The following is a 69,089-nucleotide window of genomic DNA, read 5'->3' on the forward strand; positions in this document are numbered from 1 at the left end:
ATCAGTATCACAATTGTTTAAATATGATATCGATTAGATACTGGATTGGGCAAAGGCAGGAGGCGATGTTCAGACCAGGAGGTACACGTACCAGTCAATATTGCAGCAAGTACGTGCCTCGGCATACTGTCCAACCTCTGGTCCAGTACACCTACTCGGCACCTATGCTCCAACACTCTTCTCCCCATCTGAATTAAAGACCAGTTCTACGAGGAACTCCATAATATCATTAGTAGCATTCTCAATACCAAACATTTGTTTCTGCTGGGGGACTTCAATGCCAGGGTTGGGGCCGACCATGACTCATGGCCCTCCTGCCTTGGGTGCTATGGCATTGGAAGGATGAATGAGAATGGACAGAGACTGCTTGAGTTGTGTACCTATCATAACCTCTGCATCACCAACTCGTTCTTTCATACTAAACCATGTCAGCAGGTTTCTTGGAGGCACCCAAGATCACGTCGTTGGCACCAGTTGGACCTCATAGTCACAAGACGAGCCTCCATAAACAGTGTCCAAATCACACGCAGCTTCCACAGTGTGGACTGCAACACCGACCACTCCCTGGTGTGCAGCAAATTTAGACCCAAACCAAAGAAGCTGCATCACTCCAAGCAGAAGGGCTGCCAGCGCATCAACACTAACAGAATTTCTTATTCACAGCTGTGACATAAGTTTCTAAATTCACTTGAAAAAGCCCTTCAAAGCACTGCCACAGGGGATGCAGAGACCAAGTGGGCCCACATCAGAGATGCCATCTATGACTCAGCAATGACCACCTATGGCAAACGTGAGAAGCAGAATGCAGACTGGTTTCAATCTCACTTTGAAGAGCTGGAACCTGTCATAGCCACTAAGCGCATTGCACTGGAAAACTACAAGAAAGCCCCCAGCGAGTTAACATCCGTAGCACTTAAAGTAGCCAGAGTTGCCGCACAAAGAACAGCCAGGCGCTGTGCAAATGATTACTGGCAACACTTATGCAGTCGTATTCAGCTGGCCTCTGACACCAGAAATATCAGAGGAATGTATGATGGCATTAAGAGAGCTTTTGGGCCAACCATCAAGAAGATCGCCCCCCTCCTCAAGTCTAAATCATGGGACACAATCACTGACCAACGCAAGCAAATGGACCGCTGGGTGGAGAACTGTACTCCAGGGAAAATGTTGTCACTGAGACTGCCCTCAATGCAGCCCAGTCTCTGCCAGTCATGGATGAGCTGGACGAACAACCAACAAAATCGGAACTCAGTGATGCCATTGATTCTCTCGCCAGTGGAAGAGCCCCTGGGAAACAGGGCTGTGTTCTCGCACCTACACTGTTTGGGATCTTCTTCTCCCAGCTGCTCTCACATGCGTTCAAGTCTTCAGAAGAAGGAATTTTCCTCCACACAAGATCAGATGGCAGGTGGTTCAACCTTGCCCGTCTTAGAGCGAAGGTCAAACTACGGAAGGTCCTCATCAGGGAACTCCTCTTTGCTGATGATGCTGCATTAACATCCCACACAGAATAGTGTCTGCAGAGACTCATCGACAGGATTGCAGCTGCCTGAAACAAATTTGGCCTAACTATCAGCCTCAAGAAAACAAACATCATGGGACAGGATGTCAGAAATACTCCATCCATCAATATCGGCGACCACGCTCTGGAAGTGGTTCAAGAGTTCACCTACCTAGGCTCAACTATCACCAGTAACCTGTCTCTTGATGCAGAAATCAACAATCACATGGGAAAGGCGTCCGCTGCTATGTCCAGACTGGCCAAGAAAGTGTGGGAAAATGGCGCACTGACACGGAACACAAAGGTCCGAGTGTATCAAGCCTGTGTCCTCAGTACCTTGCTCTACGGCAGCAAGGCCTGGACAACGTATGTCAGCCAAGAGCGACGTCTCAATTTATTCCACCTTCGCTGCCTCCAGAGAATCCTTGGCATCAGGTGGCAGGACCGTATCTCCACTGCGGAAGTCCTCGAGGCGGCCAACATCCCCAGGGTATACACCCTACTGAACCAGCAGCGCTTGAGATGGCTTGGCCATGTGAGCCGCATGGAAGATGGCAGAATCCCCAAAGACACATTGTACAGCGAGCTCGCCACTGGTATCAGACCCACCGACCATCCATGTCTCCGCTTTAAAGACGTCTGCAAACGCGGCATGAAGTCCTGTGACATTGATCACAAGTCGTGGAAGTCAGTTGCCAGTGATCGCCAGAGCTGGCGGACAGCCATAAAGGCGGGGCTAAAGTGTGGCGAGTTGAAGAGACTTAGCTGTTGGCAGGAAAAAAAACAGAAGCGTAAGGGGAGAGCCAACTGTGTAACAGCCCCGACAACCAATTTTATCTGCAGCACCTGTGGAAGAGTCTGTCACTCTAGAATTGGCCTTTATAGCCACTCCAGGCACTGCTTCACAAACCACTGACCACCTCCAGGTGCTTACCCATTGTCTCTCGAGACAAGGAGGCCAAAGAAGAAGAGAAGACCTGCCTCTGCTATTATAATCTCATATCTCCGGAGCTTTGTGAAATCAACCCAGTTCAGTATTTCTGATTAAAACAGGAAAACATTGGGTTCTTCTGGTCCAAGTGTCCATCATGGAAAAGTTACTTTCAATAATTTAAGATTTAATTATGACTTTAAATGTGTGTTACAATGGGACAAGTAACCAAACATACCCGCAGCACTTTAACGGTTAAAAAGAATAATATGAATTACAAAAGCATTATTCTTTATGAACTAGCCTTGAGTAAATGAGCTAGCTGCCTTTGTTTTAAAACTGTGTTGCAACATTGCCACCTGCTGGTTATCACACAAGGCTAGAAATCATGGAAAGTTTAAGGCACAGAAAGAGGCCACTTGTGTGTGCTGGCTGAAAAACGATCCACCTACTCTAATCCCACCTTCCAGCATTTGGTCCGTAGCCCTGCAGCTTACGGCACTTGAGGTGCATATCCAGGCTCCTTTTGAATGAGTTGAGGGTCTCTGCCTCAACTACCCTTTCAGACAGTGAGTTCCAGACCACTACCACCCTCTGGGTGAAAAAGATTTTCCTCATCTCCCCTCTAATTTTTGTATCAATCACTTTAAATCGATGCCCCCTCATCACTGACCTCTCTAAGGTGAATAGACCCTTCACACCCACTCTATCCAAGCCCCTCAAACTTTTGTACATTTCAATCAGATCGCCCCCTCAGCCTTCTCTGTTCCAAGGAGATCAACCCCAGCCTATCCAATCTTTGCTCATTGTTGCATTTTTCCAGTCCTGGCAACATCCTTGTAAATCTCTCTGTACCCTCTCCAGTGCAACTACATCCTTTCTGTAATGGGGTGACCAGAACTGCACTCAGCACTCAAGTTGTGGCCAAACCAATGAGTTATACAGTTCCAGCATAACCTCCCTACTCTTGTATTCTATACCTCTGCTAATAAAGGAAAGGATTCCATATGCCTTCTTAACCACCTTATCGACCTGTTCTACTACATTCAGGGATCTGTGGACATTCACTCCAAGGTCCCTCATTTCCTCTACACTCTCAGTATTTTCCCATTAATCGTGTATTCCTTTGCCTTGTTTGACCTCCCCAAATGCATCACCTCACACTTCTCCAAGTTGAATTCCATTTGCCACTTTTCTGCCCATCTGACCAGACCATCAATATCTTTCTGCAGCCTACAGCTATCCTCCTCGCTATCTACCACACGGCCAATCTTTGTGTCATCCGCAGACTTCTTGAACATGCCCCCTACATTTACGTCCAAATTGTTAATATATACCACAAAATGCAGGGGACCCAGTACTGAGCCCTGTGCAATGCCACTGGAAACAGCCCCCCAGTCGCTAAAACAGCTGTCAACAATTACCCTTTGTTCCCTGCCACTGAGCCAATTTTGTATCCACCTTGCTGCATTTCCCTGGATCCCATGGGATTTTATTTTTTTAACCAGTCTGCCATGTGGGACCTTCTCAAAAGCCTGGCTAAAATCCATGTAGACCACATCAACTACACTACCCTCATCTATCTTCCTTGTTACTTCTTCAAAAAAATTCGATCAAGTTGGTCAAACAATATCTTCCCTTAACAAATCCAAGCTGACTATCCTTGATTAACCTGTGCATTTCTAAGTGACAGTTTATCCTGTCTTTCAGAATAGATTCAATAATTTTCCCACTACTGAGGTTAGACTGACTGACCTGTAATTATTCGGTCTATCCTTTGCTCCCTTTTTAAACAGAGGTAAAACGTTAGCAATTCTCCAGTCCTTCGGCACCACACCTGTATCCAGTAGGGAGTGGAAAATGATGGTCAGACCCTCTGCTGTTTTCTCTCTTGCTTCTTTTAACAGCCTAGGATACATTTCATCTGGCCCTGGTGATTTATCAACTTTCAAGGATGCTAATCCCATTAATACTTCCTCTCTCCCTATGTTTTATCACATCCAATACTTCACACTCTTCCTCTTTAACCACAATATCTGCATCGTCCCCCTCTTTTGTGAAGACAGACGCAAAGTATTCATTAAGAACCATATTAATATCTTCCGCTCCAGGTTACCTTTTGGTCTTTTATGGGCCCTACTCTCTCCTTAGTTATCCTCTTACTCTTAATGTATTGATAAAACATCTTTGGGTTCACCTTGATTTTGCTTGCCATTATTCTTTCATGCCTTCTCTTTGCTTTCCTAATTTCCTTTTTGAATTCACTCCTCCACTTTCTATACTCCTCTCAGCTTTCTGTAGTATTGAGTTCTCGGTGTCAGACTTAAGCTTTCCTTTTCTGCCTTATCTTACCCTGTAGGCTCTTTGACATCCATGGGGCTCTAGATTTGGCCGCCTTGCTCTTTTTCTTTGTGCGAAAATGTTTACCCTGATCCCCTTGAATCTCCCCTTTGAATGCTTCCCACTGTTCTGGCACTGATTTCCCTTCAAGTAGCAGTTTTCGGTTCACTTTCGCTAAATCACTCCTCAGTTTAGTAAAATTGGCCTTGTCCCAGTTGAGAACTCTAACTCCTGTTCTATCTCTGTCCTTTTCCATAATTATGTTAAAACTGACTGAATTATAATCACTAACACCAAAATGCTCTCCCACTGCCACTCCTTGCACATGCCCATCTTCATTTCCTAAAACTAAGTCTAAAACTGCTCCCTCTCTTGTTGGACTTGCTACATACTGGGCAAAAAAGTTCTCCTGAATGCACCTCAAGAATTCTGCTTCCTCAATTCCTTCCACACTGAAACTATCCCAGTTAATATTACTACTATTACTGCCCTATTGTTCTTGCACTTCTCCGAGATGTGCCTACATATTTGCTCTTCTATCTCCCTCTGACTGTTTGGACGTCTATAGTACACTCCCAGCAGTGTGATTACCCCTTTTTTGTTCCTTAGCTCAATCCATTTGGCCTCATTTGATGAACCTCCCAACATATCATCCCTCCTCACAGCTGTAATAGTTTCCTTGACCAGAATTGCCACTTCCCCTCCTTTCTTATCCCCCTCCCTATCGCATTTGAAAACCCTGTAACCAGGAACGTTGAGCTGCCACTCCAGTCCCTCCTTAAGCCATGTTTCTGTAATAGCTATGATATCATACTGCCACATGTCTATCTGTGCCCTCAGCTCATCTGCTTTATTTGTTATACTCCTTGCATTGAAATAGATACCCTTGAGCACTGCTAAACTCTTGTATTTATTTTCTAACCCTCGTTTCCTCTGACTTCCAGACTCATCCATTAATTTTCCACCTTCCATTTTAATTTTTGATTTTGTCTCAGCTGAGTCTACCCTCAGGTCCCCATCCCCCTGCTAAACTAGTTTAAACCCTCCCCAACAGCACTCGCAAAACGTCCTGCAAGGAACTTAGTCCCGGCCCTGTTCAGGTGCAACCCGTCCGGCCTGTATAGGTCCCATCTCCCCCAGAGCCGGCCCCAATGTCCCAGTAATCTGAAGCCCTCCCTCCTGCACCATTTTTCCAGTCGTGCATTCTTCTGTCTTATCCTTCTATTTCTATACTGAATTGCGTGTGACACTGGGAGTAATCCGGAGATTACTACTTTTGAGGTCCTGCTTGCTAATTTCTTACCTAGCTCCCTAGATTCTGCCTACAGGACCACATCCCTCTATCTACCTATGTCATTGGTTCTGATGTGGACCACGACTGCTGGCTGTTTACCCTCCCGATTCAGGGCGCTCTGCAGCTGCTCAGTGGCTCAAATGGCAATCTCAGAATCATAGACTGACACAGTGCACAAGGGGGCCATTCTGCCCATTGTGCCTGTGGTGGCTTTTTGCTGTCCAATTAGTCCCAATTCCCTGCTCTTTCCCCAAAGCCCTGCACTTTCCCCTAGTTTTAACACTATTGTGTCACCCAGCTCAGTACTCTCGCTTATGAGTCAACAGTTTATAGATTCAGGTCCCATTCCAGAATTAGAGTGATTAGGGCACAGAAGGAGACCATTTGGCAAATCAAATCCATGCAGCTCTCTGCAGAGCAATCGAATCAATCTCATTCCCCTGCTCTATCACCATTGCCCTGCTGGTTTACTTCCCTCAAGTGCCCATCTAATTTCCTTTTGAAATCATTCATTGTCTCTGCTTCCAGCAACCTCATGTGCCGTGAGTTCCAGGTCATTACCACTCGCTGCGTTAAAAAAAACTGCCTCATATCTCTGCAGCATCTTTTGCCTAAAACCTTAAATCTGTGTCCACTAGTCCGTGCATGATCAACTAATAGGAACAGCGTTTCTTTGGTCCATCATAACAATAACTGTCATAATCTTGTACACCTCTGTCAAATCTCCCCTCAATCTCCTTAGCTCCAAGGAGACCAAACCCAGCTTCTCCAACCTAACCTTGTAGCTAAATTCCCTCATGTCTGGAACCATTCCGGTAAATCTCCTCAGCACTCTCTCAAGGACCCTGACATCCTTCCTCAAAATATGATGACCAGAACTGGACACAATACTCAAGTTGTGGCCTAAACTGAGCTTTATAAAGTGTTACGACTGACTGCTCCTGTCAAAGCCCCCAATCAAAATATACAATTCTGATTGTGGTGGGAGATACACACTGGTAATTCAATCCCATCACTCCACATATCGCTTAACATATCATTTAAAACTTTCCAAATTAAAGAAAGACCCAATCAAATTGTACCATTTTTAATCCCAGAATGAGGCTAACCAATAGAAGAACTAAATTCTTAAACACTATGAAGATATAAACAACATTTAAAATAGAAAAAAATAAAGTCCTTGCAAATTTACAGTCCAATATTGCTCAAAGTCCTCACAGGATGTTGCTCGAAGTCCTCACAGGATGTTGCTTTCCTTCTCCAGCCAATTTCAACAATTAACGACTTGCAAACACTTTCAACAGAATAAATCTAACTTTAGAGTTTTTGAGGGATAAAAAATTGCCACAGTCTAACTTCCCTTTCCTCAATTTAAATTACCAGAGATCTCTGATTTGGCTTGACTTTTTTTTTAGAATTTTGAGAGATAATAATTAACAGACTAAAATCCTCTTCCTTCAGTTTAAATGTTTGAGAGCTCTTTTCAGGTGTGCTGATCACAGCTGTGTCCTCTGTGTCGGTATTCTGTTAGGACAAACTGTCTTTATCAGCCAGTTTAAAACTGAATTGTAACAAATGTATCACATCAGGCTCACTCCCAGTGGCTGTACCTATGGTGACGGGAATACACCCTTTGAATCGCAGTCTCCAAATGGCTGTTTCTAAGCCAATGAAAATGCACCTTCCTATAAATCCTGAGGCTTGCCAGCTCTTAAAGCAATACTGATGCCTTGAAAGCCTTAAAGGCAAACCGCATATTCCAAAAAAAAAAACCCTACAGGACCATGACAAAAGGTTCAGCATAACCTTCCTGCTTTTGTACTCAATACCTCTATTTATCAAGTCCAAGATCCCATATACTTTGCTAACTGCTCTCTCACTATGCCCTGCGACCTTCAAGGATGGATGCACATGCACCCCCAGGTCCCTCTGTCCCTGCACACTCTTTAGAACTGTCATTTCGTCTATATTGTCTTCCTATCCCTTCTGTCAAAATGCAACACCTCACACATCTCTGCATTAAATTCCATCTGCCACTTGTCCGCCCATTCTGCTAGCCTGTCCGTGTCCTTTTGCAGTCGATTGGCATCATCCCCACCGCCTGCCGCACTTCCAAAGTTGGGCGGCGGCAGAGCAGGTAGGAGTGGAACAGCCGTCCGTCCTTCAGCTGGCCTGAATGTGCCATCCATCGGCTTCAATGGAAAGCAATTCAGGCAGGGTCGATACCGGGTGGCTGATTTCACTGGCGACGATTCTGTGCCCTCCCAGTTCTTCGAAAATAATTCCTGTCCTGTAAATACGCTAAAATATTTTCAGTAATGAACATGGGCAGAACCCATTGCGCAACAGAAGATCTTACCTGTGCACCAACAAGTGCACTATTAATCTGTGTAGTTGTCCGCGTCCTGAATTCGCCCTATTGCTTTGCTTGATTCAATGAAACGGGGGGGGGGGGGGAGGAGGGGGACACAGTAAGGCGAGATGACGCAGGATATGTGTTAGCTGCCGCTCATTAACCAATATCGTAGCTTTGACATTAACAGGTTGCGGGAGTTGCAGTGAGAAAGCAAATATTCTACTGGATCTGTGTGATGGTGTTGAATATAGCGGTTATTTCCATCTAATGGTGAGATGCTTGAGCTTTTCTTGCTTAATTTGCTTCCTGCGTGATAACAGTGACTACATTTCAAAAGGACTTGCTCGTGGGAGGTGGGGGGGTCAAAGCCCTTTGGGACGTCCAGTGACCGAGAGCGATGCCATATAAATACAAGTCTCTCACTATTTCAACGGAGGTTTTAATTCATCTCTCCGCCCTTTCAAGATAAAATTAAAAGTTCCTTTCTGACCGTGGAACCACAATCTCGATTGAATACAAATAGGAAAGGCATTGAAATTCTGGCTGGACATTCTCCACTGCTTACAATGCAGCTGAAAGGACAGTTGCTGGGAGAAATCTAAAGGCACTACATTTTTGTTTTACAAAGTTGAATAGATTTCGAACAAAATAATGAGAAAATACTTCTGGCTTTAGCTACAGGAGGCTGCTGAACCATGTTCTGGGTTGGATGCGTTTGGTCATTCCTGTTGTTCTCGAGTAAGTAATTCACATTCATTTTGTACATAATTAAACAGATACACATCCCGCCTCCGCTTCCACACACACATCAACACACACACATATGTATATATACCTTCATGTATAGATATGCATATATACAGATACACCTACACACACGAAAATATACATATATATATATAAATCAACTATTGCATTACATACTCTGGAAGACAACGAACAATAACTTGTATTTGTATAGCGCCTTTAACGTATAAAACCTCCCAAGGCGCTTCAAAACCTGTTAACATTAACTGCCTAAAGAATTGAATTGTGATTCTCGGATAACTGTGATATCGTTAATGGTCCAAACATCGGGGACAGCACATTGAAAGGTTTCCACGAAGCCGCCGCTGCCTGGGGTGAACCCCATTATAGTTTAGGATTAGACAAGAGTCAAGAGCCACTGATCACAGAATTCAGGCGACTTGAGCGATGCCAATGAAGTGAATTATTTGGGCTCCTTTCGTAAGTTCGGCTGCCTTCTTCCAGCACATTGGTGTTAGTTTCACACGCTTGGCAGTTTCACCTTGTCTTCGGCCCCATTTATTAGTTCCCCGTGTGCTCATCAGCCCATGCCAACTGTTTTAGTTATTAATATCAGTCCCTGATGAGTAATGTCAAAGAACAAATATTTAATTGTAGACCGTGGGCATCATCTGAGCGAACAATAGAAGCTGAATTTTCTAGCTACATGTATTAAGGTTAGTGGCCGAAATATCAGGGGCACCCCCAGGTCCCTCTGTTCCTTTGCCACTAAGTCATTATCTCTCCCTATCCCTTCTGCCAAAATGCATCACCTCACACCTGTCTGTATTAAATTCCATCTGCCACTTGTCTGCCCATTCTGCTCGCTTATCTATGTCCTGTTGCAGGCAGCTCATATCATCCTCACTGCTTGTCATTCCTTCAAATTTGGTGTCATCGGCAAATTTTGAAATTCTGCTCTGTATTCCAGGGTCCAAGTCATTTATGTATAGAGTATAGGATCCTAGCACTGACCCTTGTGGAACACCACTGTCTACCATCCTCCAGTCTGAAAAACAGCCATTTACCACAACCCACTGTTTTCTGTCCTTAAGTCAAATGTTAATCCAATTGCACACTAATCCTCCTATTCCATGAGCCTCAATTTTGTTAGCCAGCCTTTTATGTGGTACTTTTACCAAATGCTTTCCTAAAAATTATATAGGCAACATCCATCACACTCCCTTCGTCAATCTTCTCAGTTACATCATCAAAAAATTAAATTAGATTCATCAAGCATGGTCTGCCTTTTACAAATCTGTGCTGCTTATTCTTAAATAACTCAAATTTCTCCTTTTGCTTTTGATATTTCCATTGTTGTTTTCAAAACCTTACGCACCACTGGTAAACTCTAGTTAGCCCTTGTTAGTAATCGGATTGAAGCCAGGGAGGAGATGTGTATAAGTGACTAGCCTGGATTATTCCTATCTCTCCTGGCCACTCTCTTATCCTCCATAATATTTAGCTCATCACAAACTCTGCAGCCCATATCCTATCCGGTACCAAGTTCCCTCATCTATCATAAATACAAGCAAAATACCGCAGATGCTGGAAATCTGAAATAAAAACAAGAAATGCTGGAAATACTCAGCAGGTCTGGCAGCATCTGTGGAGAGAGAAGCAGAGTTAACGTTTCAGGTCTGTGACCCTTCTTCAGAACTTGCAGATATTAGAAATGTGAAAGGTTTTAAGCAAGTAAAACAAGGGTGGGGGGAGAGATAACAAAGGAGGAGGTGTAGATCGGACAAGGTCACAGAGAATAACCGACCACAAGGTCATGGAGCAAAGGCAAGCAATATATTAATGGTGTTTTGAAAGACAAAGCATTAGTATAGCAGCAAGTACAAACATGAAAAAGCAGTGGGTAGGCAAACTGAACAATCTAAGATAAAATGAAATAAACACCCAAAAAAGAAAAATAACTAAAAATAAAAGTAAAATGGGGGGCCCGTCATGCGGTGAAATTATTGAACTCAATGTTCAGTCCGGCAGGCTGTAGTGTGCCTCATCGATCACTAACCTGGTTGCTCACTTACATTCTTTCCCAGTTTCCCCAATGTCTGAGCCCTAAAATTCTTATTGTTGTGTTTAAAACTATTCATGGCTTCATACATCACTATCTCTGTAGCTTCCTACAACCTTACAACACTCTAAGAACTCTGCATTTCCCTGGCTCTGGATGCTGTACGTCCCCCCGCTCCACCCCACTATGCTTGGAATAAACTCTGGAATTCCTTTCCTAAAACTCTCTGCCTTTCCATCTCTCCCAGCGGCATTAAAAGTCCTCCCCTTTAAGCCCGCTTTTAGTCACCCCCCTCTAGCATCAGTTTATTTTTAGCTCCAATCCAATTTTGTTTGATTTTGGAAGAGTTATGCGGCCTGTTTGACATTAAAGACACCACGTTACTGCAGATTATTGCTAATTCTATTGTTCATATGTAGGAAAGAGCATTTCTTGTTTTTATTTCAGATTTACAGCATCCGCAGTATTTTGCTTTTATTTTAGTAGGGAAGAGCTGCTCGTGTCAATAGTTTAGGAAAAAGACGTACTCTTCATCTCTGAAAAACGGGGACTGGGGAGGTTAAAGGCAGCGCTTGTTTCTGGGTAAGGCATGACGATAGAAAGTGGATTTAGCAAAGGACATGTCCTACAGTCAGGAGCTCGGGCTGGCTTTCCAGATGTGGGAATAAATGTAGAAACTATCGTGGAATTCAACAGATGCTGTTACGCAAAGGACTAGGTCCCAGTGATTCCTTCATCTCTATTTACTTGAGCTTGTATAGTCGCTGAATATTGTTACGGAAGCAAAAGGGAAACACATGGGACAAGTGTGATTTCGTTCACGGGCATACAGCAATGTCGCAGGTGAATTTCTCTTATTCGCTGTCACTCTCCAGCGTACCGGATTGTAGTAAGACTCAACTTTAATTAGACCTCACGAATAACTGCATAATTATAGGCAATTTTAAGGATTGAATTGTAAAATGTTCAGTTGCTTTCTATTTCCCTACTTGCGATTTGGTTAACATCCCAGCCTGCTCCGATTGGAAAAAAAATCGATTATAAAATAGGCCACGGGTAAGGCTTAACATGCAAGGGTGCACTTTTAACTCGCTGTCCCGAGTGTAAAACTGGAGTCATGTTTGGCTCCCCGTTATAGAAACCGCCCGATTTTCATTAATTTAGATTTTCAACTTATCACCAGTTTACACCCCGGCGCCAACTGAAAACCTCACCCACTGAACTAATGTAAAAGATAATCGGGAATCAAAGTGTAATATTCATGCTTCTGACGTACTTTAGGCCACAAGGCGGAAATTGGTGAATATTTTAAGGGAGCTATTTTAATTGTTCTAGAGCAGCCGCCGTTTGAATTATTAAAGACATTACTTATCATTTATATCCATCAATGAAATACCAGTTGCCCATTTTATTTGTGGAGCTGTCTGAGGGGGAAAGACAGCAAACTCACATAGACTGGAAATCTGAGTTTTAGGTAGAAAATACTGGATAGACTCAGTAGGTCAGATAAATGAAGAGTGTAGGGTTTGTGCGTTCAGGTCTAGGACGCTTCTTCAGAACAGTTATTCAGTATTGACAAATGCTTCCTGACTTGCTGAGCTGTGAATTTACTCTTATCCCTAATTCAGGGCAGGACTTTCTGAGGGCAGTTTGCTGGTACCGAAAAAGTAAAAATGTAGAGTGGCGTGACTAACTGATGAGGTTATTTCATGTTTGCAGGAGTGACTGCCTCGGGTGTTACAGTCATTCAAGAACCGCGTTCGGTGAGCGTTACCGAGGGTAAAACATTGCATCTATCATGTAGTTTCATTGTGAACACAGCCCTTTCAGGAAACAACCCCATCGGTTCCCTCATTTGGTACAAAGATTTCAGAACGTCTATAGTTTGTAACAACTGCACGGAATATATCGGACGAGTTCAGAAAACCGGTTCAAGACCCTTCCGCGAATTTAAAAACGGATCGGTAACAATCACCGGGGTGAAACTGAACGATACAGGAAGGTATTACTGCGAGGTGGTTCTTAACATCGGTGGAAAGGGCACCGGAGAAGGCACAGAAGTCACAGTAAACCGTAAGTTTGTATTATCTTACATCTTATGCCTTTAGATTCAGTTCCCCCCTCCAAAAAAAAAAGATATTTTTATTGGAAACTCGGGGTACTGTCACCTTTAAGACATAAATTGAAATTTAACCCGGTTGGGTCTTTTCCGCAGAATAGGTAAACTGGCGGGTTCGGATGCACCGCTGGTATTACACTCTGTCCGATTTTACTCCATTGAAAATAGCAGAGAGCAGTTTGGGGCCAGGTGTAAAACCGGCGTTCATACAAAATATTTACAGCACAGAAGGAGGCCATTCGGCCCGTCGTGTCTGTGCCAGCTCTCTGCAAGAACAACTCAGCTAGTCCCACTCACCCGCTCTTTCCCCCTAGTCCTGCATTTTCTTTCTCTTTAGGTGCATATCCAATTCACCTTTGAAAGTTCCGACTGCATCTCCCTCCACAACACTCTCACACACTGCATTCCAGATCCTAACCACATGCTAGTAAAACAGTTTTTCTCCCCCTCTCATGTCATTGTTGGTTCTTGTGCCAATCCCTTTAACTTGGTGTCCTCTGGTTCACAACCCGTCAGCTAATGGGACCAGTTTCTCTCTATCTACTCATTCTAGATTCCTCATGATTTTTAAACACTTCTATTAAATCTCTCAACCTTCTCTTCTCTAAGGAGAACAACGCAGTCATCTCCAATCTATCCATGTAACTGAAGTCCTTCATACCGGAATATATTTTTGTAAATCTTTTTTGCAGCCTTTCTAAAGCCTTCACATCCTTCCTAAAGTGCAGTGTGCAGAATTGGGCCTGATACTCCAGCTGAGGCCGAGCCTGTATTGTGTAAAGTTTCACCATAACTTCCTTGCTTTTGTACCCTATGCCTCTATTTATAAAGTCCAGGATCCTGTTTGCCTTTTTAACTGCTTTCTCAACCTGCCCTGCCATCTTCAATAATTTGTGCACATATACCCCCAGGTCTCTCTGTTCAAAGAACAAAGAACAAAGAAAATTACAGCACAGGAACAGGCCCTTCGGCCCTCCAAGCCTGCGCCGATCCAGATCCTCTATCTAAACCTGTCGCCTATTTTCTAAGGGGCTGTATCTCTTTGCTTCCTGCCCATTCATGTATCTGTCTAGATACATCTTAAAAGACGCTATCGTGCCCGCGTCTACCACCTCCGCTGGCAACGTGTTCCAGGCACCCACCACCCTCTGCGTAAAGAACTTTCCACGCATATCCCCCCTAAACTTTTCCCCTCTCACTTTGAACTCGTGACCCCTAGTAATTGAATCCCCCACTCTGGGAAAAAGCTTCTTGCTATCCACCCTGTCTATACCTCTCATGATTTTGTACACCTCAATCAGGTCCCCCCTCAACCTCCGTCTTTCTAATGAAAATAATCCTAATCTACTCAATGTCTCTTCATAGCTAGCGCCCTCCATACCAGGCAACATCCTGGTGAACCTCCTCTGCACCCTCTCCAAAGCATCCACATCCTTTTGGTAATGTGGCGACCAGAACTGCACGCAGTATTCCAAATGTGGCTGAACCAAAGTCTTATACAACTGTAACATGACCTGCCAACTCTTGTACTCAATACCCCGTCCGATGAAGGAAAGCATGCCGTATGCCTTCTTGACCACTCTATTGACCTGCATTGCCACCTTCAGGGAACAATGGACCTGAACACCCAAATCTCTCTGTTCATCAATTTTCCCCAGGACTTTTCCACTTACTGTATAGTTCACTCTTGAATTGGATCTTCCAAAATGCATCACCTCGCATTTGCCCTGATTCAACTCCATCTGCCATTTCTCTGCCCAACTCTCCAATCTATCTATATTCTGCTGTATTCTCTGACAGTCCCCTTCACTATCTGCTACTCCATCAATCTTAGTGTCGTCTGCAAACTTGCTGATCAGACCACCTATATTTTCCTCCAAATCATTTATGTATATCACAAAAAACAGTGGTCCCAGCACGGATCCCTGTGGAACACCACTGGTCACATGTCTCCATTTTGAGAAACTCCCTTCCACTACTACTCTCTGTCTCCTGTTGCTCAGCCAGTTCTTTATCCATCTAGCTAGTCCACCCTGGACCCCATGCGACTTCACTTTCTCCACCAGCCTACCATGGGGAACCTTATCAAACGCCTTACTGAAGTCCCCTTTAGAATTTTAACCTTTATTTCACATTGCCTCTCCATGTTCTTCCTACCAAAATGTATCAGTTCACACTTCTCTGCATTAAATTTCATCTGCCACTGTTCGTCCATTCCACAACCTGTTTATATCCTGTAGAAGTCTATCACTATCCTCCTCACTGTTCACAATACTTCCAAGTTTTGTGTCATCTGTGAACTTTGAAATTGTGCCTTGTACACCCAAGTCTAGGTGATTAATGTATATCAGGAAAAGCAGGGGTCCTAGTACCGACACCACTGTACACCTTCCTGCTGTCCAAAAAGCAATCGTTCGTTCATCACTCCTCTCTGTTTCCTGTCACCCAACCAACTTCGTATCCATGCTGCCACTTTCCTTTTTATTCCACAACTTAAACTTTGCTGGCAAGTCTATTATGTGACACTTTATTAAATGCCTTTTGGAAGTCCATATACATCACAATACCCTCATCGGCCTACTTTGTTACCTCATCAAAAAACTCAATCAAATTAGTTAAATGTGATTTGACTAGCATTCCTTAATTAATCCACATTTGTCCAAGTGACTGTTAATGTTGGTCCAAATTATTGTTTCTAAAGGATTTTTCATTGCCGAGGTTAAACTAACTGGACTGTAGTTGTTGGGTTTATCCTTACACCCTTTTTTGAACAATAGTGTAACATTTTCACTTATCCAGTCCTCTGGCACAACCCCCCTTTCGCAGGGCAATTGGAAGATTATGGTCAATGCCTCCACAATTTTTACCCTTACTTCCCTCAGCATCCCCAGATGGATCCCATCCAGTCCTGGTAACTTATCAACTTTAAGTGCAGCCATCTATCTAATACCTCCCTTTTATCAATTTTTACCCCATACCGCTTCTTAACTACCTCCTCTTTCACTATGACTTGGGTAGCATCATCCTGCTTGGTAAAGACAGATGCGAAGTACTCAGCCATGCCCTCTACCTCCATGTGTAGATCCTCCTTTCGGTACTTAATTGGCCCCACCTCTCCTCTTACTACCCTTATGCTATTTGTAGGGTTATAGACTTATGGATTCCAGAGGACTGGAGGACAACGAATGTGGTACCATTATTCAAGAAGGGTAGCAGGGATAAACTAGGTAATTACAGGCTGGTGAATCTAATATCAGTGGTTGGGAAGCTATTGGAAAAAATCCTGAGGGACAAGATTAATCTCCACTTGGAGAGGCAGGGATTAATTAAGAATAGTCAGAATGGCTTTGTTGGGGGAGATCTTGTCCAACAAACTTGATTGAATTTTTCGAGGAGGTGAATAGATATGTAGATGAGGGTAAAGCAGTTGATGTAGTCTATATGGACTTCAGCAAAGTTTTTGATAAGGTCCCACATGGGAGATTGGCTAAGAAGGTAAGAGCCCATGGGATCCAGGGCAATTTGGCAAATTAGATCCAAAATTGGTTTATTGACAGGAGACAGAAGGTGATGGACGAGGGTTGTTTTTGCAATTGGAAGCCTGTGACCAGTGGTGTACTGTAGGGTTCGGTGCTGGGATCTTTGCTGTTTGTAGTGTACATTAATGATTTAGACGTGAATATAGGAGGTATGATTAGTAAGTTCGCAGATGACACGAAAATTGGCGGTGTCGTAAATAGTGAGGAGGAAAGCCTTAAATTACAGGACGATATAGATGGGCTGGTAAGATGGGTAAAGTAGTGGCAAATGGAATTTAATCCTGAGAAGTGTGAGGTGATGCATTTTGGGAGGACTAACAAGGCAAGGGAATATACAATTGATGGTAGGACACTAGGAAGTACAGAGGGTCAGAGGGACCTTGATGTACTTGTCCATAGATCACTGAAGGCAGCAGCAAAGGCAGATAAGGTGGTTAGGAAGGCATATGGAATACTTGCCTTTATTAGCTGAGGCATAGAATATAAGAGCAGGGAGGTTATGATGGAGCTGTATAAAATGCTAGTTAGGCCACAGCTGGAGTACTGTGTACAGTTCTGGTCACTACATTATAGGAAGGATGTGATTGCACTGGATAAGGTGCAGAAGAGTTTCACCAGGACGTTGCCTGGGCAGGAGCATTTCAGCTTTGAAGAGACACTGGATAGGCTCGGGTTGATTTCCTTGGAGCTGAGAAGGCTGAGGGGGGACCTGATTAGAGATATACAAAATTATGAGGGGCATAGATAGGGTAGATAGGAAGAAACTTTCTCACTTAGTGGAGGTATCAATAATCAGGGGACATAGATTTAAGGTAAGGGGCAGGAGGTTTTGAGGAATTTAGAGGGGATTTGAGGAAAAAGTTTTTTACCCAGAGAATGTTTGGAATCTAGAACACTGCCTGAAGAGGTAGGGAGGCAGGAACCCTCACAACATTTAAGAAGTATATCGATGAGCACTTGAAACACCATAGCATACAAGGCTATGGATCAAGTGCTGGAAAATGGGAATAGAGTAGATAGGTGCTTGATGGTCAGCACAGACACGATGGCCAAAGGGCCTGTTTCTGTGCTGTATAACGCTATGGCTCTAACATTTAAGAAGTATTTAGACGAGCACTTGAAACGCCATGACATAGAAGGCTAAGTGCTGGAAAATGGGATTTGAATAAATAGGCTTGGTGGCTGGTGCAGACACAGTGGGCCAATGGGCCCCTTTCTGTGCTGTATAACTCTATGACTCTATGATTCCCTTTTATGTTAGTCTCTTCTCATAGTCTCTCTTTGCCTCTCTTATTCACGTTTTAACTTCCCTTCTCAACTTTTTATATTTAGCTTGGTCCTCACTTATGTTGTCAACCTGACATCTGTCATACATCCCCATTTTCTGCTGCATCTTACTCTCTATCTCTATCGTCATCCAGGGATCCTGGTTTGTTTACCCTACATTAACCCCTTGTGGGAATGTACCTTATCTCTTCCCAAATTATCTTCTCTTCAAAGGCAGCACATTGTTCCATTACAGTTTTACCTGTCAATCTTTGATTTCTATTTACCTGGAACAGATTTGTTCTGACCCCACTGAAATTGGCCATCCTCCAATTTAATATTTTTTACTTTAGATTGCTGCTTGAAGAAGAGGGGAAAAGTGGCAGTGATAGGGGATTCATTAGTTAGGGGAACAGGCAGGTGTTTCTGTGGCCTTAGACATGACTCCAGGATGGTGTGTTGCCTCCCTGGTGCCATGGTCATGGATATCACAGAGAGGCTGCAGGACATTCTCCTGGGGAAAGGTTAGCAGCCAGAGTTTGTGGTCAACTTTGGTACCAATGACATAGGTAAGAAGGGGGATGAGGTTCTGAAAGCAGATTTTATGGAGCTAGGAAGGAGATTAAAACGTAAGACCTCAAAAGCAGTAATCTCAGGATTACTCGTAGTCCCACGTGCAAGTGAGCACAGGAATAGGACAATTGAGTGATTGGACATGTGGCTGGAGAACTGGTGTAGGAGGGAGGGCATCAGATTTCTGAGACATTGGGACCAGTTCTGGGGCAGGTGGGACCTGTATAAGATGGATAGGTTACATCTTAGAAGGACTGGACTATTATCCTCGCGGTGAGATTTGCTCGTGCTTTGGGGGAAGATTTAAACTAGATTGGCAGTGTGATGGGAAACTGAGAGGGAGCTCAGATTGGAGAGACCGAAGAAGGGTCACTGACCCGAAACGTTAACTCTGCTTCTGTTTTCACAGATGCTGCCAGACCTGCTGAATGGTTCCAGCATTTCTTCTTTTTATTTCAGATTTCCAGCATCCGCTGTATTTTGCTTTTATTATTATATCAGAGAGAAACACAACTGGTAACTTGTCAGGGGTGTGGGAACAAGGAGCAAATATTGCAGAAGAATACCAAGGAGCACGGAATACTGAGAGAGAGAGATAGCATTAGAGTAGGGAATAGTAAGTTATTAGGTGGGGTTAGAGTAAGAGAGAAATTAATATAGTCTAAATCAGGGTTCATGTGAATGCAGAGTGTGGTTAATAAGATTGGTGAGGTACAGGTGCAGATTGCCATGTGGAAATATGATAATGTGGCTATGACAGAGACCTGGCTCAAAGAAGGGCAGGACTTATATTAAATATTACTGGATACAGGGTGTTCAGGAAAGATAAAAAAGGGAAAAAAAGGGTAGGGGTGGCAGTATTGATTAAAGAGGCATTACAGTGCTGGGGAAAAATGATGTGCCAAAGGGGTTGAGGACAGAATCAATCTGGCTAGAGCTAAGGAACAAAAAAGGTGCGATTACATTGCTCAGAGTTGTCTATAGACTACCAGCTAGTGGGAAGGACGTGGAGGAATGAATTTGCAAGGAAATTACAGAGAGGTGCAAAAATTCTAGGGTAGTTATAATGGGGGACTTTAATTATCCAAACATAGACTGGGATAATAGCAGTGTAAAGGGCAATGAGGTGCAAGAGTTCCTGGAGTGTGTTCAAGAAGATTTTCTACAACAGTATGTTTCTCATCCAATGAGAAAGGAGGCACTGCCAGACCTGGTTCTCAGGAATGAGGTGGGCCAAGTAGATCAAGTATCAGTAGGAGAGCATTTAGAGGACAGTGATCATTGTATCATAAGGTTTAAGCTGACAATGGAAAAGGACAAAGAGCAATTCAGGGTAAGAATAATTAACTGGGGGAAAGCCAACTTCAATGGGGTAAGAATGAAGCTGGGGCGAATAAGTTGGAGTCAAAAGCTGGGAGGAAAACCAGTAGATGAACAATGGGCTACCTTCAAAGAAGAGATAGTCGAGCACAGTCAAGGTATGCTCCCTTGAAGGGAAAAGGTAGGGCAAACAAATCCAGAGCTCCCTGGATGACAAAAGAGTTAGATTAAGATAAAGAAAAAGTGTGCTTGTGACAGATGTCAGGTGGAAAATACTATTGAGAACCAGGCTGAAAATAGAAGGTCAAAAGAGGAAGTAAAAAAGTAATTATGAAGCAAAGAGAGAGCATGAAAAGAGACTTGCAGCTAACATTAAATGGAATCCCAAAGTTTTCTATAGACATATAAATTGTAAAGGGTGGTAAAAGGAGGAATGGGACTGATTAGGTACCATAAAGGGGATTTATACATGGAGGCAGAGGGCATAGCTGAGGTATTAATTGAATACTTTGCATCTTTCTTTACCAAGGAAGAAGATGCAACACAAGCTATGGTGAAATAGGAGGTAATTCAGACACTAGAAGGGTTTAAAATTGATAGAGTATAGGGCGGCACAGTGGCGCAGTGGTTAGCACCGCAGCCTCACAGCTCCAGGGACCCGGGTTCGATTCTGGGTACTGCCTGTGCGGAGTTTGCAAGTTCTCCCTGTGTCTGCGTGGGTTTTCTCCGGGTGCTCCGGTTTCCTCTCACATCCAAAGACTTGCAGGTGATAGGTAAATTGGCTGTTATAAATTGCCCCTAGTGTAGGTAGGTGGTAGGGAATATGGGATTACTGTGGGGTTAGTATAAATGGGTGGTTGTTGGTCGGCACAGACTCGGTGGGCCGAAGGGCCTGTTTCAGTGCTGTATCTCTAAATAAATAAATAATAGGCTGTCTGTACTGAAATTGGATAAAAAACCAGGACCAGATGAGATGCATCCAAGGATACAGAGGAAAATGAGGTTGGAAATCGCAGAGGCACTGGCCATAAATTTTCAGTCTTCCTTAGACTCGGGATGGTGCCAGAGGACTGGAGAATTGCAAATGTCACACCTTTGTTCAAAAAAGGGTGTAAAGATAAACCCAACAACTACAGGCAGTTGGTTTAACTTCAGTGATGGGGAAACAACTAGAAACAATAATTCAGGACAAAATTAATAGTCACATGGACAAATGCGAGTTAATTAAGGAAAGCCAGCATGGATTTCTTAAGGCAAAATCGTTTTTAACTATCTTGCTGGAGTTTTTTGAAGAGGTAACAGAGAGAGTTGATGAGGGCGATGCTGTTGATGTGGTGTACATGGACTTTCAAAAGGCATTTGATGCAGTGCCACACAACAGGCTTGTGAGCAAGGTTATAGCTCATGGAATAAAAGGGACAATAGCAACATGGGTATGGAATTGGCTGAGTGACAAGAAACAGAGAGTAGTGGTTAATGGATGTTTTTTGGGCTGGAGGAATGTTTGGAGTGGAGTTCCCCAGGGGTCAGTGTCAGGACCTTCTCTTCCTGATATATATTAATGACCTAAACCTTGGTGTACAGGGCACAATTTCAAAGTTTGCAGATGACACAAAACTTGGAAGCATTGTGAACTGTGAGGAAGATAATGTGGAACTCCAAAAGGACATAGACAAGTTGGTGGAACGGGCAGAAAGGTGGCAGATGAAGGTCAATGCACAGAAATGTGAAGTGGCTCATTTTGGTAGGAAGAAAATGGAGAGACAATATAGAATAAAGGGTACAATTCTAAAGGGGGTGCAGGAGCAAAAAAACGTTAACTCTATTTTTCTTCCCACACATGCTGCCTGACCTGCTGAGTACTTCCAGCACTTTCTGTTTTTGTTTCTGATTTCCAGCATCCACAGTATTTTGCTTTTGTGTTGTTGTAGTAATCCAAGAGTCTGCCCTATGATAGTAAGACTATGAATTCAAATCCCATCACAGCAACCAAGGAATTTAAATGAATGTGAAAACAGAAAGCTCGTATTGGTATTGGTGACCGTGTAACTATCAGATTGGTACAAAATCCATCTGGTTTGTTCATGTGCTTGAAGGAAGGAAATTGCTATTCTTTCCTGATCTTCACCTATTGCAATGTACTTGACTCTTTACTGCCCTCTGCAATGGCCGAACAAACAATTCAGTTGTCAAGAAGGCAGCTCGCTACCATCTTTTCAAGGGCAATTAGGGATGGGCAGTAAATACTGGTCTTGCCAGCGACGTTCTCATCGTGAATTAATTGACAAAAAACCGAACGCTTCATTGACCTTTAAATCTCAATAATATACACTACATATCCTCCATTTAATAAAATACTCAACTAGAATAAACCAATTTTACAAACAGTTTACCCACTACAACACTTATAACCAGTTACTGTGCTGAAAAAGATATGGATATACGTCGCCACTGAAGTAAGTGATCGTCAGATGCACATTAGGTTCGACAAATACACCCAACGACTACGACGTGAGGATGAAATGCGTGGCAAGTATACAAAATCCATTTCTTAAATAACCGTCATATCAAAAAACAAGTGACAGAAAAATAAATTTGAGTTGATGATCCCTTCTTCATTATTGTGTTGTCACATGACTGTGTTTGGCAACACAGGTCACTGCACACCCAGTACTCCAGGAATATAAATTCGTCTGCTCCGAATAGGAGAGGATTGCTGATTCAGGTCATTTGCGATTCTGCACGTCTGATCTCACGATCCTGTCTGGGCAGACTAGGGAAACAAAGTACTGAAACAGACTTTCCTCTGCCGTTGAAACACAGCGTGGGAGCAAGGACACATTTATTTAGTAATGAAACTGGACACCTCCCTCCCATGCTAATATTTGGGAAATTCACCGTTTGCTGGGTATGCAGACAGAATTCGTGGTATCTTCAGATGTGTTGCAATAAGTACACTAATAAAAATCCGGGCTCCACCTAACCGAAAAGAAATAACTTGTTGAGCTTTTTTCTGAGAAATAGATCGGCATAGAAGATAGTGCAACACTTCACCTCCCTACACCCCCCGCCACGCTCCGTCCCCCACCCAGCTCCGAACCCTGCTGAAATTTGCAGGTTTTTGAAGTACAAGTTTGTATTCACCTAACCATCGCTTTCTTGTGGTTTTATCTGCTCAAGATCTTGCTGCTGTGCTGCGCCTTGAGCGTTAAGTCAACTGCGGTTTCTTGACGGAAGGCTACAGCTAGCAATAGCAACCTTCAAAAACTCAAAGGGAGATGGAAACAAAAAACAACAACAGCTTTTGATTTATCTCCTCAGGTCATGACGATTCTGAAGTGACATCTCCACCGAATCAAGGGAACATATATCTGCTTATATTTTCAGTGTTGGTGCTTGTGCTGCTGGGTCTCATCCTTGTTAAAATAATTTCAACCCTGCTCTGCTGTGGCCCTCGAGGTAATTATCCTGAATTCAACTTCGTTACTACATGGAAAGAGTTACTGCAAGCATATTCCTTTCTTGCAAAGTTTGTATGATTATACACATAAAAGAATAACACGGCTGATGTGTAGCTTACGTTGCAATGTAGCGACACTCAAATAGTCAAAATGATTGATGAATAGGAATAATCAGGGTTTTTCATGATTATTTGTATTTACCAAAAGGCACGGAATGACGTGATTTCAATAATTTGGAAAACGTGTAATCTTGCATAATTCGAAACCATAAACGCCATGGCTTTTGACATACACATATTTTAATTGGCGCAAAAGCAGTTAATCGGAAGACCCCCATGTGTGTTAAATGGAACAGTAGCGCAGTATGCACTAGTGTGAGGTGATGCATTTTGGGTGGACTAACAAGGCAAGGGAATTTACAATGGGTGGTGGGACACGAGGAAGTACAGAGGCCCAGAGGGACCTTGGTGTTCTTGTTCATAGATCACTGAAGGCAGCAGCACAGGCAGATAAGGTGGTTAGGAAGGCATATGGGATACTTGCCTTTATTAGCCGAAGCATAGAAAATAAGAGCAGGGAGGTTATGATGGAGCTGTATAAAAGGCTAGTTAGGCCACAGCTGGAGTACTGTGTACAGTTCTGGGCACCACACTATAGGAAGGATGCGATTGCACTGGAGAGGGTGCAGAGGAGATTCACCAGGATGTTGCCTGGGCTGGAGCATTTCAGCTATGAAGAGAGACTGGAAAGCCTAGGGTTGTTTTCCTTAGAGCAGAGAAGGCTGAGGGGGGTGGGGGGGGGGCCTGATTGAGGTATACAAAATTATGAGGGGCACAGATAGGATAGATAGGAAGAAACTTTTTCCCTTAGCGGAGGGATCAATAACCAGGGGACATAGATGTAAGGTAAAGGACAGGAGGTCTAGAGGGGATTTGACGGAAAAAAATTTCACCCAGAGGGTGGTTGGAATCTGGAACACACTGCCTGAAAGGGTGGTAGAGGCAGGAACCCTGCTTTAAGAAGTATTTAAATGTGCACTTGAAATGCCATAGCATGCAAGGCTACGGGCCAAGTGCTGGAAAATGGGATTAGAATAGATAGGTGTTTGATGGCCGGCACAGACACAATGGGCCGAAGAGCCTGTTTCTGTGCTGTATAACTCTAAGCCTCTATGACTGTCTGATGAAAGCTGCCATCGGATGCACCAGAGAATGAGGGAGACTGAGCTTCAACTCCCCCACAGCCTTATTTTCCTATTAGAGGCCGATCATCACTGGCATGCCCTTTGCAAGCCAGGTTGTGTGGCATTGGCAATGAAGAAAGGGATTTGGGGAAGCTTCGGGAGCAGTGAAGTGGTCTGACTGAGGAACCTGGTCAAGTGAGAAGCATGAATAAGAAAAAGCTTGCATTTATATAGCGCCTTTGAGATAGTAAAAACACCCCAATGTGCTTCACAGGAGCGTTACCAAAAAAAATTTGACACCAAACCACGTAAGCAGGTTTTAGGGCAGCTGGCCAAAAACTGAGTTAAAGAGGGAGGTTTCAAGGAGGAAAGAGAGGTGAAAAGACATAGAGGGTGAAAAGAGAAGGAAAAAGTGGAATAAATTACAATAGCAAGCCGTGAATCACAACAAGAAGAATGAAAAATCATCACTGTGGTGTATATTTACGCACCACTTTCAATTAAATGTATTGTTTTTATTCCGTAAAATTATAAGTCATCCAAATAGTAGAAGATCAAAAACTTATTTGAACACTCAACTTAGAAAATGCCAGAATATGCCATGATTTCACAGCAGTTTTAAATATTTCGCTGCAGAGGCCATTTAATAGTTATGTATTTTAATGTTTTTGTCACATTGCAAGATATTAGATGTTTCAGTAAGAACAGAGAAGATGGTAAAAGGGGGGGGGGGCGGTGTGGCATTGTTAATCAAGGAGAGTATTACAGCGACAGAAAGGACATTTGAGGACTCGTCTACTGAGGCAGTATGGGCCGAGGTGAGAAACAGGAGAGGAGAGGTCACCCTGTTGGGAGTCTTTTATAGACCTCCGAATAGTTCCAGAGATGTAGAGGAAAGGATAGCGAAGATGATTCTCGACAGGGGCCAGAGTAACAGGGTAGTTGTTATGGGGAACTTTAACTTTCCAAATATTGACTGGAAATACTATAGTTTGAGTACTTTAGATGGGTCAGTTTTTGTCCAGTGTGTGCAGGAGGGTTTTCTGACACAGTATGTAGACAGGCCAACCAGGGGCGATGCCACATTGGATTTGGTACTGGGTAATGAACCCGGCCAGGTGTTAGATTTAGATGTAGGTGAGCACTTTGGTGATAGTGATCACAATTCGGTTAGGTTTACCTTAGCGATGGGCAGGGACAGGTATATACCGCAGGGCAAGAATTATAGCTGGGGGAAAGGAAATTATGATGCGATTAGGCAAGATTTAGGATGCGTAGGATGGGGAAGGAAACTGCAGGGGATGGGCACAATCGAAATGTGGAGCTTATTCAAGGAGCAGCTACTGCGTGTCCTTGATAAGTATGTACCTGTCAGGCAGGGAGGAAGTTGTCGAGCGAGGGAGCCGTGGTTTACTAAAGAAGTTGAAGCGCTTGTCAAGAGGAAGAAGAAGGCTTATGTTAGGATGAGACGTGAAGGCTCAGTTAGGGCGCTTGAGAGTTACAAGCTAGCCAGGAAGGATCTAAAGGGAGAGCTAAGAAGAGCAAGGAGAGGACACGAGAAGTCATTGGCGGATAGGATCAAGGAAAACCCTAAGGCTTTCTATAGGTATATCAGGAATAAAAGAATGACTAGAGTTAGATTAGGGCCAATCAAGGATAGTAGTGGGAAGTTGTGTGTGGAATCAGAGGAGATAGGGGAAGCGTTAAATGAATATTTTGCGTCAGTATTTACAGTAGAGAAAGAAAATGTTGTCGAGCAGAATACTGAGATTCAGGCTACTAGGCTAGATGAGATTGAGGTTCACAAGGAGGAGGTGTTAGCAATATTGGAAAGTGTGAAAATAGATAAGTCCCCTGGGCCAGATGGGATTTATCCTAGGATTCTCCGGGAAGCAAGGGAGGAGATTGCAGAGCCTCTGTCCTTGATCTTTATGTCATCATTGTCGACAGGAATAGTGCCGGAAGACTGGAGGATAGCAAATGTTGTCCCCTTGTTCAAGAAGGGGAGTAGAGACAGCCCTGGTAATTATAGACCTGTGAGCCTTACTTCGGTTGTGGGTAAAATGTTGGAAAAGGTTATAAGAGACAGGATTTATAATCATCTAGGGAAGAATAAGTTCATTAGTGATAGTCAGCACGGTTTTGTGAAGAGTAGGTCGTGCCTCACAAACCTTATTGAGTTTTTCGAGAAGGTGACCAAACAGGTGGATGAGGGTAAAGCAGTGGATGTGGTCTATATGGATTTCAGTAAGGCGTTTGATAAGGTTCCCCACGGTAGGCTATTGCAGAAAATATGGAAGTATGGGGTTGAAGGTGATTTCGAGCTTTGGATCAGAAATTGGCTAGCTGAAAGAAGACAGAGGGTGGTGATTGATGGCAAATGTTCATCCTGGAGTTTAGTTACTAGTGGTGTACCGCAAGGATCTGTTTTGGGGCCACTGCTGTTTGTCATTTTTTATAAATGACCTGGAAGAGGGTGTAGAAGGGTGGGTTAGTAAATTTGCAGATGACACTAAGGTCGGTGGAGTTGTGGATAGTGCCGAAGGATGTTGTAGGGTACAGAGGGACATAGATAGGATGCAGAGCTGGGCTGAGAGATGGCAAATGGAGTTTAATGCGGAAAAGTGTGAGGTGATTCACTTTGGAAGGAGTAACAGGAATGCAGAGTACTGGGCTAATGGGAAGATTCTTGGTAGTGTAGATGAACAGAGAGATCTTGGTGTCCAGGTACATAAATCCCTGAAGGTTGCTACCCAGGTTAATAGGGCTGTTAAGAAGGCATATGGTGTGTTAGCTTTTATTAGTAGGGGGATCAAGTTTCGGAGCCACGAGGTCATGCTGCAGCTGTACAAAACTCTGGTGAGACCGCACCTGGAGTATTGCGTGCAGTTCTGGTCACCGCATTATAGGAAGGATGTGGAAGCTTTGGAAAGGGTGCAGAGGAGATTTACTAGGATGTTGCCTGGTATGGAGGGAAGGTCTTACGAGGAAAGGCTGAGGAACTTGAGGTTGTTTTCGTTGGAGAGGAGGAGGAGAGGTGACTTAATAGAGACATATAAGATAATCAGAGGGTTAGATAGGGTGGATAGTGAGAGTCTTTTTCCTCGGATGGTGATGGCAAACACGAGGGGACATAGCTTTAAGTTGATGGGTGATAGATATAGGACAGATGTCAGAGGTAGTTTCTTTACTCAGAGAGTAGTAGGGGCGTGGAACGCCCTGCCTGCAGCAGTAGTAGACTCGCCAACTTTAAGGGCATTTAAGTGGTCATTGGATAGACATATGGATGAAAATGGGATCGTGTAGGTCAGATGGTTTCACAGGTCGGCGCAACATCGAGGGCCGAAGGGCCTGTACTGCGCTGTAATATTCTAATTCTAATATTAAACAATGATAAAGTACGGATAATATAATTTGGAAAGTATAAGTTTCTGTTAATAAAGAAGCATATTTCCATCTCAAAGTTTTCATATTGTATTGACAGTAGTACCATACTATTTTGGATTGTTGTTTTTGTTCTGGTTTTTAAAAAATCTAATCGACTTAAAATATTTTATAGATAAAAGAACTGGAACCCAAGTTGTAAGTAAGGTATGTAATATATTGTAACTAAGACATTTAATTTGATTTGCAGTGTGATTCATTGCTGTTGTCGGTGACCCTTTTTGAGAAAGCTACATAAAGAGATAAGATCCACCTACAGGAAACTTATTATCGTGCAAAAGATTGGAACGTGTCCTGCCAAAATGCATCACCTCACACTTCTCAGGATTAAATTCCATTTGCCACTGCTCTGCCCATCTCACCAGCCCATCTATATCATCCTGTAATCTAAGGCTTTCCTCCTTACTATTTACAACTCCACCAATTTTCATGTCATCTGCGAACTTACTAATCAGACCTCCTATATTCACGTCTAAATCATTATTGTACACTACAAACAGCAAAGGTCCCAGCCCCGATCCCTGTGATACACCACTGGTCACAGGCTTCCAATCGCAAAAGCACCCCTCAAAAATCACACTCTACCTCCTGCCACTAAGCCAATTTTGCATCTAATTTGCCAAATTGCCCTGGATCCCATGGGCTCTTACCTTCTTAACCAATCTCCCATGCGAGACCTTATCAAAAGCCATACTGAAGTCCGTGTAGACTACATCAACTGCTTTACCCTCATTTACACATCTCGTCACTTCCTTGAAAGATTCAATCAAGTTTGTTGGACATGATCTCCCCCTGATAAAGCCATGCTGACTATTCTTAATTAATCCCTGCCTCTCCAATTGGAGATTAATCTTGTCCCTCAGAATTTTTTCCAATAGTTTCCCTACCACTGATGTTAGACTCACCGACTTGTAATTACCTGGTTTATCCCTGCTACCCTTCTACCACATTCACTATCTTCCAGTCTTCTGGAACCTTTCCTGTGGCCAGAGAGGATTTGCAAATTTGTGTTAGAGCCACTGCAATCTCTTCCCTTGCCTCACATAACAGCCTGGAATACATCTCATCTAGGCCTGGGGATTTATCCACTTTTAAGCCTGCTAAAATCGCTAATACCTCCTCCCTTCCAATGCTAATTTGTTCGAGTATATCACAATCCTCCTCCCTGATCACTACACCTACATCGTCCTTCTCCATAGTGAACACAGATGAAAAGTAATCATTTAAAACCTCACCTATGTCCTCCGGCTCAACACAGATTGCCTCTTTGGTCCCTACTCTTTCCCTGGTTATCCTCTTGCCCTTAATATACTTATAAAATGCCTTAGGATTTTCCTTTATCTTGCCTACCAGTGTTTTTTCATGTCCTCTCTTCGCTCTCCTAATTACTTTTTTAAGTACCCCCCTATACTTTCTATACTCCTCTGGGGCCTCTGCTGTTTTCAGCACTCCGAATCTGCTGTAAGCCTCCTTTTTTTTCCTGATCCAATCCTCTATATCCCTTGGCTTCCAGGGTTCCCTGGACTTGTTGGTCCTACCCCTCACCTTTACGGGAACATGTTGGCTCTGAACTCTCACTTTTTCCTTTCTGAATGACTCCCACTGGTCTGATGTAGACTTTCCTACAAGTAGCTGCTCCCAGTCCACTTTGGCCAGATCCTGTTTTATCATATTGAAATCGGCCTTCCCCCAATTCAGTACCTTTATTTCCGGTCCATCTTTGTCCTTTTACAGAACTACCTTAAATCTTACAGAGTTATGGTCACTATCCCTGAAATGCTCCCCCACTGACACTTCTACCACTTGTCCAGCCTCATTCCCTAGGATTACATCCAGTAACGCCCCTTTAAGCCTTTTGCACTAAAGCTATCCCAGTTAATATCGGGGAAGTTGAAATCCCCTACTATTATTACCCTATTATTTTGACACCTCTCTGAGATTTGCCTACATATCTGCTCCTTTATCTCTCCTTGACTATTTGGAGGCCTGTAGTACACTCCCAGTCAAGTGATTGCCCCCTTTTGCATAGTTACTGCACCGAGATGATCAGCTATCCTGTCATTTCAAATCTTGTAACAAATGATCTGATTAATTTAAGGACGGAGACAGGTCGGAAACTGTTCCTCATGTCGAGCTGAATATCCCCCGATCAAACCCTCCTCATCGGATTGTGTGCGAGGCAGTGAGGTCCGGCGGACAGAATCAAAACTCAACAGCAAGTGGCTCGGTATCACTTCCAGCAAGTAATGAAGAATCGGTTGTGTCCACGTCATTGTGGCAACCGGATTATAATGAGGAATCGGTTCGGTTCGAGCCCGTGCAGGCTCCCAGAAGGATGGAAGGGCAGACCGTGTATGCGGCTGTAAGAGTGTAGCGTTTGTATCAAAATGGTCTTTGCATGTTAATGGAAGACGTTTTGTAAATTCTAAGCAGGGTTGGAGGCGGATAGCGAGTTTAACAGAAGTTATTTTGATGCTTAACGTCCATTCTAATGATGAATAAATGGCAAGTTTGCTTAATTGTTCTGATATTTCCACTCTTGTTTAGCTCAAACCTTGAAGATTGACCATTTGAACTTGCCGGAAGTTTGAACAGTATAAATATTCTTATTCTAAATCTATTATTTCAATGAATGTGTACAAAAAATACATTTTATAACAGTCATTTGTTGGCTTCAGTACTCCAAGTCGTTACAATGATTTCTTCTGAAAACATGCCAAGCATACATTGTGGTTTGGCACCGTTTCCTTGCCCTTCTCAGAATCAAATGTTATCTTTTGTTCTATTTGTGATTCTTTCATTTGCGTGTAGTTTTTCAAAGTGCAACTATATTAACCAAGGGTTGAAACGAAGTCTGAAACCAACAATTTGTTATCCGTCCACTGGATAATCCTATATAAACAAACTGACCAACCACAAAGATGCTGCACTGAACAGTCCCAACCCCTGCAATTGTCAGAGAGGGGTGGGGGGAGGGGGAAGAGAGGGAAAAAACAGAGAGGGGGAACAGAGAGAGAGTGGAAAACAGAGAGGGAAAGAGGGGGGGGGGGCAGAGAGGAAGGGGGCAGAGAGTGAGGGGAAAACAAAGACAGAGAGAGGGGAAAACCGAGAGAAGGGAGCAGAAAGGGAGACAGAGAGAGAGAGGGAGGAAAAGAGAGATGGGGGAATAGAGAGAGAGAGCGGCAACTGAGAGAGTGAGCTGGACGAGGTGGGGGGGGGGGGTGGTGCGGACAGAGTGAGAGAGACAGATAGAGGGGGCACAGAGAGAGAAAGGGGGACGGGGGTACACAATCAGAGAGGATGATGCAGTAGGGGACGACAACACAAAGAGGGGGAAACACAGGAAGAAATGAAGACTGAGAGAGAGAGAGAGATCAAGATCACTCCTGACAGATGGATATCTATCCAGAATACTCCACATTGCTACAAGAAGTTGCAGGCAGGCATTGACTACTTGCGGAGGCAAAACCTGCCAGTTACCTCACTAAATTAGTGTCCAACATACTGACGAGAAAGTAACTCAATAAATTAATCTTCTCATTTAAAACTTCTTCACAAATGCACATTTGTTGTTGTTTTGATTAATAGCAAGATACATTTTTAATGCATTTATCTTTGCAAAATTGTCTCACCGGCCCCCCATGTAAGATAAAAATTGTAATTATGTCCCCAGTTCTTGACTCCACAGAGAGGGGAAACTACCTCTCAGCATTTACCCTGTCAAACCCCTACAGAATCTGATGAATGGTCATCGACCTGAAACGTTAACTCTTTTTCTCTCTCCACACTTGCTGCCTGACCTGCTAAGATTTTCCTGCATTTTCTGTTTCTATTTCAGATTTCCAGGATTTGCCTTTCTCCTGCTTCAGCATCTTGTAAGTTCCAATGAGATCACCTAAACCCAGAGAGTATAGGCCCAATCTACTCAACCACATCACAGGACAACGCTTACTGCACCACCTTCAAGTCAAGCTTATTCTTCTTTAAAGAAACAGACCAAAACTGTGCACAGTACTCCAGGTGTGGTCTCACCAAAGCCTGTACAATTGTAGCAAGATTTCCCTTACTCTTATACTCAAGCCCCCTTGCAATATAATTCAACAAGTCCTTTGCATTCTAATTGCTTGCTGTACTGCATGCTAACTTGCTGTGTTACTTGTGCGAGTGCACCCAAGACTCTTTGAACATGAACATTTAAATGTTTCTCACCATTTAAAAAAATATTTTCTTTTTTCTATTCTTCCTATTAAACTAAATAACCTCATAGTTTCCCAAATTATACTCCATTTGCTACCTTATTGCCCATTGATTTTACCTGTCTATATCTTTTTGCAGACCCTTTGTGTCCTCATGCCAGTTGACTGTGCCACCCAGCTTTATATCGTTTGAAAACTTGAATGTATTACTCTTATTACATTCATCTGAATAATTAATATATATTATAAATAGCTGGGCCCCAGCTCTTTGCAGCATCTCACTAGCTGCAGCCTGCCAACTTAAAAATGCCCCCTGTATCCCTACTCTCAGCTTCCATTGCGCTAACCAATCCTCTATCCATGCTGATATATATTCCCAACCCCATGAGCCCTTAGCGTGTGTAACAGTCCTTTATGTGTCACCTTATTGAATGCCATTGGACATCCAAATATACTACATCCACTGGAACGCCCTTTATCTAATCTGTTAGTTACATCCTTAAAAACTCTAAAAACAAAATGTCAGACAAGATTTCCTTTTCATAACACCATGTTGACTCTGACTATATTATTATTTTCTAAGTGCCTTGTTAACACCTCCTTAATACTAGATTCCAGCATTTTTCCAACAATTGTTACCAGGCTAAGTAGACTGTAGTTCCCTGTTTTTGCTCTCATTCCTTTGTTCAATAGTGATGTTGCATTTTCTGCCTTCCTATTCACTGGGACCATTCTAGAATCTGGGGAATGTTGGAAGATCATAAACAATGCAACCATCTCTCTGAGAACCATATGATGTCGGCCATCACATCCACGAGTTTTGTTGGTTTTTAGTCCCATTAGTTTCTCTAGTGCTTTTCCTCTAATGATATTAATTATTTAAGTTCCACACTCCCATTAGTCCATGGTTCCCATTGTTTTTAATATGCTTTTTGTGTATTCTCCTGTGAAACAGGCCCAAAATATTCGTTCAATGTCTGCTATTTCTTTAATCCTCATTATAATTTCTCCTATCTCAGTCTCCAAAGGACGAACATTTTCTTTCGTGACTGTCGTTCTTTTTATATACTTGTAAAAGTTCTTAGAATGTCATAGAGTCTTAGAGTCATAATGGCACAGAAGGAGGCCATTTGGCCCGTCAAGTCCATGCCAGTTCTCTGCAGAGTAATCCAATCAGTCTCAATCCCTGGCTCTATCCCCATAGCCATATAAGTTCATTTCCCTCACATACCCATTCAATTTCCTTTTGAAATCATTCATCATCTCCACTTCCACCACCCTCATAGGGGGTCAGTTCCAGGTCATTACCACTCACTGCGTAAAAAGAAAGTTCCTCCTCACATTCCTCCTGCATATCCTGCCCAAAGTTTTCAATCTGTGCCCCCTCGTTCTTGTACCATCAGCTAATGGGAATAGCATTTCTTTGTCTACCATATCCAAACCTGTCAGAGTCTTATACACCTTTATCAAATCTTCCCACAATCCCCTTAGCTCCTAGGAGAACAACTCCAGCTTCTCCAACCTAACTTTGTGGTAAAATCCTCATCCCTGGAACCATTCTGGTAAATCTCCCCTGCACCCTCTCAAGGACCCTCACATCTTTCCTAAAGTGTGATGATCAGTACTGGATGCAATACAATAGTTGTGGCCAAGCGAGAACTTTATAAAGGTTCAGCATAATGTCCATGCTTTTGTACTCAATACCTTTATTTCTGAAGCTCAAGATCCCATATGCTTTACTAACCACTCTCTCAATATATTCTGCCACCTTCAAAGATCGATGCACATGCAACTCCAGGCCCTCTGTCCTTGTACACTTTTTAGAACTGTACCATTTGGTCTGTATTGCCTCTCCCTGTCCCTTTTGCCAAAATGCAGCAGAAGACTGAGTTTTAGTTTAGAGGTACAGCACTGAAACAGGCCCTTCGACCCACCGAGTCTGTGCCAACCATCAACTACCCATTTATACTAATCCTACACTAATTCCATATTCCCCACCTGTCCCTATATTTCCCTACCACCTACCTATACTAGGGGCAATTTATAATGGCCAATTTACCTATCAACCTGCAAGTCTTTGGCATGTGGGAGGAAACCGGAGCACCCGGAGGAAACCCACATGGTCACAGGGAGAACTTGCAAACTCCACACAGGCAGTACCCAGAATTGAACCCGGGTCACTGGAGCTGTGAGGCTGCGGTGCTAACCACTGCGCCACTGTGCCGCCCTATTAAATTCAATTTCCCACTTGTCTGCCCATTCTGCAGTTGATCTGTATCATGCTCACTGTCTGCCACGCCTCTAAGTTTGGTATCATGGGCAATTTTTCAAATTTTACCCTGTATTCCAATATCCAAGTCATTTAGGTAGATCAAAAATCTTGGTGAATACTGATGTCTAAGATCCTCCAGTCTAAAAATCAACCATTTACCATGACTCACTGTTTTGTGTCCTTAAGCCACTTTTTTATCCAGTCTGAAACTGGCCGTCTGATTTCATGAGCCTCAGTTTTGGTAACCAACCTTTTGTGTGGTATATTGTAAAAGGCTTTCTTAAAATCCATATAGATAGCATCTATTCCCTCCATCAACCTTCTCTGTTACTCCAGCTCGTGTTTTTATCTACCTAGATAATTTACTTTCATATTCAGTATCAGAGCCCCTGCTATCTCCTCCCTCGCCTCACATAACAGCCTGGGATACATCTCATCTGGGCCTGCGGATTTATCCACTTTCAAGCCTGCTAAAACAGCTAATACTTCCTCCCTTTCAATGCTAATATGTTCAAGGATATCACAATTCCCCTCCCTGATCTCTACACCTACATCATCCTTCTTCATAGTGAACACAGATGAAAAGTAATCATTTAAAACCTCAACAATGTCCTCCGGCTCCACACACAGATTGCCACTTTGGCCCCTAATGGGCCCTACTCTTTCCCTGGTTATCCTCTTACCTTTAATATACTTATAAAATGCCTTAGGATTTTCCTTTATCTTGCCCACCAGTGTTTTTTCATGTCCCTTCTTCGCTCTCCTAATTATTTTTTAAGTACCCCCCTATACCTTCTATACTCCTTTAGTGCCTCTGCTGTTTTCAGCACTTTGAATCTGCCATAAGCCTTCTTTTTTTTCATTATCCAATCCTCTATATCCCTTGACATCCAAGGTTCCATGGACGTTTTGGTCCAACACCTCACCTTAACGGGAGCATGTTGCCCCTGAACTATTTCCTCTTTGAATGACTCCCACTGATGTGCTGTAGACTTTCCTACAGGTAGCTGCTCCCAGTCCACTTTGGCCAGATTCTGTTTTATCATATTGAAATCGGCCGTCCCCCAATTCAGTACCTTTATTTCCGGTCCATCTTTGTCCTTTTACAGAACTACCTTAAATTTTACAGAGTTATGGTCACTATCCCTGAAATGCTCCCCCACTGACACTTCTACCACTTGTCCAGCTTCATTCCCTAGGATTAAGTCCAGTATCGCCCCTTCTCTTGTCGGACTTTCTACGTGCTGGCTCAGAAAGCTCTCCTGTATGCACTTTAAGAATTCCGTCCCTTTAAGTCTTTTGCATTAAGACTATCCTAGTTGATATTGGGGAAGTTGAAATCCCCTACTATTATTACACTATTATTTTCACACCTCTCTGAGATTTGCTGACATATCTGCTCCTCCATCTCTCCCTGACTGTTTGGAGGCTTGTAGTACACTTCCAGCCAAGTGATTGCCCCCATTTTGTGTTTAATTTCTACCCATATGGTCTCATTTGAAGAACTTTCTAAGATATCATTCCTCCTTACTGCAGTATTTGACTCCTTGATCAACAGTGCAATGCCACCTCCTCTTTTACACCCTCCCCTGTCATCCCTGAAGATTCTATACCCTGGAATATTGAGCTGCCAGTCCTGCCCTTCCCTCAACCATGTCTCTGTGATAGCAATAATATCATAATCCCATGTGTTAATCAATACCCTCAATTCATCTGCCTTACTCGTAAGGCTCCTTGCATAAAATAGATGCAATCCAGCCTTGCATTATTTGCTTGTGCCTTAACAGGTCTACATTTGCTTTGCCTTCCAGACTGACTCAGTTTCTCTTCTATATTTGACTGTGCATCACCCCCTACTGTACCTCTACCGTACCATCCCACACTCCTGCCAAATTAGTTTAAAACCCTCCACACCCACCCCCTCCAAACCCTCCCACAACAGCACTAGCAAACCTCCCAGCAAGCATGTTGGTCCCATTCCAGTTCAGGTGCAACCCGTCCAACTTGTACAGGTCCCACCTTTGCCAGAAACAGTCCAGTGATCCAGGAAACTAAAGCCCTCCCTCCTGCACCATCTCTGCAGCCATGCATTCATCTGCTCTATCCTTCTATTCCTATACTCACTAACACACGGCACCAGGAGTCATCCAGAGATTACAACCTTTGAGTTCCTGATTTTTAATCTGCTATCTAACTCCCTAAATACTTGTTGCAGCACCTCATCCTTCTTTCTACCAATGTCATTGGTACCAATGTGTACCATGACCTCTGACTGTTCACTCTCCCCCTTCAGATTGTCCTGCAGCCATTCTGTGACATCCTTGACCCTTGCACCAGGGAGGTAAAACACCATCCTGGAGTCACGTTTGCAGCCACAGAAACACCTATAGAGTCATAGAGAGATACAGCACTGAAACAGGCCCTTCGGTCCACAGAGTCTGTGCTGACCATCAACCACCCAATTATACTAATCCTATATTAATCCCATTTTTCCTCTCTCACATCTCCACCTTCCCTCAATTCTCCTACCACCTATCTACACTAGGGGCAAGTTTTTACAATGCCCAATTTACCCATCAACCCACAAGTCTTTGGCATGTGGGAGGAAATTGGAGCACCCGGAGGAAACCCACTCGGTCGCAGGGAGAACTTGCAAAGTCCGTACAGGCAGTACCCAGAACCGAACCTGGGTCACTGGAGCTGTGAGGCTACAGTGCTAACCACTGTGCCGCCTATCTGTACCTCTTATGATAGAATCCCCTATCACTATAGCCCTGCCACTATTCTTCCTCCCCTCCTGTGCAACTGAGCCACCCATGGTGCCATGAACTTGACTCTTGCTGCTTTCCCCTGTGCCATCTCCCCCAACAATATCCAAAGCGGTATATCAGAGAGGGGGATGGCCACAGGGGACTCCTGCACTACCTGCCTTCCTCTACTCTGCCTGGTGGTCATCCATTCCCTTCCTGCCATTGCAACATTTGCCTGCGGTGTGACCACCTCGCTAAACGTGCTTTCCACAACGTTCTCAGCATCGCGGATGCTCCATAGTGAATCCACTCACAGCTCCAGCTCCGTAAAGCGGGTAGCCAGTAGCTGCAGCTGGATACACTTCCTGCACACATGGTCATCAGAGACACTCGAAGCATCCCTGATTTCCCACATAGCACAGGAGGAGCATATCAGGGGTGCGAGCTCTCCTACCATGACTTACCTATAAATTACTTAGTTACTACCTTTAATTAAAACATAATAATTACGCTCGGGGCCTTGTTCTACTCCAAACACTACCCACTACAATCTAAAGTGCCTTATAAATTACACTAATTAAAAAAAAAACACATTTTTGTAGTACTAACCTTGCCACCTAATACGATAGGTTTTGAGGGTTTTTTTTTCAGAAAATAACTTTTCCCTTATTTTTTTAAGCTATTTACAGCCACTAACAGTTGTTACTTATCCAACCAATCACCTTGTAGCTTTCCTGTGATGTCCCTGTGGACTTTTAAAAATTCTTTTTCCAAAACTCTAGCACGCCTGGACTGCTCTCACACAGGCCCACTCCTGGAAGATAAGTGATCTGGGCTGCCATCCACGGACTCTATTGCTCCTCTCTCGGTGGAGGAGGAGATCTGTAAGGAACTCACAGTCGTCATGTCGAAGGCAGTGGACACAGGAACCTTCTTCTTTTCTTTCTTTCTTTTGGGCCTCCTTATCTCGAGAGACAATGGATACGCGCCTGGAGGTGGTCAGTGGTTTGTGAAGCAGCGCCTGGAGTGGCTATAAAGGCCAATTCTGGAGTGACAGGCTCTTCCACAGGTGCTGCAGAGAAATTTGTTTGTTGGGGCTGTTGCACAGTTGGCTCTCCCCTTGCGCCTCTGTCTTTTTTCCTGCCAACTACTAAGTCTCTTCGACTCGCCACAATTTAGCCCTGTCTTTATGGCTGCCCGCCAGCTCTGGCGAATGCTGGCAACTGACTCCCACGACTTGTGATCAATGTCACACGATTTCATGTCGCGTTTGCAGACGTCTTTATAACGGAGACATGGACGGCCGGTGGGTCTGATACCAGTGGCGAGCTCGCTGTACAATGTGTCTTTGGGGATCCTGCCATCTTCCATGCGGCTCACATGGCCAAGCCATCTCAAGCGCCGCTGACTCAGTAGTGTGTATAAGCTGGGGATGTTGGCCGCTTCAAGGACTTCTGTGTTGGAGATATAGTCCTGCCACCTGATGCCAAGTATTCTCCGAAGGCAGCGAAGATGGAATGAATTGAGACGTCGCTCTTGGCTGGCATACGTTGTCCAGGCCTCGCTGCCGTAGAGCAAGGTACTGAGGACACAGGCCTGATACACTCGGACTTTTGTGTTCCAGGAACCAATGCATTACAAACAAGCCAATGTTGCGTCCATATTCACAGACACAGACATTGACACCTATAGACCCATTGATCATTCGTTTATTGCATGTAAGGTAATGAAAGCGATTATCAGGGGCAAAAGCGAGGATCGTTTGTACAATGACCAACTATTCAACAGGAAGTAACATTGATTCAGAAGGGGAAAAATCATATCTGACCAACCTCTTCAAACCAGCTGGGGTTTTTCCAGGTAAATGTCTTTACCTGGACTCCCAAACAACCATTGATAAAAATCCGGTGCTAAAAGTAGTTAAATAAAATCAAAGCTGGAGTTTCAGGATACGTCCTGGGAATGAATAGGAAAAATGTGGTAGATTTTAAACTTGAAGATCGGAAATAAAACGGGCCTTGTGGATTGGCCGTCTGCGATGGACCAAATGACCTACTGCTGTTCTGTGTCATTTCATGTTTCTGTAAAATAAGTGAGGAAATCATTGTTGATTTTCCAGGTACCAATCAAATCACTTAAGTGATCACTTACAAACTGCATTCCACATTCTGTCCTTGGAAATTCTATGTGCTCACATTCCTCACTTGCTCATTCAAACATTCATTCGTTTTCATTGTTAGTCCCTGGATATTTGCCAATATATTTATTGATTGACTATGAAGGTGGAAAACTTTGTTACCGTGTTTAAATGGTTTCTTTTTATCTCTTTTTAGTAGTTCTGTTTGATATTTTCCTTGAGTACAAAATAACGACCTTCTCTGGGATCTAATTTTCCTTTCAGATTTCTGCCTTATTGAATGACCCGTCTCGGTATTTATCATTCTAGTTTCAAAGTAAACAATCACAGGAACAAAAAGACAGACCGCTAGATCGTTAGTATGACAGACAGATATATCGATAGATAGACAGACAGTCAGACAGATATATGAATAGAGAGTCAGACGGATATATGAATAGACAGACAGGCCTATAGACAGACAGATAAATAGAATAGATAGATAAGTTTGAAAGACTCCATAGTTATTCCACCTCCTTTTCACATTAGAAAATGTTTACTAGTTTAAACATTTCAACTTAATGCATGAGGATGACTATCTTGCAAACTGCTGGATTTCATGAAATAATTTCCATCTTAACATCATAGCTTTCAATGAATGAACAAGACGCATGTCACAAGACACACAGCTGCCAAAGTATTCAGTGCAACTAGTAGCCAACCTGCATGTAAAATAATCAGCCCAATAAATGGCCCCCACTGGCCATATGTACTTGATAGTGAATATATAATCTTCATTACATTTCATGGTTCAATGGTACATGACCGGATTGCAAAAAAAATTCTAACCATAATTCTGAACATGTTCATTTATCAAATCAGAAGGGAACATCACTCAACGTTTTTGAAAAGAGAAATGGCACTGGTAGATTATTAATGCAAAAAACATGAACAGGAATTGTACAAGCGAATGCAGACATTGCATGAAATAAAGCATTTTGTGAATATATAGTAAATGATGGGTATCTCTAATTACATTGAGAATAGCAAGCTAAAATCTAGGGCGAAATAAATATCTGCCTTTATTAAGAGATAACAGAGGAAGATAACACTCGGATTCAAGACGAACTAGACGAACTAACAAGAGGAATCATTAGTACAAAGCTGGAATACCACTCTGAATACAGGGAGACCTGGTCTGAACAAATGAGTGCAGGGCTGTTAAAGGAAATGGGTACCAAGCTGAGCAAATATTGCAATGAGCCGCTGGAGTAAACTAAAGGAAGTAATTGCTGATTTGACTGTTTCATTCTCCATAGAGCAAAAACAACCGGATAACAGTGGAAGTTCTCTGCTTTGGCAGCTGATGGTCGTAGGAGTGAAACTTGCAGTGTTTGTTGTGATCATCATTCTAACAATTTCCCTCGTACATTTCTGCGGATCTGGAGGTTCTCCTGTGACAATCACTGCAAAGAGAGAGGGAATTGAGCGAAGCGGCAAGTGTGCGATGGAAAACGGTTAAACTAAACCCATTGGCATTTTGGACAATTTGTATTTTCAGTTGGATTATGAGGTGAAATTATAAGCGAAATGATTCTAATTGTTAAATGCAAACGCAAAAGATAATGTTTATTGTATCGTAACGTAAATTGCGCTCGGGTATGTTTATATGGCACACGTGATCTTCGTGTTGCTTTATATTGGCAATATTAAACGATCTTTTATATCCTTCATACACCTGGGTCATTGTGGTTTTGATCTCTGGGTTATTGGGGGTTTTGATCTCTGGGTCATTGTGGTTTTGATCTCTGGGTTATTGGGGTTTTTGATCTCTGGGTTATTGGGGTTTTTGATCACTGGGTTATTGGGGTTTTTGATCACTGGGTTATTGGGGTTTTTGATCACTGGGTTATTGAGGGTTTTGATCTCCAGGTTATTGGGGGTTTTGATCTCTGGGTTATTGGGGTTTTTGATCACTGGGTTATTGAGGGTTTTGATCTCCAGGTTATTGGGGTTTTTGATCACTGGGTTATTGGGGTTTTTGATCTCTGGGTTATTGGGGTTTTTGATCTCTGGGTTATTGGGGTTTTTGATCTCTGGGTTATTGGGGTTTTTGATCTCTGGGTTATTGGGGTTTTTGATCACTGGGTTATTGGGGTTTTTGATCTCTGGGTTATTGGGGTTTTTGAACTCTGGGTTATTGGGGTTTTTGATCACTGGGTTATTGGGGTTTTTGATCTCTGGGTTATTGGGGGTTTTGATCTCTGGGTTATTGGGGGTTTTGATCTCCAGGTTATTGGGGGTTTTGATCTCTGGGTTATTGGGGTTTTTGATCTCTGGGTTATTGGGGGTTTTGATCTCTGGGTTATTGGGGGTTTTGATCTCTGGGTTATTGGGGGTTTTGGATCTCTGGGTTATTGGGGTTTTTGATCTCTGGGTTATTGGGGGTTTTGGATCTCTGGGTTATTGGTGTTTTTGATCTCTGGGTTATTGTGGTTTTGATCTCTGGGTTATTGGGGGTTTTGGATCTCTGGGTTATTGGGGTTTTTGATCTCTGGGTTATTGGGGGTTTTGGATCTCTGGGTTATTGGGGTTTTTGATCTCTGGGTTATTGGGGGTTTTGGATCTCTGGGTTATTGGGGTTTTTGATCACTGGGTTATTGGGGGTTTTGATCTCTGGGTTATTGGGGGTTTTGATCTCCAGGTTATTGGGGTTTTTGATCACTGGGTTATTGGGGTTTTTGAACTCCGGGTTATTGGGGTTTTTGATCTCTGGGTTATTGGGGTTTTTGATCTCTGGGTTATTGGGGTTTTTGATCTCTGGGTTATTGGGGGTTTTGATCTCTGGGTTATTGGGGGTTTTGATCTCCAGGTTATTGGGGTTTTTGATCACTGGGTTATTGGGGTTTTTGAACTCCGGGTTATTGGGGGTTTTGATCTCTGGGTTATTGAGGGTTTTGATCTCTGGGTTATTGGGGTTATTGATCACTGGGTTATTAGGGTTTTTGATCACTGGGTTATTGGGGTTTTTGATCTCTGGGTTATTGGGGTTTTTGATTTCTGGGTTATTGGGGGTTTTGAACTCTGGGTTATTGGGGTTTTTGATCACTGGGTTATTGGGGTTTTTGAACTCTGGGTTTTTGGGGGTTTTGATCTCTGGGTTATTGGGGTTTTTGATCACTGGGTTATTGGGGGTTTTGAACTCTGGGTTTTTGGGGGTTTTGATCTCTGGGTTATTGGGGTTTTTGATCACTGGGTTATTGGGGGTTTTGATCACTGGGTTATTGTGGTTTTGATCTCTGGATTATTGGGGTTATTGATCTCTGGGTTATTGGGGTTTTTGATCACTGGGTTATTGGGGGTTTTGATCTCTGGGTTATTGGGGTTTTTGATCACTGGGTTATTGGGGTTTTTGATCACTGGGTTATTGGGGGTTTTTTGATCACTGGGTTATTGGGGGGTTTGATCTCTGGGTTATTGGGGATTTTGATCCCTGGGTTATTGGGGGTTTTGATCACTGGTGTTTTAGGGGTTTTGATCACTGGGTTATTGGGGGGTTTGATCTCTGGGTTATTGGGGTTTTTGATCTCTGGGTTATTGGGGGTTTTGATCCCTGGGTTATTGGGGGTTTTGATCACTGGTGTTTTAGGGGTTTTGATCACTGGGTTATTGGGGGGTTTGATCTCTGGGTTATTGGGGTTTTTGATCTCTGGGTTATTGGGGATTTTGATCCCTGGGTTATTGGGGGTTTTGATCACTGGTGTTTTAGGGGTTTTGATCACTGGGTTATTGGGGGGTTTGATCTCTGGGTTATTGGGGTTTTTGATCTCTGGGTTATTGGGGATTTTGATCCCTGGGTTATTGGGGGTTTTGATCACTGGTGTTTTAGGGGTTTTGATCACTGGGTTATTGGGGGGTTTGATCTCTGGGTTATTGGGGTTTTTGATCTCTGGATTATTGGGGGTTTTGATCACTGGGTTATTGTGGTTTTGATCACTGGGTTATTGGGGATTTTGATCTCTGGGTTATTGGGGGTTTTGATCTCTGGGATATTGTGGTTTTGATCACTGGGTTATTGGGGTTTTTGATCTCTGGGTTATTGGGGATTTTGATCTCTGGGTTATTGGGGGTTTTGATCTCTGGGATATTGTGGTTTTGATCACTGGGTTATTGTGGTTTTGATCTCTGGGTTATTGGGGATTTTGATCTCTGGGTTATTGGGGGTTTTGATCTCTGGGATATTGTGGTTTTGATCACTGGGTTATTGGGGTTTTTGATCTCTGGGTTATTGGGGATTTTGATCTCTGGGTTATTGGGGGTTTTGATCTCTGGCTTATTGGGGGTTTTGATCACTGGGTTATTGTGGTTTTGATCTCTGGCTTATTGGGGTTATTGATCTCTGGGTTATTGGGGGTTTTGATCCCTGGGATATTGTGGTTTTGATCACTGGGTTATTGGGGTTTTTGATCTCTGGGTTATTGGGGGTTTTGATCACTGGGTTATTGTGGTTTTGATCTCTGGCTTATTGGGGATTTTGATCCCTGGCTTATTGGGGGTTTTGATCACTGGGTTATTGTGGTTTTGATCTCTGGCTTATTGGGGTTATTGATCTCTGGGTTATTGGGGGTTTTGATCCCTGGGATATTGTGGTTTTGATCACTGGGTTATTGGGGTTTTTGATCTCTGGGTTATTGGGGGTTTTGATCACTGGGTTATTGGGGGTTTTGATCCCTGGGATATTGTGGTTTTGATCACTGGGTTATTGGGGTTTTTGATCTCTGGGTTATTGGGGGTTTTGATCTCTGGGTTATTGGGGGTTTTGATCACTGGGTTATTGTGGTTTTGATCTCTGGCTTATTGGGGATTTTGATCCCTGGTTTATTGGGGGTTTTGATCTGTGGGTTATTGGGAATTTTGATGCCTGGGTTATTGGGTTTTTGATCTCTGGGTGATTGGAGGTTTTTGATCACTCTGTTATTGTGGTTTTGCTCTCTGGGTTATTGGGGGTTTGATCCCTGAGTTATTGTTGTTTTGATCCCTGGGTTATTGTGGTTTTGATCCCTGGGTTATTGTGGTTTTGATCTCTGGGTTATTGGGGTTTTGATCCCTGGGCTATTGGGGATTTTGATCCCTGGGTTCTAGGGGGTTTTTATCCCTAGGTTATTGTGGTTTTGATCCCTGGGTTATTTGGTTTTTGATCTCTGGGTTATTGGGGGTTTTGATCACTGGGTTATTGTGGTTTTGATCACTGGGTTATTGTGGTTTTGATCTCTGGCTTATTGGGGTTATTGATCTCTGGGTTATTGGGGGTTTTGATCCCTGGGATATTGTGGTTTTGATCACTGGGTTATTGTGGTTTTGATCTCTGGCTTATTGGGGATTTTGATCACTGGGTTATTGGGGGTTTTGATCCCTGGGATATTGTGGTTTTGATCACTGGGTTATTGGGGTTTTTGATCTCTGGGTTATTGGGGGTTTTGATCTCTGGGTTATTGGGGGTTTTGATGCCTGGGTTATTGGGTTTTTGATCTCTGGGTGATTGGAGGTTTTTGATCACTCTGTTATTGTGGTTTTGCTCTCTGGGTTATTGGGGGTTTGATCCCTGAGTTATTGTTGTTTTGATCCCTGGGTTATTGTGGTTTTGATCCCTGGGTTATTGTAGTTTTGATCTCTGGGTTATTGGGGTTTTGATCCCTGGGCTATTGGGGATTTTGATCCCTGGGTTCTAGGGGGTTTTGATCCCTGGGTTATTGTGGTTTTGATCCCTGGGTTATTTGGTTTTTGATCTCTGGGTTATTGGGGGTTTTGATCCCTGGGTTATTGGGGGTTTTGATCCCTGGGTTATTGGGGTTTTGATCCCTGGGCTATTGGGGATTTTGATCCCTGGGTTCTCGGGGGTTTTGATCCCTGGGTTATTGTGGTTTTGATCCCTGGGTTATTTGGTTTTTGATCTCTGGGTTATTGGGGGTTTTGATCCCTGGGCTATTGGGGATTTTGATCCCTGGGTTCTCGGGGGTTTTGATCCCTGGGTTATTGTGGTTTTGATCCCTGGGTTATTTGGTTTTTGATCTCTGGGTTATTGGGGGTTTTGATCCCTGGGTTATTGGGGGTTTTGATCCCTGGGTTATTGGGGGTTTTGATCCCTGGGTTATTGGGGGTTTTGATCACTGGGTTATTGGGGGTTTTGTCCCCTGAGTTATTGGAGGTTTTGATCCCTGGGTTATTAGGTTTTTGATCTCTGGGTTATTGGGGGTTTCGATCACTGGCTTATTGGGGTTAATGGGAGGTATGACCACCAGACACGTGGCATGCAGGCCCACTGGCATGTGGTTCCACCTTGGTGCCAAGAAACAGACACCCAGCTATGGTTAAACAGTCATGTCTGGGGACAGTAGGAAGCTTTGGGAGTAAACTCCAGCAGAAAATCAAGAGTGGAGTCCCAGTATGAAGTTACCGGTTTCTTATCTAGCAGTTGTGGCAATTTCTGCAGCAGAGCTGGTACCAAACACTACGTTTTTTTCCCTTTTCGTTTGGACAATACTAGCAAAGCCTAGAGGTGGGGTTCTGATGCTTGAGCAATACGGGGTCTCCGTACTATTTGCCCAGGCCTGCACTCTGGGCCACATGGAAGATGGCAGGATCCCCAAAGACACATTGTACAGTGAGCTCGCCACTGGTATCAGACCCACCGGCCGTCCATGTCTCCGTTATAAAGACGCCTGCAAACGCGACATGAAATCGTGTGACATTGATCACAAGTCGTGGGAGTCAGTTGCCAGCATTCGCCAGAGCTGGCGGGCAGCCATAAAGACAGGGCTAAATTGTGGCGAGTCGAAGAGACTTAGTAGTTGGCAGGAAAAAAGACAGAGGCGCAAGGGGAGAGCCAACTGTGCAACAGCCCCAACAAACAAATTTCTCTGCAGCACCTGTGGAAGAGCCTGTCACTCCAGAATTGGCCTTTATAGCCACTCCAGGCGCTGCTTCACAAACCACTGACCACCTCCAGGCGCGTATCCATTGTCTCTCGAGATAAGGAGGCCCAAAAGAAAGAAAGCACTCTGGAGAGGGCACTCCAGCTTCATGATTGGCACAACAAGTTAGCAAACAGTTAAAAACATCAGTCAACCTCAGGCAAATTATATTCATCTGTGCCAGCTGTGGAAGGGATTGACAGAGACAATTCAGCCTCCACAGCCACGACAACAATGTTCAACTCAGAAGTGACATACACCCTGGGCGCAGTCCATCATCTTCTGAGAGGGATGGATGCCTCCTACTACTACTGCTGCTACTGTCCTTCATAATAATTAACAGCTAATCGGTGCTGCATATTCACAGATGTTTATGTACCTCTGGACCTCAAAATGCTATTTTAATACATTGATGACGTTTGCTTCATTGAAACATGTTCCATTTAAAGGCAAATGCTCCCCGTAAACTCTAATCACCATCACATAACTGACAGGGAACTTTTTAATTTAACAAAGAAGTATGGCTGTTCTCCACAAATGAGTAGATATGGGGTTATTTTGCATTTTCCTTGTCACTTTTCTCGAATTATTTCAGGTACAGGTACAGCTGGGCATTGAAATGTTGCTCCGCTTTGTGCATTCACTGTGCACATCAAGCATTCTCATGTGAGGGGTAGCACAGCCTATGGTAGCGAGAGGCTTCCTCTACAGTTACCCAACAATGGGTCTTAACAATACTTGCGAAAGTAACCAAACTCTTTTAAAGTAATTGTTTTATGTATTGCAATGATGTTTTATGATGTGATTTGGTACATTCACCTTCTTGTAATAATTATGGCCATTGCTCTGTATTTCTTATCATATTGCTTTTCGGTGAGGACACTGCTTGCAAGAGAGCCTCCTCAAAATACGGGAGATATTTTATCAGGCAACACAAAGGCACAGACGTGCACAGCATGCACAATCAGTAGCATAGATCAAAACCAAGCAAAACATAAGTGGCTAATATTAACCTGAACCATTGTAAAGTTCTGGTTGTAATGAATACTATGACATATACATCTTTAAGTAAATCAATATTAAAGTTAAATAACGGTTTAATGAATATTGCTGAAAATAGAGACATGTTGACAAAGTTTCTTGCCTTGCACTCATTGGAACAATCCACAAGAATACCAATGTAAGGGAAAACAACAACTTTATACTGTGTGAAATGAGAGTGCTGATTGGTTGGCAAGTGAAATCTGATTGGTAGAGGCGTCGCCATGGAGAATGCACCAGTTTATGGTGACTGACAGTTAACTGCCAAGCTTTGTTTGAAATTTAAACCAGGCAGATTGACTCTGATTGGTCAAGGCATTGCCCTGAGGAATGAACCAGCCAATGACTGTTACTATTTTGTTTACCTGACAAAGGCTCAATGTGTGTACATGTTCTTTCTGTCTGCAAAGAACAGGGCCCTGTGTATTTATACATGTAGCTTCCAGTACGTGCAAATGTACCACACTGTGAGCCCGACTGACAATCTTAAATTGGTTGTCAGTGTAATTCTTAATGATTCAAATGCTTTAACTGCAGGCAAAGAAACTCTGAAAATAAAAAAAAGTGCTGCAAAGAATATGGAATCAATGAATGTCTCAGTTGTACATCATCTTTAGGGCAGATAACCAAAAGCTTGGTCAAAGAGGTAGGTTTTGAAGTGCGTCTTAAAGAAGGAAAGAGACGTAGAAAGGCGGAGAGGTTTATGGAGGGAATTCCAGAGCTCAGGGCCTAGGTAGCTGTAGGCTGCTTCCTGGAACAAAGTGTCAGGTAACTCTGCCCCTCCCTGATAACCTGCAGTTTGTGCAGCTCGGACTCCAGCCAAACAAATCTGAGCCAAATTTCTTCGAGTTGCAGACACTGCAGATGTGGTTGCTTGGGATCTTGCTGGTCTCTACAAACTCCCCTAAACTCTCCAACAATTCCCAAAAGGAAGTGATCAGTGGCTAATAAGTAATAGATCTTATTTCAGTAATCATCTGACAATTCATCCTACATTTCCGTTTTGATGGAAATATTCTTATTGTTTCTGTTTCACATGCTGATTATCCTGCTCGTCATTAAAAGCTTTTTTTCTTTAGTTTTTATTTCATGAATGCATTCATCAGTGAGAATGTCTCACATTAGATGTGATTCTATGATTAGACAGCAATTACTGAAGAATCCTGAGTGTGCTAAGAATTACACTAACAACCAATTGAAGATTATCAGTGGGGCTCACAATGTGGCTCACTTACACTTGCTGGATGCTACATATATTCATATGCAGGGACCTGTCCACTGCAGGCAAAAAGAACATATCCAGGCATTGCACCTTTTTTAATTAAACAAAAGTGCAGAGGACAATAATTTCCTGGTGCATTCCCCATGGCAATGACCCAACCGATCATAGTCAACTTGCCAACCAATCAGCACCCTTTTCTCCAGCAGTATAAATAGTTTCTCCCTTTGAAATTTGGCATTCTCGTATTTGTCCTGATGTGTGCAAGAAGAAAAGCTTCAACACCATGTCTTTTTTTCTGCAATACTAAAGTGCGAATCGTAACCTTGTCAAAATAAACTCTTTAAATTTGGGGCAACTACTGTCAACGTCAAGCCCTCCGAGATCGGAGAACTCACTTGTTGTTAGCAGTAGAAAGCTAATTTAATGTGCCCCAATAATTTTCCTCACTCCAAAACTGAGACAAGGAGTTTCGCCTCCATTCAAAATTTGCCTGAATTTATTAGCCTGGCTCAGTTAGTAGTAGTCTCGCTTTTGAGTCATAAAGTTGTGAGTTCAAGTCCCATTGCAGGGTCTTGTGTATATAATCTAGGCTTAAACTCCTAGTGCAGTACTGAGGAGATGTCGGAGGTGCCATCCTTGAACTGAAACGTTAAAACCCATCTGCCCTCTCAGGTGAACGTAAAAGATCCAATTGTGCTATTTCAACGAAGAGTAGGTGAGTTCTCTCTGATGTCCCCATCAATACTTACCTTCTTCTTTGGCCTCCTTGTCTCGAGAGACAATGGGTAAGCACCTGGAGGTGGTCAGTGGTTTGTGAAGCAGTGCCTGGAGTGGCTATAAAGGCCAATTCTAGAGTGACAGACTCTTCCACAGGTGCTACAGATAAAATTGGTTGTCGGGGCTATTACACAGTTGGCTCTCTCCTTGCGCTTCTGTCTTTTTTCCTGCCAACTGCTAAGTCTCTTCGACTCGCCACACTTTAGCCCCGCCTTTATGGCTGTCCGCCAGCTCTGGCGATCGCTGGCAACTGACTCCCACAACTTGTGGTCAATGTCACAGGGCTTCATGTCGCGTTTGCAGACGTCTTTAAAGCAGAGACATGGACGGCCGGTGGGTCTGAAACCAGTGACGAGCTCGCTGTACGATGTGTCCTTGGTGATGCTGGCATCTTCCATGCAGCTTACATGGCCAAGCCATCTCAAACGCCGTTGACTGAGTAGGGTGGATATGCTGGGGATGTTGGCTGCCTCGAGGACTTCTGTGTTGGAGATACGGTCCTGCCACCTGAAGCCAAGTATTCTCTGGAGGCAGCGAAGATGGAATGAGTTGAGACGTTGCTCTTGGCTGCCTTACATTGTCCAGGCCTCGCTGCCGTAGAGAAAGGTACTGAGGACACAGGCTTGAAACACTCAGACTTTTGTGTGGCATTTTCCCATACCCTCTTGGCCAGTCTGGACATAGCAGTGAAAGCCTTTCCCATGCGCTTGTTAATTTCTGCACCAAGAGACAGGTTACTGGTGATAGTTGAGCCTAGGTCAGTGAACTCTTGAACTACTTCCAGAGCGTGGTCGCCGATATTGATATTTGGAGCATTTCCGATGTCCTGTTCCATGATATTCGTTTTCTTGAGGCTGATTTTTAGGCCAAATTCATTGCAGGCAGCCACAATCCTGTCGATGAGTCTCTGCAGACATTCTTCAGTGTGAGATGTTAATGCAGCATCGTCAACAAAGAGGAGTTCCCTGATGAGGACCTTCCATACTTTGGTCTTCGCTCTAAGATGGGCAAGGTTGAACAACCTGCCATCTGATCTTGTGTAGAGGAAAATTCCTCCTTCTGAAGACTTGAATGCCTATGAGAGCAGCAGGGAGAAGAAGATCCCAAACAGTGTAGGTGTGAGAACACAGCCCTGTTTCACACCACTCAGGATAGGAAAGGGGTCTGATGAGGCACGGTTATGCTGGGTTATGCCTTTCATATTGTCATGGAATGAGGTGATGATACTTAGTAGCTTTGGTGGACATCTGATCTTTGCTAGTAGTCTGAAGAGACCACGTCTGCTGATGAGGTCAAAGGCTTTGGTGAGATCTATGAAAGCAAGGTAGAGGGGCATCTGTTGTTCGCGGCATTTCTCCTGTAGCTGGCGAAGGGAGAACAGCATGTCAATATTGGATCTCTCTGCTCAAAAGCCACACTGTGCCTCAGGGTAGACATGCTCAGCCAGCTTCTGGAGCCTGTTTAAAAGCAACTCGAGTGAAGACTTTCCCCACTATGCTGAGCAGGGAGATTCCACGGTAGTTGTTGCAGTCACCGTGGTCACCCTTGTTCTTATAGAGGGTGATGATATTGGCATCGCACATGTCCTGTGATACTGCTCCCTCATCCCAGCACAGACAAAGCAGTTCATGGAGTGCTGAAAGTATAGCAGGCTTGGCACTCTTGATTATTTCAGGGGTGATGCAATCCTTCCCAGGGGCTTTTCCGCTGGCTAGAGAATCAATGGTATCACTGAGTTCTGATTTTGTTGGCTGTTCGTCCAGATCATCCATGACTGGCAGAGACTGGGCTGCATTGAGAGCGGTCTCACTGACAACATTTCCCCTGGAGTACAGTTCCAGGTAGTGCTCCACCCAGCGGTCCATTTGCTTGCGTTGGTCAGTGATCGTGTCCCCTGATTTAGAATTGGGGTGGGGGGCAATCTTCCTGATGGTTGGCCCATCAATACTCATCACTTAACCAATATTGCTAAAGCCAATAATTTTTTTAAATTTTCTTGGGATCTTGCTGTTGCTGGCTAGGCCTGCATTTATTGCCCATTCTCTAATTGCCCGTGAGAATCTGCTCATTATTACAATGCTGCTTCTGCAACGTTGCAGCCAGAAAACTGGCTGTCGTGTTTCCTGCATTACAACAGTGAATGCACCTCAAAACAAAAGTTCTTAATTGGCGGTAAAGCACTTTCCGACGTCCCTGAGGTCGCGAAGGCGCTATAAAAACGCACGACTTTGTCACTTGTCACCCCCGGGGTCAGTGTGACAGTTCCATTTGTCATGTCAGTAACTCCATCCCGCTATGAGCCAGATATCAATCAGCTCTTAAATACCAGCTTAGTTGGAACAAAAGTGAAACCAGTTGAACTCATTTTCTTGACGAACATCACCATAATGGGGAAACATTGGTTCCCATCTTTGCGCACCGGATTTACCACATTAGGAGACTTTTTTGTTATAAAAAGTAATAAAAACCTACATTTTTAAATTAACCGCATCACATTAACTACATTTAGATGTCAACTTCTTCATATTATTTATGGCCGCATTTGCACCGTTCAATGGAGTGAGGCCAGTCAAAATTCAGAGAGTCATTCGCACGCTGGTTATCTGGAGGGCACAGATCCGCATTTCATATTGCACTAGTCATTTCTAACTTACCCCTCAATCCCCTCCCCCCCTCCACAAACTGCTCCTTCGAACACGTCAAGGTGATTTGATGACGATATTCCCTGTGGGACTGCGGCATCCGCTTTCTGAAGCTTTCCATTTGACTGGCTTGAAAGTCATTGGTTCACAATGTAGCAGATGGTGTCCAAACATTTTTCAGTGTGAATAATCCTAAAGGGGTGGGAGGATGGATACAGAACGTTCTGGACATAGTATCTGACCATAGGTGAGTGACAGATTATCACTACCTTTTTACCTCTGCGTGGAAGGTAATTCCATTCAGTCGGTGAATTATGCGCCTATAGCCTCAATTAATATGATTGATATAAGTTGAAAATAACTGAGATGGAAAGTTACCTATGACACCCCGGAGAAATTTGGAATGTAAGTATCAGTACCTGGCGAGTTCTGTTCCACTCGCTTTTGATCATAAAACTCAATGCTTGGTGAAATTGGGCTTAACTGCATTTATATTACCTAATGCGTTAGGAATAATATTTTGTAAGAAGCATGTATATTTTAAAATAATTCTTATTGTATCATACAGTAAAAGAGCAATCAGTGGGTGAGCATTTGAAGCTTTAAGCATCGAGTCATAGAGAAATGCAGTACTGAAACAGGCCCTTCAGCCCACCGAGTCTGTGCCAACCACCAACCGTTTATACTAATCCTAAATTAATCCCATGTCCCTACCACATCCCCACAATTCTCCTACCACCTACCTACACTAGGGGCAATTTACAATGGCCAATTTACCTATTAACCTGCAAGTCTTTGCCAGTGGGAGGAAACCAGACCCACACAGCCAAAGGAAGAACTTGCAAACTTTGTACAGGCAGTACCCAGAACTGAACCCAGATTACTGGAGCTGTGAGGCTGTAGTGCTAACCACTGCGCCACCCTTAGTTCCCATGGCTATTTTAATGTAGTTTTATTTCCTTTCTGCGTTACAATAGGGAACGACATCTCAAACATCCAAACAGCTTCAATATAATTGCAATAGTAGAATAAATGGGTTAGAAGCAAGCAAATGGGCAGAGGGAAAGATGTTGTTTAGACATGAGTGCTGAGGGAGATGAAGGAGGAGATTTGTAAGGAACTGACAGTCGTCATGTGGAAGGCAGTGGACACAGGAACATTAAAAACAAGACAATGTTGTGTCCATATTCACAGACACAGACATTGACACCTATAGACCCATTGCTCATTCTTTTATTACATGTAAGATAATGAAAGCGATAATCAGGAGCAAAGGCGAGGATCGTTTGTACAATGACCAACTATTCAACAGGAAGTAACATTGATTCAGAAGGGAAAAAATCATAACTGACCAAACTCTTCAAACCATCTGAGGTACTGAGAGGCCAACAGGACGATGACTAACTCTATTATGTCTTCACCTGGACTCCCAAACAACCTTTGATAAAATCCAGTGCTAAAAGTAGTTAAATAAAATCAAAGCTGGAGTTTCAGGATACGTCCTGGGAGCATTTCAGCTATGAAGAGAGACTGAAAAGGCTAGGGTTGTTTTCCTTAGAAGGCTGAGGGGGACATGATTGAGGCATACAAAATTATGAGGGGCATTGATAGGTTAGATAGGAAGAAATGTTTTACCCTTAGCGGAGGGGTCAATAACCAGGGGCATAGATGTGAGGTAAGGGGCAGGAGGTTTAGAGGGGACTTGAGGAAAAGAATTTCACCCAGAGGGTGGTTGGAATCTGGAACACACTGCCTGAAGAGGTGGTTGAGGCAGGAACCCTCACAACATTTAAGAAGTATTTAGATGAGCACTTGAAATGCCATAGCATACAAGGCTATGGGCCAAGTGCTGGAAAATGGGATTAGAATAGATAGGTGCTTGATGGCCAGCACAGACACGCTGGGCTGAAGGGCCTGTTTCTGTGCAGTATAACTCTATGACTCTATGAATAGGGAAAATGCGGTAGATTTTAAACTTGAACATCGGTAATAAAGTGGGCCTTGTGGATTGGCCGTCTGCGATGGGCCAAATGACCTCCTGCTGTTCTGTGTCATTTCATGATAAAATAAGTGAGGAAATCATTGTTGATTTTCCAGGTACCAATCAAATCACTTAAGTGATCACTTACAAACTGCATTCCACATTCTGTCCTTGGAAATTCCATGTGCTCACATTCCTCACTTGCTCATTCAAACACTCATTCGTTTTTATTGTTGTTCCCTCGATATTTGCCAATTTATTTATTGATTGACTATCAAGGTGGAAAACTTTGTTGCGGTGTTTAAATGGTTTCTTTTTATCTCTTTTTGTAGTTCTGTTTGACATTTTCTTTGAGTACAAAATAACGACCATTTGGCTTCTATGGGATCTAATTTTCCTTTCAGATTTCTGCCTTATTGAATGACATGTCTAGGTATTTATCATTCTAATTTCAAATTAAACAATCTTCTTCTTTGGCCTCCTTGTCTCGAGAGACAATGGGTAAGCGCCTAGGGGTGGTCAGTGGTTTGTGGAGCAGTGCCTGGAGTGGCTATAAAGGCCAATTCTAGAGTGACAGACTCTTCCACAGGTGCTGCAAATAAAATTGGTTGTCGGGGCTGTTACACAGTTGGCTGTCCCCTTGCGCTTCTGTCTTTTTCCCTGCCAACTGCTAAGTCTCTTCAACTCGCCACACTTTAGCCCCGCCTTTATGGCTGTCCGCCAGCTCTGGCGATCACTGGCAACTGACTCCCACAATTTGTGGTCAATGTCACAGGACGTCATGTTGTGTTTGCAGACGTCTTTAAAGTGGAGACATGGACGGCCGGTGGGTCTGAAACCAGTGACGAGCTCGCTGTACAATGCATCCTTGGGGGTCCTGCCATCTTCCATGCGGCTCACATGGCCAAGCCATCTCAAGCGCCGCTGGCTAAGTAGGGTGTATACCCTGGGGATGTTGGCTATCTTGAGAACTTTTGCATTGGAGATACGGTCCTGCCACCTGATGCCAAGGATTCTCCGGAGGCAGCGAAGAGGGAATGAGTTGAGACATCGCTCTTGGCTGACGTACGTTGTCCAGGCCTCGCAGCCGTAGAGCAAGGTACTGAGGACACAGGCTTGATACACTCGGACTTTTGTGTTCCGTGTCAGTGTGCCATTTTCCCACACCCTCGTGACCAGTCTGGACACAGCAGCGGACGCCTTTCCCATGCATTTGTTGATTTCTGCATCGAGAGACATGTTACTGGTGATAGTTGAGCCTAGGTAGGTGAACTCTTGAACCACTTCCAGAGCGTGGTCGCCGATATTCATGGATGGAGCATTTCTGACGTCTTGTCCCATGATGTTCGTTTTCTTAAGGCTGATGGTTAGGCCAAATTTGTTGCAAGCAGCCACAATCCTGTCAGTGAGTCTCTGCAGACACTTTTCTGTGTGGGATGTTAATGCAGCATCATCAGCAAAGAGGAGTTCCCTGATGAGGACCTTCTGTACTTTGATCTTTGCTCTAAGATGGGTCATCAGATCTGGTATGGAGGAAAATTCCTTCTTCTGAAGACTTGAACGCATGTGAGAGCAGCAGGGAGAAGAAGATCCCAAACAGTGTAGGTGCGAGAACACATCCCTGTTTCACATCACTCAGGATAGGAAAGGGGCCTAATGAGGCACCGCTATGCTGAATTGTGCCTTTTATATTGTCATGGAATGAGGTGATGATACTTAGCAGCTTTAGTGGGCATCCAATCTTTGCTAGCAGTCTGAAGAGATCACTTCTGCTGACGAGGTCAAAGACTTTGGTGAAATCTATAAAAGCAATGTAGAGGGGCATCTGTTGTTCATGGCATTTCTCCTGTCGCTGGCAAAGGGAGAACAGCATGTCAATGGTGGATCTCTCTGCTTGAACGCCACACTGTGCCACAGGGTAGACATGCTCAGCCAGCTTTTGGAGTCTGTTTAAAATAACTTGAGCGAAGACTTTCCCCACTATGCTGAGCAGGGAGATTCCACGGTAGTTGTTGCAGTCACCCTTGTTCTTATAGAGGGTGATGATATTGGCATCGCGCATGTCCTGTGGTACTGCTCCCTTGTCCCAGCACAGGCAAAGCAGTTCATGGAGTGCTGAGAGTATAGCAGGCTTGGCACTCTTGATTATTTCCAGGGTAATGCCATCCTTTCCAGAGGCTTTTCCACTGGCTAGAGAATAAATGGCATCACTGAGTTTCAATTTTGTTGGCTGTTTGTCCAGCTCGTCCATGACTGGCAGAGACTGGGCTGCATTGAGGGCGGTATCAGTGACAACATTTTCCCTGTAGTACAGTTCTAGGTAGTGCTGCACCAGCGGTCCATTTGCTTGCGTTGGTCAGTCATCATGTCTCCTGATTTAGACTTGAGGGGGGTGATCTTCTTGATGGTTGTCCAAAAGCTCTCTTAATGACAGGTTCCAGCTCTTCAAAGTGAGATTGAAACTAGTCTGCATTCTGTTTCTCACATTTGCTAAAGGTGGTCATTGCTGAGTCATGGATGGCATCTCTGATGTGGGCCCACTTGGTCTCTGCATCCCCTGTAGGAGTGTTTTGAAGGGCTTTTTCAAGTGAAATTTGAAACCTATGTAACAGATGTGGATAAGAAATTCTGTTAGTCTTGATGTGTGGGCGGCCCTCCTGCTTGGAGTGATGCAGCTTCTTTGGTTTGAGTCTAACCTTGCTGCACACCAGTGGTCGGGTGGTCAGTGTCGCAGTCTGCACTGTGGAAACTGCGTGTGATTTGGACACTGTTTATAGAGGTTCGCCTTGTGACGATGAGGTCCAGCTGCTGCCAACGACGTGATCTTGGGTGCCTCCAAGAAACCTGGTGACAGGGTTTAGTATGAAAGAACGAGTTGGTGATGCAGAGGTTGTGATAGGTACACAACTCAAGCAGTCTCTGTCCATTCTCATTCATCCTTCCAATGCCATAGCGCCCAAGGCAGGAGGGCCATGAGTCATGGTCGGCCCCAACCCTGGCATTAAAGTCTCCCAGCAGGAGCAATGTTCGGTATTAGGAATGCTAATAATGATATTATGGAGTTCCTTATCAAACTGGTCTTTAACTTCATGTGGGGAGCAGAGTGTTGGAGCATAGATGCTGAGTAGGTGTACTGGACCAGAGACGGTGAGCAGTCGGATGGACAGTATGCATTCCGAGCCATTTGAAGGTGGCTCTATCATGCTGAGCAAAGAGTTTCTGATGGCGAAGCCCACTCCATGCTGTCTTGGTTCTTCAGGATCCCTACCCTGCCAGAAGAAGGTGTAGTCTTGCTCTCTTAGAGATCCGCTCACAGGGAGGCGAGTCTCCTGAACTGCTGCAATTTCGACATTGAGTCTACTGAGCTCGTTGTTAATAATGGCAGTCTTCCGAGAGTCGTTGAATTGTGTAAGGTCTTCCGACAGGCCAGAACACATAGTTCTGACGTTCCAGCTTGCAAAACGAAGCGCTTCTTTCCTTTTTTGTCGTTTGGTTCAGCGTTACAGTCCACTTGTCGGGCAATGACCCTGAGCTCCAAGCACCCTGAAGCAGATGGACTGTGGTGGGACAGAAGCTTTCTGACTGGGGGCTGCCCAGTTTGAGGAGGGTGGTAGCTGTCCAGTGAGATGCGATGACCTCTCCTACCAACAAAGGCAACCTGTGGTGCCCAATCTTTACACCAGTTGAGCTGGACATATAACCTGTAACTGCTGCCTTCGGTGTTGTTTTGGTCGCTGTGAGGCAACTATGGACTGACCTCTCCATGGTGCATGCCTGGGTGGATGTATAGAGGTTGTGAGTTGCCCACGCGTCAAACCCCCCCCCCCCCCCCCCTCTCGGCCTTCGTAGTGGGGTCCAAAGGAGTGCAGAGCACAACGAATGGCACCGGTATGGCTGCAGGAACTGCTAGAAACATGCCAAAGGTGACACATTAAGGGTTCTGCTCTGGATTTTCTGTAGGATTTACAATACAGGAACAAAAAGGATTAATGTTTGTATACGGGAGGAGTCTCAGCTGGCTTGTAGCGATGATATTTGTAGGTCTACCGACGTTCTTTAGAATTGGGAACGTGAGTGTGTGTTAATGGATGGAGATGATTGCGCACCTAAGAATCTCCTGAGGGCTCACAGTAGATAAGGAAATGAAGTCGTGAAGGACAGTGAAGAGTGTTATCATGTAAGGCTTGTACTTTTATTTCTCTATGATATATTACAATTAGAATGAAGGTTTTTTGAAAATAATGTTTGTGATTCCCAGATCACTGTGAAGCAATGAAACCCGCTGCCCTGCTGTGGACCTGGATGCTACTCTTTAGTAAGCTATTTGTTTTCTTACTACACTTCACTGTTGTGTAGTCTGAGAAAGTTAAGTAACTGGTGGTCTTGAAGTATATGGGGAAATGGAAACAAATTTGGCATAATGATGTTATCCCAGCTGTTGTAGTAGCCCATACAAGGAAGAATGATGTCACTTTGAACATCTAATTGCCACGAGCATTTGTCTTACAGCGACAACTGCTAGGAAGATCAAAGTGTTTCAAACACCACCTTCCATTGAGGCGAGCGAGGGAGAGACTGTCCATCTTCTCTGCACCTACAGCACATCTCACGGTCAACGGATCGGGGCTTTCTCTTGGTACAAAAACGTAAAAAACGGAACAGGAGATACCAGAGTAACTAATACATCCGAAAAATACTCGGGTAGGATAATGGAGGCGGACAGACCCTCTTTCAAAGCCAATCGAAACGCTTCTATCGCGATCACAAATGTGAAACAGGATGACTCAGGTGTTTATTACTGTCAGGTGGAGATAGTATTGGTCGCGAAAGAGTGTGGACCAGGAACCATGTTAACAGTTAAACGTAAGTCTTATACGGAGAGAAAAGAGAGTAAGAATGAGAATGTGTATGTGTGTGAGAGAGATAGACGATATATAGGCAGATAGAGCGAGAGAACGAGAGAGATGGATGATAGACAGATAGATAGATCGATGGATAGACAAACAGATCGATAGATAGATCGATAGAGAGTCAGACAGTTATACGATTAGACAGACAGACTTATAGATAGATAGACAGATCGATAGATAGATAGATAAACAGACATACAGAAAAATAGACAGATAGATAGATGATAGATAAATAGACATACGGAGTGATCGACAGATCGATTTGAAAAACTCCATAGTTATTCCATCTCTTTTTCACATTAGAAAATGTTTACTGGTTTAAACATTTCAACTTAATGCATGAGGATGACTATCTTGCAAACTGCTGCATTTCATGAAATAATCTCCATCTTAACATCATAGCTTTCAATGAATGAACGAAGACAAGCATGTCACAAGACACACAGCTGCCAAAGTATTCAGTGCAACTAGTAGCCAACCTGCATGTAAAATAATCAGCCCAATAAATGGCCCCCACTGGCCATATGTACTTGATAGTGAATATATAATCTTCATTACATTTCATGGTCCAATGGTACATGACCGGATTGTAAAAAAAATTCTAGCCATAATTCTGAACATGTTCATTTATCAAATCAGAAGGTAACATCACTCAACGTTTTTGAAAAGATATATGGCACTGAATGGATGGGTAAATTATTAATGCAAAAAACATGAACAGGAATTGTACAAGCGAATGAAGACATTGCATTAAGTAAAGCATTTTGTGAATATATAGTAAATAATGGGTATCTCTAATTACATTGAGAATAGCAAGCTAAAATCTAGGGCGAAATAGATATCTGCCTTTATTGAGAGATAACAGAGGAAGATAACACTCGGATTCAAGACGAACTAACAAGAGGAATCATTAGTACAAAGCTGGAATACCACTCTGAATACAGGGAGACCTGGTCTGAACAAATGAGTGCAGGGCTGTTAAAGGAAATGGGTACCAAGCTGAGTAAATATTGCAATGAGCCGCTGGAGTAAACTAAAGGAAGTAATTGCTGATTTGACTGTTTCATTCTCCATAGAGCAAAAACAACCGGATAACAGTGGAAGTTCTCTGCTTTGGCAGCTGATGGTCGTAGGAGTGAAACTTGCAGTGTTTGTTGTGATCATCATTCTAACAATTTCCCTCGTACATTTCTGCGGATCTGGAGGTTCTCCTGTGACAATCACTGCAAAGAGAGAGGGAATTGAGCGAAGCGGCAAGTGTGCGATGGAAAACGGTTAAACTAAACCCATTGGCATTTTGGACAGTTTGTATTTTCAGTTGGATTATGAGGTGAAATTATAAGCGAAATGATTCTAATTGTTAAATGCAAACGCAAAAAGAAAATGTATATTGTATCGTAACGTAAATTGCGCTCGGGTATGTTTATATGGCACACGTGATCTTCGTGTTGCTTTTATTGGATTGTTTTACCATTAACACATTGAGTTGTTCAAGTAATGAAACCGGTTGCGTGAAAGATTTTAGTAAATTTGATTTGACCTGGGTCCCCACTTTAAATAGTTTTAACTCATTAGGTGGTGACACAATAAAAGTGCCGTCGACCGGTGTGCTGAGATATTTACACCACGTTACCTCCTCCTTCTGGGAACCAGGTGAGTGGTAACAGGAAAGATGTAATATCAATGGAATTAAAAACAGGAAAGCACTGTGAACACGCAACTAGAACACCTATAATATTAAGCGACCTTTTATTACCTTATATCCTTCATACCCCTGGGTTATTGGGGGTTTCGATCCATGGGTTAGTGGGGGAGTTTGATCCCTCGCTTATTGGGGTTTTGATAAACATAGCAACGTAGAAAATAGGAGCAGGAGTTGGCCATTCGGCCCTTCGGGCCTGCTCCACCATTCAAAATAGATCATGGCTGATCGTCTAATTCAATACCCTGTTCCTGCTTTCTCCCCATTACCTTTGATCCCCTTGGTATTAAGAAATATATCTATCTCCTTCTTGAATATATTTAATGACTTGGCCTGCACTACCTTCTGGCGTAAAGAATTCCACAGGTTCACCACCGCCTGCCTGAAGAAATTGCCCTCATCTTGGTTCTAAATGACATACCCCGTATCCTGAGACTTTGATCCCTGGTTCGGGACTCCCCAGCCATCGGGAACATTCTCCCTGCATCTAGCCTGTCTAGTCCTGTTAGAATTTTATATGATTCTATGAGATTCCCTCTCATTCTTCTAAACTCTAGTGAATATAGGCCTAGTCGACCCAATCTCTCCTCATACATCAATCCTGACATCCCAAGAATCAGGTTAGTAAATTTTCTTTGCACTCCCTCCATGGCAAGAACATCCTTCCTCAAGTAAGGAGAACAAAACGGCACATGACACTCCAGATGTGGTCTCACCAAAGCCCTGTATAACTGCAGTAAGACATCCTTGCTCCTGCACTCAAATCCTCTTGCAATGAAGGCCAACATACCTCTCGCCTTCCTAACTGCTTGCTGCACCTGAATGCTTGCTTTCAGCGACTGATGTACAAGGACACCCAGGTCTCGTTGTACCTCCCCATTTCCCAATCTATCACCATTCAGATAATAATCTGCCTTTCTGTTTTACAACCAAAGTGGATAACCTCTCATTTATCCACACGTTATACAGCATCTGCCAAGCATTTGCCTACTCACCCAACTTGTCCAAATCACATTGGAGCCTCTTTGCATCCTCCTCACAGCTCACATTCCACCCCCACCCTCCCCCACCCCCACCCCCACCCCCAGCTTTGTGTCATCTGCAAACTTGGAAATGTTACATTTAGTTCCCTCACCCAAGTCATTAATATATATTGTGAATAACTGGGGGCCAAGCACTCATCCCTGCAGTACCCCCCTAGTCACTGCCTGCCACCTGGAAAAAGATCCATTTATTCCTGGATTATTGGGGGAGGGGGTGTTGACCCCTGGGTTATTGAGAGTTAATGGGAGGTATGACAAGCAGACACGTGGCATACAGGCCCACTTCCATGTGGTTCCGCCCTGGTGCCAAGAAACAGACACCCAGCTATGAGTAAATAGCCTCACTGCCTTGTTTGGGGACAGAAGAAGGCTTAAGGAGTAAACTGCGACAGAAAATCCAGAGTGGTGCCCCAGTAGGAGGTTACCTGTTACTTATCTAGCAGTTTTGTGGCAATTTCTGCAGCAGAGCTGGTACCAAACACTAGATTTTTTTTCCTTTTCCTTTGGACAATACTAGCGATGCCAAGAGATGGGGCCCTGATGCTTGGACAGTTCAGGGTCTCCATACTATTTTCCCAGGCCTGCACTCTGGAGAGGACACTCCAGCTTCATGATTGGCACAACATGTTAGCAAACAGTTAAAAACATCAGTCAACCTCAGGCAAATTATATTCATCTGTGCCAGCTGTGGAAGGGATTGACAGAGACAATTCAGCCTCCACAGCCACGACAACAATGTTCAACTCAGAAGTGATATACACCCCGGACGCAGTCCATCATCTTCTGAGAGGGATGGATGCCTCCTGTTACTACTGCTGCTACTGTCCTTCATAATGATTAACAGCTAATCGGTGCTGCATATTCACAGATGTTTATGTACCTCTGGACCTCAAATTGCTATTTTAATACATTGATGAAGTTTGCTTCATTGAGAAATGTTCCATTTAAAGGCAAATATTCCCCGTAAACTCTAATCACAATCACATGACTGACAGGGAATGTTTTAAATTAACAAAGAAGTATGTGCATTCACTGTGCACATCAAGCATTCTCATGTGAGGGGTAGCACAGCCTATGATAGCGAGAGGCTTCCTCTACAGTTACCCAACAATCGGTCTTAACAACACCTGTGAAAGTAACCAAACTCTTTTAAGGTAATCGTTTTATGTATTGCAATGATGTATTGCAATGATAGGGTTGTTAAGAAGGCGTATGGGGTGTTGGCTTTCAATAAAAGAAGGATTGGGTTTAAGAGCCACGAGGTTATGCTGCAGCTCTACAAAGCCCTGGTTAGACGACACTTGGAATATTGTGTTCAGTTCTGGTCGCCTCATTATAGGAAGGATGTGGGAGCTTTAGAGAGGGTGCAGTGGAGATTTACCAGGATGCTGCCTGTACTGGAGGGCATGTCTTATGAAGGAAGGTTGAAGGAGCTAGGGCTTTTATCATTGGAGCAAAGAAGGATGAGAGGTGACTTGATAGAGGTGCACAAGATGATGAGAGGCATAGATAGAGTGGATAGCCAGAGTCATTTTCCCAGGGCGGAAAGGGCTATCACCAGGAGGCATAATTTTAAGGTGATTGGAGGAAGGTTTTGGGGAGATGTCAGAGGTAGGTTCTTTACACAGAGAGTGGTGGCTGCGTGGAAAGCAGATACATTAGGGACATTTAAGTGACTCTTGGATAGGTACATGGATGATAGTAGAATGAAGGGTATGTAGGTAGTTTGATCTTAGAGTAGGTTAAAGGCTCGGCACAACATCGTGGGCCGAAGGGCCTGTACTGTGCTGCACTGTTCTATGTTCTATGTTTTATGATGTGATTCGGTACAGTCACCTTCTTGTAATAATTATGGCCATTGCTCTGCATTTCTTCTCATATTGACTTTCGTAGAGGACATTGCTTGCAAGGGAGCCTCTTCAAAATATGGGAGATATTTTATCAGGCAACACAAAGGCACAGACGTGCACAGCATGCACAATCAGTAGCATAGATCAGATCTAAACTAAACATGAGGCTAATATTGACCTGAACCATATGGCTTATACATTTTTAAGTAAATCAATATTAAAGCTAAATAATGGTTTAATGAGTATTGCTGAAAATAGAGACATGTTGGCAAAGCTTTTTTGTCTTGCACTCATCGGGACAATCCACAAGAATACCAATGAAAGGGAAAACAACAACTTTGTACTGTTTGAGACGAGAGTGCTGATTGGTTGGCAAATGAACTCTGATTGGTAGAGGCGTCACCATGGAGAACGCACCAGTTTATGGTGACTGAAAGTTAAATGCCAAGCTTTGTTTGAAATTTAAACTAGGCAGATTGACTCTGATTGGTCAAAGCATTGCCCTGAGGAATGAACCAGCTAATGACTGTCACCTATTTTGTTTAGCTGAAAAAGGCGCAATGTGTGTACATGTTCTTTCTGACTGCAAAGAACAGGGCCCTGTATATTAACACATGTAGCTTCCAGTACAGGCAAATGCACCACAGTGCCAGCTGGACTGATAATCTTAAATTGGTTGTCAGTGTAATTCTTAATGATTCGAACTCTTCAACTACAGGCAAAGAAATGCTGAAAATAAAATAAAATGCTGCGAAGAATATGGAATCAACGAATGTCTCAGTTGTACATCACCTTCTGATAACGTTTACATTTGCTTTTGGGATCTGGCCACAACACCGGTGATTTTTTTCCCTCGTATTTTTCGCCCATGTCGAGTTATCCCAGTCTCCCGAGGGCCTTAGATGAATGTAAGTTGTTTTTTGCTGCTAGGAATCAAGATACGTTGAGGCCAAACTGAGCAACGGTGGCTCTTTACTCGCCCTGATGTGTTTTTATGCAATGTGAAAGCTTTCATGGTCGTTATCTCTGATGTCAGCCCGAAAATTATCAGATTTTCTCTTTCCAATCTCAAAGTTCCCCTGCCGGAATAGAGAACTTTTTTTTTATCTCGAGGTCACAAATCCGATATTGCCGGATCCTTGTGATAAATGCTTCAGTTCTGATCATCAAGACTTTTTTTTATTTAGCATTTTAACTTGCTGCAGTTGCTCCACACTGTTGATGTCAACAACTGAAAAAAGTATGAAACATATCTTGATCTTAAAACGTGTCTGTGAGCGATAATATTTTCGCGTTGGGCCATGTAGCAGATATCTCAGAGTCTTGTTCACAACAGACCTCAAAAATTATCATCGCAATCCTCCATTCATTTACCCTGCACGCTTTTGATGAACCAGTTATGCAGGACAGTCACTAACCATAGGCCGATGTTATCTTGTCAAATTGTACAACCATCCGGTTTTAACGTTACAATAAATGCAAAATACCGCAGATGCTGGAAATCTGAAATAAAAACAGAAAGTGCGAGAATTACTCAGCAGGTCAGGTAGCATCTGTGGAGAGAGAAGCAGAGTTAACGTTTCCGGTCTGTGACCTTTTATCAGAACTGTTCATCATCTGTTTGTGGGATCTTATGATGTATCCTTAAAATGCCAAAGTGTTTCAGAGTAAGTAGTTGTTACAGAAAGTCAGTCATTGGCTAAAAAGTATTTTTCACACTGCGCGAAATTCCCCTTAATAGTTGTGTTTCATTTCAAGTATTTTCATCCAGTTACTAATAGGGTAGTAAAACTAAATCATGAGGAAGTCTGGTCAGTATAAAAATGAATCATCATTTCGTGGCATGATCTATGTTCTGCTCACTGGTAAGTTACAGAAAAGTACGTCATTGCCTTGCCATTTCACAATCTGCTTTTTTAACCGCAAATCGATCAAAATGTCCTGGGAATAAATTTGGACAGAAATTTTTCATCTCCTTTTCTCTAGTAACTGAATTATTCGTAATAAGCCCTTAAACAAAATAAAATTTATAAATTATATGTTGCATGGTGGCATTGTCTTCACCAATCTGGTACCGCAGATGCATCTGTCCATGACAGTGTTGGGAGGAGTAACCGCCACACGGTCCTTGTGGAGACAAAGTCCTGTCTTCACATTGAGGATACCCTCCATCATGTTGTGTGGCACTACCACCGTGGTAAATGGGATAGTTTTCGAACAGATCTAGCAATGCAAAACTGGACATCCATGAGGCGCTGTGGGCCATCAGCAGCAGCAGAATTGTACTCAACCACAATCTGTAACCTCATAGCCTGACATATCCCCCACTCTACCATTACCATCAAGCCAGGAGACCAACCCTGGTTCAATGTAGAGTGCAGGAGGGCATGCCAGGAGCAGCACCAGGCACACCTCAAAATGAGGTTTCACCCTGGTGAAGTTACAACCCAGGACTATATGCATGCCAAACTGTGGAAGCAGCATACGATAGACAGAGCTAGGCAATCCCATAACCAATGGATCAGATCTAAGCTCTGCAATCCTGCCATATCCAGTCGTGTATGGTGGTGGACAATTAAACAACTAACTGGAGGAGGTGGCTCCACAAATATCCCCATCCTCAATGATGGGGGAGCCCAGCACATCGGTGAGAAAGAAAAGGCTGAAGCCTTTGCAAAAGGCTTCAGCCAGAAGTGCCGAGTCATTGAGTCATCTCGGCCTCCTCCTGAGGTACCCAGCATCACAGATGCTAGACTTCAGCCAATTCGATTCACTCCACGTGATATCAAGAAATGACTGAAGGCACTGGATACTGCAAAGGCTATGGGCCCTGACAACATTCCGGCAATAGTACAGAGACCTGTGCTCCAGAACCTGCTGCACCCCTAGCCAAGCTGTTCCAGTACAGCTACAACACTAACATCTACCCGGCAATGTAAATAATTGCCCAGGTATTTCCAGTGCACAAAAAGGAGAAGCCCAACCCAGCCAATTACTGCCCCATCAGTCTACTCTCAATCATCAGTAAGGTGATGGAAGGTGTTGTTGACAGTGCCATCAAGCAACACTTGCTTAGCAATAACCTGCTCACTGGTGCTCAGTTTGACTTCTGCCAGGGCCACTCAGCTCCAGACCTCATTACAGCCTTGGTTCAAACATGGATAAAAGAGCTGAACTCAAGAGGTGAGGTGAGAGTGACTGCCCTTGACATCAAGACAGCATTTGACTGGGTATGGCATCAAGGAGCCCTAGCAAAACTGGAATCAATGGGAATCAGGGGGAAAACTCTCCGCTGGCTGGAGTCAGCACAAAGGAAGATGGTTGTGCTTGTTGGAGGTTAATCATCTCAGATCCAGGACATGACTGCAGGAGTTCCTCAGAGCAATGTACTCGGCCCATCCATCTTCAGCTGCTTCATCAATGACCTTTCTTCAATCATAAGGTCAGAAGTGGGGATGTTTGCTGATGATTGCACAATGATCAGCACCATTTGTGACTCCTCAGACACGGAAGCAGTCTGTGTAGAAATGCAGCAAGACCTGGACAATATCCAGGTTTGGGCTGATTAGTTGCAAGTAACATTCGCACCACACAAGTGCCAGGCAATGACTATCTCCAACAAGAGAGATTCTAACCATCTCCCCTTGACATTCAATGGCATTACCATCGCTGAATCCCCCACTATCAACATCCTGGGGATTGCTATTGACCAGGATCTGAACTGGAGTAGCCCTATTAACACCGTGGCTACAAGAACAGGTCAGAAGCTAGGAATCCTGCAGTGAGTAACTCACCTCCTGACTCCCCAAAGCCTGTCCACCAACTGCAAGGCACAAGTCAGGAGTGTGATGGAATACTGTCCACTTGCCTGGATGGGTGCTGCTCCAACAACACTCAAGAAGCTCAACACCATCCAGGACAAAGCAGCCCGCTTGATTGGCACCCCATCTACAAACATTCACTCCCTCCACCACCGACGCACAGTGGCAGCAATGTGTACCATCTACAAGATGCACTGCAGCAAAACACCAACGCTCCTTCGACAGTACCTTCCAAACCTAAAAACTCTACCAACTAGAAGGACAAGGGCAGCAGACGCATGGGCACATCACCATCTGCAGGTTCCCCTCCAAGCCACTCACCATCCTGACTTAGAACTATATCACTGTTTCTTCACTGTCGTTGGGTCAAAATCCTGGAACCCCCCTTCCTAATAGCCCTGTCAGTGTACCTACCCTACATGGACTGCAGCAGTTCAAGAAGGCAGCTCACCACCACCTTCTCAAGGGCAATTAGGGATGGGCAATAAATGTTGACCTAGCCACTGATGCCCACATCCCAGGAATGAATGAAAAAGAAATTGAACAATTGTGTGATCTTCAGTGACTTAGGATCTACTTACACAGTTTTTTTAAGTGATGGCCCTTAGCACTCCTTAAAGCCTTAGTTTGAACTTAATCGTTTTCCCCAGAGATGTGACTGTGAGCTGCATGTGGATTGTGCAGAATGGGCATATACATTGCATCTAACGTCTCCAAGACTACTACTGCCAGTTAGTTATTGGACCAGACAAACAAAACAGGGAAATGTCAAAGATTCTGTTCTTGCAAAGGTTTATATTGAGAATTATTTTGTTATGAAATAGAGGTGGAGTGATTTGTGTGCGGGTGACAATGAGAGAAATTGCCATCAAATTACACAGTAACGTTTGATTTGTGTTCTAGACATTTCAGAAAGTGTATTAAGCTGAACTGAAAAGGAAAGGAAACACATTGCTCTGCAACCAAATGCTATAACGATTCTTATTTTTGTTCAACATTGATCAACCTGACCAAAGTAAGTTTATTGGAATTTATTTGGAGGAATGCTTTCCTTCAAGAACTTTTTTTTATTTGTTCATGGGATGTGGGCATCGCTGGCTAGGTCAGCATTTATTGCCCATCCGTAATTGCCCTTGAAAAGGTAGTGGTCAGCTGCCTTCTTGAACCGCTGCAGTCCATGTGGGGTTGGTGCACCCATAGTCCTGTTAGGAAGGAGGTTGCAGGATTTTGACCCAGCGACAGTGAAGGAACAGCGATATAGTTCCAAGTCAGGATGGTGTGTGGCTTGGAGGGGAACTTGCAAGGTGGTGATGTTCCCATGCATCTGCTGCCCTTATTCTATGTGGAAGAGGATGCGGGTTTGGAAGTTGCTCTCCAAGTAAAGTCTGGCCACCCGACCCGAACCCATCAAGACCCGACTACATGTGTCGGGTTCGGGTCAGGTCGGGCTGGACACTGCTGCTTCCGGGAAGTCACAGGATCAGGCTTACCTAATTAAAATAATGTCCCAGATTTTGCAGACAGCAACCAATGAACTATTGCACTCACACTTGTCCACAGATGTGCTATGGGTCTTTGCACTGGAACTTGCAGTGATTAGAATTGGAAAACAGCAGTTCCACTTACTGCTGATCGTGGACTTTTGTGAACAGGGAAAGC

General features: G+C 43.7%; 1 protein-coding gene and 1 gene segment (V, D, J or C); both read left to right on the top strand.

Annotated features, from left to right (window-relative positions):
- Positions 1-8,605: 8,605 nt before the first annotated feature.
- LOC137345948 (natural cytotoxicity triggering receptor 3-like) lies at positions 8,606-30,789 on the top strand. The gene is made up of 6 exons (XM_068009202.1): positions 8,606-8,692; positions 9,098-9,160; positions 12,951-13,304; positions 23,370-23,507; positions 28,252-28,283; positions 30,235-30,789. The coding sequence occupies exons 2-6, from the start codon at positions 9,118-9,120 to the stop codon at positions 30,508-30,510; spliced, it is 843 nt and encodes a 280-aa protein (XP_067865303.1). The 5' UTR covers positions 8,606-8,692; positions 9,098-9,117; the 3' UTR covers positions 30,511-30,789.
- Positions 30,790-52,376: 21,587 nt separating this feature from the next.
- On the top strand, positions 52,377-65,692 carry LOC137346153 (Ig kappa chain V-V region HP 91A3-like). The segment is given in 3 exon segments: positions 52,377-52,528; positions 58,614-58,967; positions 60,091-65,692. Coding segments are annotated over 3 exon segments (582 nt in total).
- Positions 65,693-69,089: the final 3,397 nt, after the last annotated feature.

This window comes from Heterodontus francisci, chromosome 29 (genome assembly GCF_036365525.1).
Source record: "Heterodontus francisci isolate sHetFra1 chromosome 29, sHetFra1.hap1, whole genome shotgun sequence".
Classification (NCBI taxonomy): Eukaryota; Metazoa; Chordata; class Chondrichthyes; order Heterodontiformes; family Heterodontidae; genus Heterodontus; species Heterodontus francisci.

Coding starts and splice junctions, on each gene's coding strand:
- LOC137345948 (XM_068009202.1), top strand. CDS start 9,118: ATGTTCTGGGTTGGATGCGTTTGGTCATTCCTGTTGTTCTCGA. Junction 23,508..28,251: donor GCTCTGCTGTGGCCCTCGAG/GTAATTATCCTG, acceptor AATATTTTATAG/ATAAAAGAACTGGAACCCAA. Junction 28,284..30,234: donor GAACCCAAGTTGTAAGTAAG/GTATGTAATATA, acceptor GATTAATTTAAG/GACGGAGACAGGTCGGAAAC.